The following is a 72,089-nucleotide window of genomic DNA, read 5'->3' as shown; positions in this document are numbered from 1 at the left end:
ATTTGTGATTGTGAATCACAATCAATATTAAAGGTTTGTTATCATACATGGCCAAGCATATTTTTTCATCAATACCATACAACTTTAGTCACACTCTCAGTTTTTTAAAAACAAAGTAAAAATAATTTGGAACCATACACTATGCTCCATGTATTAAAGTTTGTAAGTGTGGATCATATGATAAAATGTACTGCATAATTGATACACTACAACTTGTCCTACATTCTTAAGATTTGAAAACCTAGATTGCTTGAAAATTGGCACCATACAATATATGTTCATATTTTTCAAACTTACAAACATGGTTTAAAATCAAATTTAATTGTACAATGGGTTCAATAAGAGAAACACATCAGCTAACTTTCACCATCGATGGACTATAATGTTCTTTAGCATATGCAAGATGATATCATGATTGTCGAATTTTCATTCGCTAATCTTTGTGGTCTGTTTTTCACTTGCCATTCTCGGTCATCTAATTTTCACTCCTACTTTGCATTCGTTGCATTTCACTCATTGTGAAGTTGGAATTGATGTTGTTATCTTTGAAGTGAGATCCATTTGTGGAAAATTGTGGTGTATTCATTGTTGGTGTTTTGCATAGAGATTGCATTAATGATATGTTGTCATTGATGTCAATTGAACCGGTAATGGTATATGTGTTATTGTTGATATTGTTCTTTTTGATATTGGCTAGTAACCGGTAAAGAGAGCTTTGTGGAAGATGTTGTAAACCTATATGTTAAGTTTGTGAGATAAACTGGTGAACCGGTGTAAAGGGTTAAACCTTTCTATGTAATGTAACTAGTAAAACCCTATCAGTTGTTAAACCCTAACCGACCAAGTCTGATGGTTTATTATCTGATGAGTGGTAATCATGGAGGCACGTGTGATCATTGAATAAAGATATGTTCAAATTGTTTTGGTGCATTTGTTATTGTCTAGGAAAGGAGCAAAGTGGATTGCATTTAATGCACAGCTTGTGATGAGTTACAAAGTCCTATGAAGTCGTGATCATGGAGCGGTTGGAATTTTCTTGAAGAATGTGAAGAGATTGTCATGATTTCTAATGGTCAAGATTGTACCTACTTATTTTTAATCTCGATGATGAGAATTAGGTTTTGTTGTGTTACCGACCTAATTGATTTTTATTTAAGGTCGATGAAGTTGTTGTAAAGGTTGTTGGCAAGATTGGTAGAAAACCTGTTGAGTGTGTAGTTGCCTAATTGGTGAATGGATCTGCACTTTGAGTGAAGGCAGATTGAAGCTTAAAAGGATCTGATCAAGCAAATATAGTGCTACTCAGACATATCAAGAAAACCTGTTGTTTTCTAACAATTATAGCATAAGTAAAATCCCTTAACCGAGTAAGCTCTAACAAGCTTGGTTACTTATTAAATCCTCTAACAAGGTGGTCCATTAGCTTGGATTCTTAAATCCTCCAGCGAGGTTACTCCTAACAGGGTATTGTGCTTTTAATCAAAGCATATTTGTAAATCCCTTGACCAGGTGATTCCTAACTGGAATTAGTTCTTAACAAGACTTATTGTAAAGCTTTAACAGGCTTGGCTCCTAACATGGTGAACTTCGAAAGAGTTCAGATAGCTATCCTTGTGAGTCTCATCTCACTATGGTTTTTACCTATTTGGGTTTTCCATGTATAAACATTTGTGTCAAGTGGTGAATGCTTTTTTGGTTGTGATCTTATTTGTTGATGTGGTTAATTTTTGATAAGGCATGTTAAGTAGAAGCATTGAGAGATGAATATATTGAGTTATGATTAAGCATTGTTGATATTCACAAGATTGAAGTTGTTTACTGTTAAAATTGTCATAACAGTTAAACCGATTGATGTCAAGTATTCTTATGATCTTGACTGAGATATGTTTACTTTGTTTGACTAAGTTTGAGTTTGGGAACTTTGTATCAGTTTTTCAATATACTGATTCACCCCCACCCTCTCAATATTCTATCAAATACTTATTCTTTCATCATACCATCAATTGGTATCAGAGCAACTCGGGTCCTCTTAATCTAAAAGCCTAACAGCTTGAGGAAAAGATCTTGTAGATCATGATGAAGAAAGAGGGTCTGAAGTTCAACAAAGATAACTATAGAATATGGAGTGACAAAATGAAGATTTACATTAAGATTTTTGGTAGTCAGTATCGGGATCATATAGAAAATAAGTATACTACACCTACTGGACCCCTGACTAATGATCAGAAGAAAGAACAACAAGAAAATCACCAGGCATTGGAAGCTATTATCAATTCCCTGTCTGATGTTGAATATGTAGATGTTCATGGTCTTGAAATTGCATATGAAGTATGGAAGAAATTAGAAGAGATTTATAGCGGTGATGAACATGTCAAGATTGCCAAAGAGGAGAGTTTAAGAGGAAAGTTTGACGACATGAGGATGTCTAAAGGTGAATATCCAACAGTTTGGTCAAAGAATTAAAGAGATGGTTGGTGAGATAAAGACTGCAGGAGGGAAAGTGGAAGATGCCACGGTAATCTGTAAGGTATTGAGAACCCTACTACCAGTCTATGCTATCTAAGTTGCGGCTATTCAGGAGCTGAAATCCATTGACAAGACAAAGGTAACTCTTGACTCTATTATTGGCAAACTTACTGCTTTTGAACTAAATGTCTATGATGGTAGTGTACAGAAATCAGAATCTGCATTTAGAGCTTCTGTCTCTAACCCATCTGTGAGAAGAAGTAGAGATATCGGCTATAACTATGAATCTAGATCCAACAGAGATGTTGAAGATGAAGACGACTTAGTGGAACTTGAAGCATTGTTGGCAAAACGAATGCCTAGAGGCACTAGTAAATATAGAGGTAAGCTACCTTTAAAATGTTTTGCATGCAACAAGATTGGTCATATAGCAGCAAATTGTCCTAATGGTGAAAATGAATACAAGAACGACAAATTTAAGAAGTATAAGGGTAAAGGCAAGAGAGATTGTTTTGTAGCTATTGACAGTGGTATTATTGATGAAGAATCTGATGATGATGCTAGTGAAGATATTGTGTTTGTAGCTATTAAGGAAGAAATATCAGATCATAAGGCACTAATATCCAAAATGGATAACTTTGATGATTGGATCGTTGATAGTGGTTGTTCACATCACATGACCGGTGATCGGAGCAAATTTCTTTCCCTGAAGGAATTTGATGGTGGTGTTGTTAGATTTGGCAATGACTCACCCTATATGGTTAAAGGTAAGGGAGTTATTTCTCTTAATGGGAAGAGAAGTGTTGACGATGTCTATTGGTTTGAAGGCCTAAAGCATAGTTTGTTAAGTGTGACACAACTTAATGATAGAGGATACCCACTGGAGTTCAAAAATGGAATGTGCAAAATCTTTGACAACAAAGGTGAATTGATTGCAGCCGGGAAACAGACCATAGGTAATCTATTTCATCTCAATCCTAAAGTTAGCAATTATTTGATTGGAAAAATAGATGATAGCTGGCTTTGGCATATAAGATTTTGTCATATAAATTTTGACAATATTGTTAAAGTAAGCAAGTCTAAGATAGTGAGAGATCTACCTCAGCTAGACAAACCGGTTAATGCTCTTTGTAAAGAATGTCCACTTGGAAAGATGACTTCTTCAACTTTTAAGAGCAAGTCCTTCTCAGCAGAGCACTTGTTAGATTTGGTTCATACAGATCTATGTGGACCAATAAGAACAAGAAGCATTCAAGGTGACAGATACTTCATGATCTTCACTGATGATTGCTCAAGGATGATGTGGGTCACATTCTTGAAGGATAAGAATGAAGCTTTTGGTAAATTCAAGGCATTCAGATCCTTAGCTGAGAAAGAGAGTGACAAAAAGATAAAATGTCTAAGAACAGATCAAGGCGATGAATTCACTTTTGCATAGTTCACTAAATATTATGATGATAATGGTATCAAGCGACAACTTTCTGCACCAAGGACACCACAACATAATGGTATAGCAAAGAGGAACAACCGGTCAGTGGTTGAAGCGGCTAAAACTATGTTGATACAAGGAGGTGTATCAAAAACATTTTGGAAAGAAGTTGTAAGTACAACTGTGTACACAATGAACCGAGTTCTGGTGAAAAGAGATGAATGTCCTGAAATTTCAGAAGGAACCAGTTTTGAGAAGGATGAAGATCCTTGCATTTTGCTTTTGGTACCTAAAACTGTTAAATCAAAAACCGGTAAAGCAAATCCTGATGTACTTGTTCAACCAGAACAAATAAATTCAAAGGAAGATGATAATGAAGAAGTTGAACCTGAAGAGAATGATCATGTTATTCCTAGGTATGTGAGACTGAATCACAGTCCTGAATAGATAATTGGGGATAAGGATATTGTAGTACTAACTAGAAGGAGAATAAGAGAGAACTCTTGCATGATATCCACCTTTGAACCTAGAAGTGCTAAGGAGGCCTTTGGTGATGATCATTGGGTGAAAGCTATGGAGGAGGAGTTAGATCAAATTAAGAAGAACAACACTTGGACCCCGGTATGTCGACCGGTAAACAAGAATGTTATAGGTACTAAATGGGTGTTCAGAAACAAACTAAATGAAGATGGTGTTGTAATTCGCAATAGGCAAGACTAGTATGCAAAGGATATGCGCAAGAAGAAGGAGAAGACTATGGAGAAACTTTTGCACCAGTAGCAAGACTGGAAGGTGTCATAACACTACTTGCATTTGAAGTTCATAAGAAGTTTAAGGTATACTAGATGGATGTCAAGTTTGGATTATTGAATGGGATACTGGAAGAAGAGGTTTATATAGAGCATCCTGATGGTTATGCATTGACAGATAAGGAAGACATGGTATGCAAATTGCATAAAGCTTTGTATGGATTAAAGCAAGCACCCAGAGCATGGTATGAATGACTTCATACTCATTTGATGAAGATAGGCTTTACTAGAACCAGTGATGACAACAACATTTATCTCAAGTCTGGAGGAGATGATATACTGGTCAGTGAAGTATTTGTAGATGATATTATATTTAGAGGTGATGATGCTATGAGTGATTGCTTTGCAGATGAAATGAAGAATGAATTTGAGATGTCATTAGTAGGGGAAATAAAAAATTTCATAGGCTTACAGATACAACAGATGAAGAATGGTATTTTTATTACTCAATCCAAGTATGTGAAAGAGGTTTTGAAGACTTTCGGTATGAGTGACTGTAAACTAGTTGGAACCCCAATGGTTACAGGTTGTAAATTGTCCAAGGAAGATGCATCTAAGTCTGTAGATGAAAAGGAATACAGGTCAAATTTTGGCAAATTACACTATGTTGTTCACAGTCGACCGGATATTGCCCATGCAGTTGGTATTGTTGCTAGATTTCAAAAGAATCCAAAGGAGGCACATCTAATGGCAACCAAGATAATTTTTAGATATCTGAAAGGTATTGTTGACTATGGGTTTTGGTATCCATATGGTGGAAATTTTGATTTGAAAGCATAAACAGATGTTGATTGGGCAGAAAATATTGATGACCAGAAGAGTACTATCGATGGAGCATTCTTTCTAAGAGGAAGGCTAGTCTCTTGGAGTAGCAAAAAGCAGAGTTGCACTTCACAATCTACTGTTGAACCTAAGTATGTAGCAGCTTATATGAATTGCACACAAGCTATGTGGATGAGGCACATTTTGGAACGTTTGAAGATGGAAATCTTATAACCTATAAAGATTTTGTGTGATAATACAAGTGCAATAAACATTTCTAAAAATCTTGTTTTGCACGCAAAGAGTAAGCACATTGAATTGAAATATCACTTCTTGAGGGGAAAAAATAAAATTAAAGATGTTATCTCAGAGCATGTTTCTACCAAGGAGAAGCTTGCAGATATCTTTACCAAACCTCTGCCTAAGACCACTTTCAAGTATCTTAGAAGTCAATCGGGGGTTGTTCCTCTTCATGAAGTTAGTTGAGCATGATGTTGATTGCATCAGTCCCTAAATTACTTGCAGAATTTTACATGGATTGATGAAGAAGATGTATTCCACAAGGGGAGCATCAACATCACAGTGAGAGTAGAATTACATGTTTTACTTTCACTTTGGCATTGTTGTCAAAGGGGGAGAAGAATTATGTGATTGAGGAGAAGAATTATGTGTCTGATTAGGTGAACCAGTGGCAGGCTGAAGATAGGACAGAGCAAGGTGAATACTTGGTAATGTAAACCAGGATTCCTATTCACCAATCTCAGCAGCAATCAAAGGCGTTGATATTTGTATTGCCATCAATGCCAAAGGGGGAGATTGTTGGTATTTTGAGTTTGTTGGTATTTTGCATAGAGATTACATTAATGATATGTTGTCATTGATGTTAATTGAACCGCTAATGGTATTTATGTTATTGTTGATATTGTTGTTTTTGATATTGGCTAGTAACCGATAAAGAGAGTTTTGTGGAAGATGTTGTAAACTTGTATGTTAAGTTTGTGAGATAAACTGGTGAACCGATGTAAAGGGTTAAACCTTTCTATGTAATGTAACCAATAAAACCCTATCAGCTGTTAAACCCTAACCGACCAAGTTTGATAGTTTATTATCTGATGAGCGGTAATGATGGAGACACGTGTGATCATTGAATGAGGATATGTTCAAATTGTTTTGGTGCGTTTGTTATTGTCTATGAAAGGAGCAAAGTGGATTGCATTTAATGCACAATGTGTGATGAGTTACAAAGTCATATGAAGCGGTGATCATGGAGCGGTTGGAATTTTCTTAAAGAATGTGAAGAGATTGTCATGACTTCTAACGGTCAAGATTGTACCGACTTGTTTGTAATCTCGATGATGAGAAATAGGTTTTGTTGTGTTATCGACCTAATTGATTTCTATTTAAGGTCGATGAAGTTATTGTAAAGGTTGTTGGCAAGATTGGTAGAAAACCTGTTGAGTGTGTAGTTGCCTAACTGGTGAATGGATCTGCACTTTGAGTGAAGGTAGATTGAAGCTTAGAAGGATCTGATCAAGCAAATATAGTGCTACTCAGACAGATCAATAAAACCCGTTGTTTTCTAACAATTACAGCATAAGTAAAATCCCTTAACCGGGTAAGCTCTAACAAGCTTGGTTACTCATAAAATCCTCTAACAAGGTGGTCCATTAGCTTGGATTCTTAAATCCTCTAGCGAGGTTACTCCTAACAGGGTATTGTGTTTTTAATCAAAGCATATTTGTAAACCCCTTAACTGGGCGATTCCTAATCGAAATTAGTTCTTAACAAGACTTATTGGCTTTTAATCTAAGCGTATTTGTAAATCCCTTAACCGGGTGATTCCTAACCGGAATTAGTTCTTAACAAGACTTATTGTAAAGCTTTAATAGGCTTGGCTCCTAACAAGGCAAACTTTGAAAGAGTTTAGATAGCTATCCTTGTGAGTCTCATCTCACTGTGGTTTTTACCTATTTGGGTTTTCCACGTATAAACATTTGTGTCAAGTGGTGAATGCTTTTGTGGCTATGATCTTATTTGTTGATCATGTGGTTAATTTTTTATAAGGCATGTCAAGTAGAAGCATTGAGAGATGAAAATGTTGAGTTATGATTAAGCATTGTTGATGTTCACAAGATTGAAGTTGTTTACTGTTAAAGTTGTCATAATAGTTAAACCGGTTGATGTCAAGTATTCTTATGATCTTGACTGAGATATGTTTACTTTGTTTGATTGAGTTTGAGTTTGGGAACTTTGTATCAGTTTTTCAATATACTGAATCACCTCCCCCCCTCTAAGTATTCTACCGGATACTTATTCTTTCATCATACCATCGTTCATACTTTCTTTGATATATAAATACCATTCTTCACTATTTGAAATGAAATTTAAATAATAGTTAAATTTTTTTGTGTCACTCCATGATTTATTTCTATTCTTTATATAATATTTATTTTATAACATATTTTAAAAACCAATATTATGAATCAAAAACATGATTTAGATGAGGTACATAATTTAATATTTTTTATGTAAACTTCAATTATGAATAGAAAAAATAAAAAAAATAAATATTTACATGCTTAAAGTTAGTTTAAAAGATAATATATAATTAACATATTTATATTTAAACTTTTATGCCAAAATATATCATTATGGAGACAATTATTTTATTTATGCATTGTTTCAAACTTAAAAATTATATTATTCCACGCCTTCTCCATATCCATAAGTTACAAGTAGCACTTGTGAAACATTTCATAAACATGGCTTATAAGCTGTTTGGGCTACCTCAAAGAAACCTGATCTCATGAATGCTGCTATAGGTAATGGCAATGGTGAGGCATCAGGTCATGAAGGAAAACACCATTTATGTTGAATATCAATATGCGATGATTGCAAGATGTCTACAAATGGATGCACTAATATGGTTGTAAGATAAAGGTTTTCAAAGCAATGCAGTGGTAGCAACTTAGTGATAAGCGTTAAAGAGGAGGAACTCGTCCAAATTTGTGTAAATTGCATGCTTTATTGTTCCAACGATATGTAACACAAGTGTTTCTACCCATTCTTTGTCATTCAATATTCTCTAATGTGCAACCACTATGGGTAAGGTCAAAGTTCAATGCATTTATTGCTTCGAATTTCAGCATATGTAATCCAAGGCTTTGTAGGTGTGATAATTTGCTTGAATTTCCTTCAAGAAGGCACAAGTTTTCAAACAACGGAATATTTTTAGTTATGACAAGGGGAAAAGTGCAGATTGGAAATTTTGAGAAAAGGGGCAAAGAATTTTTTTGTCGCAGAAAGATGAGAGAGATAAGTAGCAGATGCAAATCAGATTTGGAGGAAGGGACAACTATCAGCAACATGATTATTATCGAAGCTTCTTCCATTTCTATTTATAGCCTTCTCTTCTATTTTTTATAGTGGTTCTAAAGTTCTACTTTGTAGGAATAAAATAGGGAAATGTCAGTCTAAGGCTAGATTTTGTCCATAGAAAATGGGTATGTGAACTTTGCAATAGTATTGATCAGTTTGGGCCAATTGTAGAAAATATTCTAAAATTGTCTCTATTTTGTGTTGTCAAATTGCATATGAATTGAAGCATCCAAGATGTTTTAATTTGTCACTGCAATCTTCTTGCAGTTGTATAATTTGTGTATGGGTTTCTTCAAGGAAGAATTAAATTTTGTATCCAAGTTATTGTGGGTTTGAGAAAACAAAATAGATTTGTAAGAATGGTTTTGTAATAATATGAGAGGTTGCATTAATGTGAAAAGGCCACTGGTTTTCAAATAGTTACTGTGCAATTTTGTATTCATCATCTTGGATTTGACTCTATTCTCAATAGATAGGAACTAATCAGATTTGGTTAAGAAACAATCAATTTCATTAATAGTATTTTCATAAAAAAGCAGCCAAAACTAGGGGGTTGACCCAGAGTACATAGAAATCCTCAAAGAGAGCATTAACAACACAAACACATCAACCAAATGACAGAGCATCAACCAATCCCTATCTTAACTATCAAAAACATATTCCACCTACTACTATAGAAAATCACAAGATTGATGGCAATCTTGTCCATATAAAGTCTGAAAAAGCAAATATCCACAAAGAAATTAACATTAAATCAACTAACCCTAGTAGTAAGCATATTGTTCATACGACAATACCTAGAAAAAATATTAAGAGTCTTAATAAGCCACATAGAGTTGATGATGAAATTAAACAAAACCAGGATCCAACAGATTGAACAACGAAACCATAAGCAAAAATGGAAAAAAAACACCCATTACTCATTTTTTCCAGTCACCATGTGCTAGGAAAGTAGCAAACCGGTTCAATCATTTGCAAGGAACTCAAATAGATCCTTTGTGGTGTCACCTCCCAAACCTCCTTGGTCCTCTTTATCCTAATGCAGAAGACACATAGTGGTGGTCGAGGAATGCATAACCTTCAAGGCAAATTTCACAATTCTGTTGAAATGCATATCCAAAGTGTCAAGCGTCTTTTTCACATTGTTCAGATCCTCATAAATTGTTTTACAACTCGCACATTGAATAACCTCTGCCTTTTCACCTCCATCAACAATAGTTTGAATGCCCTCAAACGTCCTCCCATCTTCCTCACAGATCTGTTTACTTTTACCATGGGGGGGGAGTTGCAGATAAAGGGGAGGTGTTCTTACTTTATTCCTACAAAGTCCTAGAGTCAGGAGCATTGGTGTCCAGCTTAGAAGACTGACACCTTAGTGGCCTCCATGTCATCCTTGGTCTTATCATTGTCCTCCTTCTCTGAGTCTTCCATATCATCTTTGACATAGTTTTTTCTCACAACAAGTTGTTTCATGCGAGGTTTAGCAGCAAATCTATTGGACCTACGAGGGGTCACACCATCTTCCACGTCAGACTCAACTAAAAGGACCTTGGGATCATTTCTGGGTTTTTGGAGGCAAATTTGGCAGCAAATGGGTTACATTTGTTTTTTTCCCCAATTTTAGGTGGGGAAAGGGTGTGGCCAAGGGATTGACAAAGGGTTTTGGGATTTTTCGAGATCTTTTTATTGCCCTTTTTAACACCAGTGGGGTTAGCAGAGTGTCTCATGTAGGAGGGGGCAGGCTGGACAAAGATAAGTTTGGGCAGACAGAGGGCCCGATGGAAATTGTAAAGACAAAACATTAAATCTCGGTGAAGGATAGTGAAGTTTCTATCTTGACTCATACATTGCCGAACATCCTTAATAGTGGACTCCAAAGCATGCAGTAAAAAGAAGGGAAAGGAAATAATATAATGGTTACAGAAATGATTAAGCAACAAGAAGTGGTAGTAATAGAAAACCCCACATCTACCTTCAAGGGTAAAATACTTCATTACAGTTGTACACACCTGGTCCCACAGATAAGGAAGACAATCTCTGTTGAAGCCCCTCGCAACTTAACATGCTCCTCACCCTTTTTGAAGAATCTATTCATGCTGGTTTCGTCAGTGAACCTGCTAGTCTTCTTCCATTTCCTTTCCTCGATAAACAATCTCGTAGCCTGGGAAATGAAATCTTCATTAATTTTAAAAGAGATATCACCCATGATGACTCTCATGTCGTTCCAACTATTAACGAACTGCATGGAAATACTTTCGTCGAACCCAGTCATGGCTTCCATGAACAAAACAATGCCCCCTTCCTTGATATACATCCACACACAAGTGTCATTGCAGATGCTCTAATCAATAATGTTCGTCTCTACCCGGACTAAATCGCCCCCCATATCTGTTTCTTCTAGAGTGATGTTGATAAGCAGTGTCGAACAAATTATGGACATGCAGAGAGAGAAACCAGCACGAAGGGACAAAATGGCCAACCAAATTTAAGACGAAGTGTGATAAAAATGACAATACTTATCAGTTGTGGTGCTTCCCAAGGAAAGTACCTGCTAGCTTTGATAAGCATGCGAAAGGACACCTCTTATCTCCTCTGCCAACTTGCATAAAGCTTCATTTGGGAAAATTCTTGAGCTCTAGTTTAAGCAATAATTATTGTACTTGCTAGGTCCTATCATATTAATGATTAAAGGATGCAGCTGCAAACTGTCGGCATCACTTGTACGGGTGGCCAAGAACGTCATCGCCAAGTCAAAGCGGTGCACATTATGGGGACCACTGCTGGCCACCTTGGAAAAACTTGACCAATTCAAATTTGAATTTCCTGCCTTCATCATGGTCCCCCAGATAGACTAGTATATCCACCCGTAAAATAAACCATAGCAATTCATTGGTCGATAAGGTAATTTTGATCTCTCCCTATGAGTGATTTCTGTCTATCAGAAAGCAAGGCCAAGTGTCTCTAGCACCTCATACCCTTCATCTCAAGGCCCGTCGCAACCAGGGAGTCTGCCACATAATTGCCCTCTCTATAAATATGTTGAATGTGAAATTCGTCCAGCCAAATAATCATAGATCATATGTCCTTGAGAATGTTGCGAATCATCCAGCTAATCCCGAAAACACCTTTGGTCGCCTCAATGATCAACTTAGAATCTCCTTCAATGACCAATCTTTTAGAGTCAACAGTGAGAGCCAATTTAAGACCCCAGAAGAGCGCTAAGGCTTCATCCATGTTACTCGAGGCTGAACCAAAATTGCCAGCATAGGCCAAAACCAAATTGCCCAAGTTGTCCCTAATAATTCCACCTTTTGTCACAACCCCACTATGAGCAATGCAATCAAAGTTGAGTTTAAACCATGAGGGGGAAGGGGTCAACCATCTAGTGTTGAATCTCTCTAACCTTTTAGAATTGTCATATTGAAGGAAGTTGTCAGGAAAATTCCATTTCCTAACCCAATTGCAATCCATCATCAAAGGGGCATATTGTGGCCTTTTCTATTTGCAGACTAGAGCATTCTCCCTAAGAAGCTTCTCGGTTATGTCAACCACAATGCCCACAGAGTTGTTGGTATCACGAAAGATCTGGTTAATCCTTTCTTTCCATATGTTCTAGCAGATACGAGGAGGGATGAGTTTCCAAAACTGTCTAACTGGGGGTGAGATGACGGGCACTCCCAGTTGATGACAAATTGCTGCAAGTCTTCTAAGAAGGTCCAGGCGATGTTGAATTTTTGTAAGACTTTGTACCAGACCATGGAGGCGAAGGGACAATGAATAAAAACATGATTGATACTTTCCTCAGCACGATTACACAACACACACCAAATGGCCATAAGAAAGCCTCTCCTCTTAAGGTTATCAATGGTTAGGATCTTCCCATGGAGAGTCGTGCACCCAAAAAAATTATTTTTGGGATAAGTTGTGAATTCCAAACTTTCATCCAGCTGTAGTAATCATTGGTAGGAGTGATGAGAATATCGTAGGCCGAATTGACATTAAAGGACCCAGAGGAATTCTTTGCCCAGAAAAACTTGTCAATGTGGGGGGATAGGGGAATCCTGACCTCCTCAAGAATGGACTGAAGATCCCCTACCAAATGGCCCAAATGAGTGTTATACTCCAAGCCATCAATAAGCCTCTTCCAACGACGAAGGGGGGATATGTAATTCACCACGAGAGGACCAAGCGATTCCTTGAGACTCCCCATGAGGCATTTGAAGCAAGTAAAGGCCAGGGATCTATCCCCAATCCAGTTATCTTCCCAGAATCTAATCTTCTCACCTTGCCCATCTGCCATTTTAGGCCTTCCTTAAGCAGTTTCTGGATTTTGACAATGTTGTTCCATATTTTAGAGCCTGAAGGGAGGTCATGAGAGGATAAAAGGGAAGAAAAGGGGTGTGGTGGAAGTACTTAGCCCACATAATCTTACACCAGTTAGCGCTGCCCATCGCAAGATTCCATCCAATTTTAGTCAACAAGGTCTTATTCAAGTGTGAAATTTTTCTAATCCCTAGGCCTCTTATGTGCTTGGGTTTGCACACCACCTCCCAGTTGACAAGGATGAGTCTAGATTTTTCCTCCATACTAGTCCACAAAAAGCTTCTTTAGAGTTTTTCAAGTTTCTTAACCATATCAATAGAAATCTTAAATAAAGATAGAAAATAGACAGGGACACCTTGAGGAGAAGCCAACGAAAGTTGAAGTTTGCCAGCACTGCTTAGAGTTTTGCCTATCCAACCAATAAGTTTCTTCTGCATTCTTTCCAGAATAGAATCCCAAAATTGGGGAGTGACCTCCTTAATCATGAGGAGAAGACCCAGGTAGGAATTGGGGAGATTAGCAGCACAACATCCAAGAATTTGGATTAATTTACTTTGGAGATTCCCAGCCATGCTGAAAAATAAATTTTACTCTTATTATAGTTAATAAATTGTCCCGAGGCCTTGGTGTAATCCTCCAATAAGTGTTTCCATTCTTTAGCTTTAATAACAAACGAATGGCAAAACAAGAAAGTGTCATCAACAAATTGTTGCATAACCACTGGGGGAAGGATAGAAGCCACTTTCACACTCGAGATTCTTCTATTCATGATCAAGTAGGAGAAGTTTTGGCTAAGAACTTCTGCCACCATAATAAATAAGTAAGGTGATAGAGGGTAGCCCTACCTTAGGCCTTTCCCAACCTTGAAAAATCCCCAAGGAGTGCCATTGACCATCACTGAGTAGTGAACACTTTCCATAACCACCTTGGTAACATTGAGGAATCTTTCCTGAAATCCCAACTTGGATAGGACAACATACAAAAAAATCCAGTTAACTTTATCATAAGCCTTAAAGATGTCAAGTTTAAAAGCCATCCCTGGGTTGCAACTCTTCTCCATGGAATGAATGACTTCATGAGTAGTGATGACCAAATCGAGGATCTGCTGCTCAGAACAAAACCCCTCTGCGAGGGGCTAATACATCTATCAAGAAGAGGTTTGATTCAGTTAACAACAACTTTAGAAAAGATCTTATAAACCATATTGCACAGGCTAATAGGACATAAATCAGTTATAAGCTTAAGATCGGGCACTTTGGGAACCAACACAATTAAAGTATTATTCAATTTCTTCAGAAGGTTCCCCGTTTGAATGAAGTCCCTGGTGGCTTTGATCAAATCATACTTCACAATCTCCCAAAATACCTGAAAGAAGGCAGGGGGGAAGCCATTGGGGCCTTATAGGAAACCATAGAAAAAACCACCTCTTTAACTTCCTCTTGGGTAACTTGACACATCAGCAGCTCATTGTCAGCATCATTCAGGACATGAGGAATAAGATTGAGTATCTTATCACTTAATTCTGTAGGTTCTCTCACTTTGTCGTTAGTGTAAGCATTAGTGAAGAAAAGTGAAGCCCATTGCCCAATCTCGTTAGTCCCCACCAATTCTTCATTCCTGTCATTGAATAAGGAATAGATAGTGTTTGTCCTCTTATGCTTTGAAGCTGACTTCTGAAAGAAGGAGGTGTTCCTATCCCCCTCAGTTAGCCACTAGATCCTGGATCTTTGCTTCCAATATATCTCTTCGAGGCCCATGATTTCTTTCTATTTTTGTCTCCAATGTTCCTCCTCTTTGTGGATATCCATAGAGATGTCCCCCTCAACAATGACTCTTTGGAGTTGGTCTAGTTTAGTTTCAATCTCCTTTTTTCTCTTAAAGATATCTCCAAAAGAAGATTTATTCCAAGCTCTGACCTCCCTTTTAATTATTTCCATCTTTTTAGAGATTCTAAACATAGCAGATTCTTGAAAGGGGAGTTCCACCAATTTTGGATGCACTGTTTAAACTCCGGGTGAGAGTGCCACATAATCTCATACCTAAAGGGTATGGGGCCTAAGACCGACCTATCAACCCAAGAAAGGAGGATTGGGGAATGGTAGGGAAATAGTGTGAGGGAGGTTCAAGAGAGAAGAATTGTTGCCGAGGTCCCACTTAGCTGAGACCAGAAATCTATCTAGCCTAACCTGAATAAGATTAGAGCCTTTTTTGTTATTAGACCAGGTGAAGAGATTCCCTTGAAGATCTAGATCTAACAGGTCATTTTTCCTAATGAAGTCAGGAAAGTCAAGCATGCTATCACTGTAATCAGTTAGACCACCCAACTTCTCTGAGGGATAAAGAGGGGTGTTGAAGTCACCGGTGAACATGAACGTTGCCTCCTTATTATCAACCATGAAGATAGAGATTTCCTCCCAGACCAGGGCCCGACTATTTCTAGTATTGGGAGCATATATGTTAAAAAAGTACCAGGAGAAGTTATTCAAAGTGAACCTTATAGCAAGAAAGTTGTGAGAAAAGGCTACATCATTACCATCCAACTTACTTTTATTCTAGAGAGTCACAACAACACCCGAAGTGCCTTTTGCCTCACTATAATAGAAGGCAACACCAGGCCACAAACTGTCCACAAGAGAAGCAAAGTTTTGATAGGTCATTTTCACTTCCTGATTAAAAATAATATCAACCTTATTGGTTACAATGCATTGCTTAAGAGCATATTGCTTCTAAGGGTTGTTTAAGCCCCTTAAGTTCCAAGAAAGGAACTTCATTTCTTTCCTTTTTGAGATGTCTCCAGAGTTATTGGCAATTTCTCTGGCCATTACCTTAGTTCTGAGGGTCCTCTCAGAGGGTCTACTTGATTTAGAGTCAGTACCAACGTTCGCCTTCCTATTTCCTCTAGTCTTTCTTTTTGGTTCTTGCCATTCATCTTTCTCTTTATCCACAGGCGAAGACGAGGCAAATCGACTACCCTGGGAGAAAAAGGTTTCAGTGATCTCCCCAAAGGATTCCACACAAGTAGCAGTAGAATAAGAATTCAAACCCAGGCCATTCCCTTTGGGGGGCGTGAGGGCAGCCCCGACACACCACAAACCCCCCCCATCATCCCCAATAGTATTGGGATTCAACATTTTAAGCATATTGGGGGTAACCTCCTTGTACCTCTTCTTCTCCCTGAAGCAATCCTCGACTTTCAGTCCTTCTTGTTCTTCCTCCCTCTGGGAGATCTCTCCCTCTTCTAGGTTTGGACCCAAGCAGTTCCCCGAGGAGGGGGGGGCGCCTTGGGGTTCGAGGTCTTCATTATATTAAGAATACCCTCCAGGAAGGGGTAGCCATCCTCAACAGGTACTTGAGAATCGTTCCTTTCCATTAAGTCCTTAACCGAGTCCTCAACCTTGTCAGTGACTAGGGGGCTAGGGGGGAACATTTAGCATCGAATCCTCATTGACAATTCTCGGGGAGGACAATTTCTCCTTTTGTTTGGCCTCTGGAGGTGGAGGGACTAGACAATTAGCTATCACATGGCCATGTTTTCTACATCTTTGGCAATAAAGGGAGGCGTTCTCATAGACAATAGCTTGTGTCCATTTTCCCCATTTTGATTTGAGAGAGATGAAGTTAGGAAGAGGGTTGTTAATAACCACATTCACACAGAGGCGATCATAAACGAGTTTGGACTTCTGAGGAGATTAGCACTAGGGTCAAACCCCGACTCCCACTTAGAGAGGGCCAAGCAGTGTTTGCCATAGGACCACGAACCAGAGAGGATAAAAATAAAGTCTTCTTCAACAGTGAACCTGAATAAAAAGAGTCCACTCGACATAGTAGAGACAGAGACACAACCTTTTAGTTTCCATCTTGAACCAACCCATCTTCTAACCATGTCTATCGTGGGTCTGAAGGCCAAGAATCTCCCCACTAAGCAGAGGTGTAGGGAGGAGGCAATATTATCCATAACATTGTCGGGGAGACAAATTTCAGGACCATCCTCGCCAACAGTGACCATTGACAGCTGAGTCGACAACACCGTCTTGGGATTTCCAACAAGAGCGCCTTTCCAAGTGCTCGCTTGAGCCTCCCCAGACAAAGGCCCCACACCATCAGTCTTGGGATCCTTGTTATGTGAATCCAAGCTAGAGGTCACATGTGGATTCTTCTCATGGGAGTGAACCTCATGCAAAGCTGCATTACAAACCTCCACAACAGAATCCCCGACCAAAGGAACCCACCCAACATTTTGAGAACCCAACACGAGTACCAGATCCAGACACATCTGCAGATGAGCAGGGGTGGTGTCGGGGAGGACGAGCCCTCCCCTGCAGAAATGACAACCATAGCTAAAATTCCAAAAAGTAGAGAGCGGGAAAGTTGCGGAGCTCAAGTTTTTTACAATTATTTTTTCCTTGTTGTTAGCAGTAGGGGTAGAATATGATTCTTCACTCTCAAATATGTATAAATGAATTGTAACTAGAACAAAGCCAATTCTGGGTAATGTTTTATGTGTTATGGATAAACAAATCGAGAGCTATCTGTTATGTGCAACATTTGTCTTAAATTATGTTAGATTGATAAATGTTGCTAGAGGTCTACTCTCCTAGGTTTTGCAGAGCCTGTAGTGTAGGAGGCTTGCTTAATTTATAGGAAACCCTTGTCAATTGATGAATGAACTCAAAATTCTGTTGAAGGAAGAAGGCTATCACTTGAACACACCTACATATTACACACATATACGCAAAAAATAAACTGAAATTGACCTTCCACTTCCCTTCCCTTCCACACACCTATTGCAAACCTAAATACAATTGCTAATATATTTTATAAAAACTTTCCGTCGCAACAAACCTAAAACCTCATTAAAATTTATATTAGTTACTATATAATATCCCTACCAAATCCGAGAGTAATCATAAGTATCCAGAATAAAATAAAATAAAACAAGACACTATTTAGGAATCAATTATAGAGTCGTACATATGAAAATTGAAAAATGGGCGCGGAGAGTTTTTGATTCGATACGAGGGCGGGGAGAACTGTTACTCTTTGGATTCTTCTCATTTAAAAATAAAATAGTGATGGAGATTGTCAAAGATAAGCATTAAGCACAATTTTCTTTCTTTTCAAAAGTCACAGTACAATCATTCTGTCACTACAATGGCGACCCACCGACTAAAGGCGTCACTGAAATCCTGAGAGCATAATGTTGATTTACAGCTGTAAAAACCTATTTGATGTTGACGGCAAAGAAAAAGTGTCAGTGGCTTCCATCTGTAACCCTAATCAACAGCCACAAATTTACAGCCATTTTCTGCCATGGAATTAAGGGGAGCCCTGGCATGCATTTTGGTGGTGCTTTTGGATGTCATTGCAGGAATTTTGAGCTTACAGGGTGAATTGGCTCAAGACAAGGTAATCTGATTAAATCAAGACTTCATCTGATTTTATATGAATTTTTCAGAATATAATATCAATTTGTGTGATATAATATCAATTTTGTGTGTTTATAAAGAATTTTATGTGCATCTTTTCTGATGATTGATCATAAAGTGTGATATTGAATGTTGATTGATTGAAAAAAAAACTGTCAATATGAATTTATATGAATTGTAGAAATATTGTATCTGCTATACTGTTTAAAACCCATTAGAAATATTGTTGTTCTGTTTCTTATTTAGGTCTGATCACAATGAGTGTAAAGATTATGAGATGTTATGTGCTGGTGTGGATGGATTCAGGTGAAATATTTTAGGTCTTTAACATTTAAGTGCAAAGTAGCTAGCAATGCTGCTTTTTGGCATGGGGTAGCAGCAGCTGCTCTTTTGTTGGTGGCTCACATTATTGCTAATGTAAGTGGAGGATGTATCTGCTTTGCTTCAAAACCACACCATCATCAACACTCATCACTTCACAAGCAAGTTGCTGCTGCCTTTCTGCTGCTCTCTTGGTAAGCTATTCTTTTACTAAAGTACTTCTGGTAAACAACTTTTCTGTTTTAGTAGATTACTTAAGCTGCCCTATGACAGATATAAGATGGGAAATAGGGAATGGATTGGGGGCTCTCTCCATCTGACATATTCACCATTTTTAGTGCCTTCAATTAGTACTACTTAATAACTGAACAGAGTAGGCACAACCCACATAATTGAAAAGACAGTTCAAGGAAAACCCATTGGATCTTATTTCTCTTATAATCATTTGACCATATAGAACATATTATTGTTCCTTGGGGATCAGACTCAACATTATTTTAGGGTTATTGTTCCTTGGGGATCAGACTCAACATTATTTTAGGGTTTTGGATCATAGTTTTAGGGGTATTACAGTCTTTAGATTCAAGTTCTTCCTGGTATTTTTATACACCTTGTATTTAGATTTTAAATTTTTAGCCACCCATGACTGTAGTTTCTTCTGTAATATGGAATCAATTTTGATAATTCTGTTTTTTCAATCAAGCATTATGTTGCTTTGGAACAACAGAGGTTTAAGAACAATTATTCCAACCATATAGCACATTTTCTTTCAGAAAACTAAAAGATAAAATTATTTAACTTATGTCAAGACTATTCTCAACTGTGAAATTACACTAACTATACTATAATCGTATTTTTTAAATAAAATTCCATTAATAGCAAAAATAGAAATGACTACAAATAACTAACCGCAAACATTTCATTCCATTCAAAAGTACAAAACAAACCAAGGTAATCATAAGAAATCCAAGTCTGATTTTAACCTTCTCCAATCTCAACTATCATACCATTCCATTCAAAAGTACAAAGCAAAACAAGGTAATCATAAGAAATCCAAGTCTGATTTTAACCTTCTCCAATCTCAACTATCATACACTTATGGCTGGTTTTTAAACATCTTTACACCCTTTACAACAACAATAAATAGTACAAGACGTTCGCTTGTATAATTATTTATCTATTTTTTAAAAAATATTAATTTAGGTTTTTATTTTATTTTATTTTAAATCTATTTTATTTATTTCAGAGTTATTTTTTATTTCTAATAGTTTCATTTGTAAACATTAATATATATTTTAAAAATACGATGTCTTGGAATTTTTTCCTATTAAATAAAAATTAATTAATTTATAATAATATTTATTTTTTCTCATTCACAAAGTAAAATTAAAAAATATGTTTTCATATTTTATTTCTATATGTACTTATGTTTGTTGTGTTTTAACTTTTATGTAGATGGGCATGACGTGAGTCTTTGTCTCGAATTGCCATTGTAGAATTCCAATAGGTCTATTTCTATAATATATCAAATTTGATTACAAAAAGAACTAATTTTTTGCAATCCCATCATTATAATATAATCTTGTTTTGATTGTTATAAGATATCCAGTGATGCCATAAATTGATAGATACATTGTGCTTATACCATGTCATGTTAGACTATGCATGTCATCAACTAACAATAAGAAATTAATGCAAGTTAGAGTCAACTAATTAAATTAAATTTTATACATATATTCATATATAGATCAAAAGTAAAAATGTGAATTTCCTCTGTTAATGTTGTTAGGAAGGTTAATATTCCTTCGAATCCACATGAGGGAGTAGTTTGGGAGGAACCAAAGTATGTTTGGGTGAAAATCAAATTTGATGGGGCCTCCCAAGGCAATCCTAGAGTTAGTGGTGCATGGTACGTTACAATGGATCACAAAGGGGTGGTTCTCGATCAGAGATCAAAATGCTTAGGCATAACAACAAACAATGATGTACAATTTTGGTTAGGTTGAAGTTTGGACTAGAATTAAAAGTAAATCAAGTGCATTTGGATGAAAAGTTCCTCATAATGGTCAATGTGGTCCGACATAAAACAACTCCAAATTGGAGACTTAGGAAATGGATCAAGTTGATATGGGAGTTGGTGGGAAACTTTGAAGGATTCAAAATCATCCATGTGTATAGAGAGGGCAATTTTGTGGCAGATGATTTGGCCAAACATGTGACGAGGCTATTATGACTGGATCAAATGACTTGTGATTGATGAGGTGGTGCTAACGTGGTGTTCAGTGGGTGGAAGGTATATTGTGTCATCCTTGTTTGACGGAGTGGAGATTGGCAATGTATGAACAAATAACCAGCCTATGAGAAATCTTAGGAAAAAGAATCCAAATAAGGATATAACATAAGGAAGGATTTTTTTTTTTATTGGTATTTTGAATTCTTGGGGTATGATTTTGATACTAAATGGATAAAAGGGGAAAATAATCCTTTAGTTGATACTCTAACTAGAAAATTTGCAACTATTATAGACGAAATTGAATATTGAGTTCTAATGGTTTAAGATAATAGAACTCTGCCTCAAATAGAAACACCAAGTATTGAGCTAATATTATATGTTTGGATATTGTATAATTGGATAATGAATTTAAGAAGATTGATTAGAGATAACTATGAAATTGATTTGTTAGAGCCATCAAAGCCATCAAAGGGAGAAATATAATATACCATCAAAGAATACTTTCTAAAGAAATTTGGTTTAGAAGATACTCCAATTTCATTTCTAATTAGAAATAATTGTGCCTTTGATATCCAAATCACTAGATTCACAACAATATCATGGCCTATCAAGAGAATGATGAATGTCCTTAAATGTTGTAAATTTGGTTTTATCTAACAATATAACTTTGTTTTAGTTTGAATTTGAAGATTATGCTAACATATTTACAATATTTTTTATTCCATGTATAGATTAATTCTTTGAATATCTCAAGACATGTTTTAGAACTATTATTACCCAAAGTATGGATATGTATCTTTAACATACCTCATTACTAATATCTGCGATAAATAGAATATTACTATATGATAGAGCTACATTTCTTAAAAGCTTGAATTGAAGGAGAACCAATTCTTATCCCAACCAGACAAGAAAGAAGAATGAAATGGGGTATGGATATGCCTAATGAAATGAAAAGATAAGTATCTAGATATAAACAATTACCATCTAATTGGATATAGTTAAGGGTCCCACTTCTTGAGTAATATTTCCTCCATCATATTTCATGCAAAAGGAAGAAAAGAAAGCACATGTGCTTGTTTGTGCCATGATGTTAGCTATGTTAAGAATTAACTATAGGATTCCCACCTATCCAAATAGCAAGATCCATCCAACCATTTAAGAGTGTTAAGTGGGCCATTCTCACTTTTTGGGTCCCTCAAAAGTGACTTTCTCTTCCACTTTAAAATGTTTGTTCATGATAACATGTCTTTATAGCTATGTACATCTTTAGTGTGCTAATAAAAAATTCTAAGTGTTATAATTCTACAGTTAGATTTCAAAAGATTATTAATTTTTAACATAAAAGTTTAGTGTGGTCTACTATAGAGCTAGCAAGATGTCTTATTGCAAGGATTAAGTGATTTTATGGTTTGAAATAGAATTTGAGTCCTAGGTTTTCATAGGTGTATGCTCTTACTATAGTCTAGGTAATTTGAGTAATAAAAATCTATAATATGTAATTACAAATTAGTATTCTATAATCATGTCCTCATCTTTTAATAAAATATAAAGTTGCATTTTAGTTTTCATTAGTTATTCATAAAATTAGTATTTTAAAGTCACGAGTTCAGTCTTCAATAAAATATAAATTTGCATTTCAATTTTCATTTAAAATCAACAATCTTGACTTGAATAATTCTTTCCTTCTACTCTTCCATTTATCACATAAAACTAGACCCTTTTAGTTCAACAGATCTATGAGTCCATTTTTAGATACAAATTTTTCTAAATCTTCCATACTATTAGAGAATATTTACTTGCCTCCTCTCTTTTCACTTAGAATAAAAGAACTCTTAAATTTCCCAACTAACATCCATTTCAAATCTTTACACACCTTTCTAACCCAAAAAAGATCTTTCCAAGGCCCACTCTTAATAACTCATGAATTAAAACATGTATCTTATATAGAATCTAGGTAGATAATCTCTCTTGGTTGTGTACACAATATCTAGGTGTTGTTGATTATTTAATGTCATAAGTATTACTTTCATTTATAGTCCAAGTGAATGTTAAAGGAAACTAATGGTATAAGTCAAAAAATATTTCCATCTCCATTAGAAGAAAATCAAGAGAGTATTGAAACAACCAAAATTTTGTAAAGTCTCAATAATGGTGGGTGTATTTAGGGCTTTTTGGGTGTAAAGGTTGGATCTAATTGAGGGTTTAATGTTGGATTGGTTGATGTTTATCTATGCTTATGTACCTTTTAATATTTTCTATTAATAAAATTATTATCTATTATTGATTAAAAATATATAATAATTTCATTAGCTTTTGTTATCAATTTTATTCTTTTGATTTTATCATTGTTTACTTTTCTCTTGTCATTTCCTCTTATATTTTCCAAAATTTACATCTCCAAATTTGTTCAATGGATTTTTCATTTTTTATTTATCTTAGATAAAAAGAGATTAAAAGCCCCACACTAGTCATTTTAGTATATAGCCCAAGCATAGAGTGACATTGGGTCCATATTTTAAAATCTGGTAATGAAAGTTTTTTTTTCCTCCACATTATTTACGATCAATAATTCACCTCCATAACAACATTTTAGCTTCTAGCATATATGCTAGCTTAAGACCTTCAAAAGCATAATTGCTCGTTCTTCATTATTTATTATTAGAATGGATAATGAACCTCCTTTAATAAATATTCTACTATGATATATACAAGAAAAGCAACCCCTACTACTTCTATAATCTCACAAGAACCTTTATATAATGTTATTAGATAGTTCCTATTGGATAATCTATTTGTAAATCTTCATTTCAAAATTTCCTATTACAATGCATTTTCTACAATTCAATAAATGTAAGTGTATAATAACACATTTCAAGAAGGTGACTAACAACTTCAAAAACATATACAAATAATGATACAAAGCAATAATAATCCATACATTAAACAAAAATTACATGTATGAAAATTCAATCTTTTAATGTTCCATCTTCTTAATATTGTATATATAAATTTAGGCGGAGAATATATTAAAGACCTCCATATCCACCTTCCATTAGCAGGTATAAGAATATAAAAATAGTTGGTCATGATAAATTTAATATTATATTTATTTTCTAAAATTAAGTTTAATAAATATTTATAGATATTTGTATATTTTATTGAATTGATTTTCTTATTTTGTAAATATAAATCATAAATTCTTTAATTTCATGGAAAAATAAACACATTTTTTTAATCGATTCATCTCAATTATAATAATTAATAATATTTAGAAAATAAAGTTTAATAAGCTTAGATTTAATATTTTTAAATTATAAATTTTTATATTAAAAAAATTATTAGCATAAAGAATAAATAGATTATAACAAAACAATAAGTGGTTTAGAACAAATTCAGATTGCTTATATATTACAACACTCCAAGAAAATATTCCTCTAAACCCTTGGAAAAATCTTGAGAGACCCCTCCTCTTCGCATGACACTAATAATTCCATCCCGACTGGTAATGTGGTCTCGCTCCACCATAACCCGACCCCTCACTCTGTCAACTCCACCCAGGCTTCTGAAAGCCCCACCTCTTCGAAGAGTCTGAAGCCTACACATTTTCCCTCCCCGACTTTCAGATTGGATAAAATGATGGTTGTCGAGGAGGCGAGTAGCATAAAAGAGGAGGAAAACAACCTGGCGGAGCTCGAGAAAAAGGTGGAGGCCCTTGCGGTTAATGTGCAGGATATCACTAGCAGACTGGAGGCGACGGAGTCCAAAATGCATGATGTTTCAAAATTTGTGTTGAATGTTATGCGTTGCTCAGCTACCACTCTGTGCCTCATGCAAGAAAGTGCGTCCAAAGGTAAAGGCAAGGATGACGAGGACTACAAGGCCCTGTTCAAATTCCTCACCAAGGAATGGGCAAGAAAGCTCCTCCCCAAGAGGAGCCATGGGAAAAAGAAGTAATGCTCTGAATGCAGAGGGATACTGGTTTTTTGTTTATGGTTAGTAGCCTATGGGCGGATAGGTTTAGCCTATGCTTTTGTTTAAGTTTCTATGTTTATTGCCCTGCGTGGCAAATATCTAAAACTCTGCTTATTACTACTTTAACTCTGATAAACTCTCGTAGAATGATAGTTGTTTTTGATAGAGGCAAAAGGCTGTAATCTGTTGTTTATATGCGGTCAGTGGTCTTGCCACTGATCTTCTTAATGTTGCTATGGGTCAGCCCCCTTGCATTTTGGCTGCTTTTTAATCTAAAAAATACTTCAAGAAAATATAATTGATAATAGGAAAGATCCGTGAAATTGAAAGTCTTGAAATAATAGAAATGATCTTCAATTTTAATCTAGAGAATATTAGAATTTTAACTAATTACAAATTGATTGAAAAAATACAATAATTTTCTTTAAATTTAATGATAAGAAAATGTCTAATGTGAGAAAGAGATTACAAAATTGAAAAAATGTGAAATTTTATTTTATGTTTATCTATGTACAAATGTGTTTTAATGGTTTAATAACATGCTTGGGTGATGCAGGGTACTTTTTATCGTTGGATTGGGGCTATTAATAGTGGGAGCGGTCTCTAATTCAAAATCCAATGAATTTTGTAGTCTAACTAAACACAAGCTTTTGGCAATTGGAGGTTTGGTGGCTTTCATTCATGCTATTGCAAGTGTGGCTTACTGCTTTACATCAAGGATAGTGAATGTTGAAAAGAATCATAATGATATGGAAGGTTCTACATGAAAAATAGTTTTTTTTTGTTTTGAGAATATATAAAACTTTGTTTATTGATTCATCAATGTAAATATTGTTCAATGTAGTTTTTAGATTTTTAAATTAATCTTATATTTATGTATACATGCTTTGTTTACTTAAAATATTATATTAAGTATGTTGATTATAAATATTTATTTGACTAGCAATAATTTATTGAGACATGTTCTTTTAGTTGTTTATTTTCTTTAAAATTAGATTTAAGATGATTTTAATAAGAAAGAGTTGAAAAATTAGTAACATAAGAACACTTGTTAATGAAAAACACTTGTTAATGAAGAACACTTGATGAATAGATATCTTAGAGTTGCTACTGAAATTATGGAACACAAGTCAATAGTATCAGAAGAGAAGAATGATGGATGACCAACAACTCATAAAATCACTCAATTCATAACTTTAAACATCACTAAATTTATAATGTTAAACATGGTGGTGATGGTAGTAGTAGCACTAATAACATGAATTAAAATTTGCATAATGATAATAATAATCATAATATTTATAAATAAGGATGTAGTTGCATTAAGGGGCATGCAATCAAGCAGGTATTCCAACTTATCATTTTGTAGATTTTATTTATAATGATTCCTTAACATCATTAAACCATTGACTAGGGCATGAGTCCTATATTGAGTGGTTGGTGAGTTTTTAGTGGGTTTACAAAGTGTTCCAATAGCCGAAGGCATCTTTATTGCTTGCATGTTGCATATAGCAATATATGTTATATATTTTGAGGCCATTTCTTGATAATTAGGAAATTAGGTGGCATTTGATCTCTTTTATTGGTGGTAGTATGAATTTTGTGTCCAAAGAAGGTTGTATCAAGGATTTTGGGATGATAAATAAGAAGATATGTACATAGGTGTACTTAGGAGTACAAGATATTATTCATGGTGGTAGAGTAGATACTTGTAAAATTCTAGACCTATTCATTGACTATATCTCATATATATATATGTATGTATGTATGTATGTATGCAAAAATGTTTATGCAGGTTGTAGCTACCAGACATCGACTCCACCTAGTCTCACAAGTTTGAGTGTGTCTTTAAATCCCAATGGTTGTATAAGAGATAGTACAAGGCCTAGAATGTATCTAGCTCTAGCCATTGTCCTTACCTAGGGACAATTATCTAGTCTTTATTTTTATCTAGTCAAATTTGTCATATAGACAATATCTGATCACCTTGTTGTTTATGGTAAGTCTCGTTTTGATATTGGTATTATTTTATGATTTACTTGAGTGTGAGATTTTATGTTATCTTAATTGTTGATATTAATTATAACTTGAGTGTTATAAATTAATTAATAATTAATAATTGTTTATTATTGCTTTGATTGTGTTTTTCGATTTAATAAATATATTCCTATTATTGGATATTATTTATTAAATGATTTATTATTGTGCATGTGAATATTTTTAGTGTGGAAGTTATCTTGAGTGGAAATTATGCTTTATTGTGGAACTAGTTGTTCTTTTTGGTGGATAATTATATTTTTAGTTAGAAATAATTATTTATTCTTTGCATGTTGTTGAGTGGGAGTTAATGATTTTTAGGGGATTTTTTAATTGGTGTTTTAAAATTTAAATATTATTGTTTAATTGTTTTACGAGGATTTTTGTTTGGAAATTAATTCAACATTGATTTAATGTTTTTAGGTGATATTTTTTTTTTATGATTTTTGAATTAGGGTTTTGCTTTTCTTTTGCACATATTTTTGTGAAGCTTTATTTAGGTTGTAGTTGAGTTTTGTATATATTCTCTTTATAAGAGTTTTATTTTATGTTTTCCTTTTCACGAAGTTGTGGGAGAAGAATTATGATTGCGGATTGTGGAGAATTTTGGAGAAGGGTTGCAATTTTTTTGTATTGATTGGAGGATTGTTTTTCTGAGTTTTGCTTGGAGCTTGGATTGGATTGCTTTGGGCTTGATTGCTTGAATTTTGTTCTTGATTAAAAGAGGATTTGGGTAAAAGTACAAAGTTGTGTCACACTTTTATAAAGGAAATGGTCAATGCTGATTCAACTTTTTAAATTAAATCAATAGAAAGTGAAATACATGTTTTGAATTTTGAAGTGATGTAAACTAATAAAATTTATATTCTTATGTCTATTTTATGTTTTTAATTTTAATAAAAATTTAAAAAATTATTTGAGTGTAGTTTTTTATAAAGTAAACACTATAATTTAGTTGCTAAAAAAATGATGAAATTGAAGTTACACAAGCCACCACACTTTATTTAGTAAATTTTACCTTTTTTTTTTTTTGATTTTATCTTGTTATATTTATAACTTGAAACTTTAGTGCATGGATATATTTTTTACTTTTTTTTATAAATACATATTTTTCAATAAATTTGAAAACTTGCGTGCGCTGAAATATAACGCTTTCCAATTCCCACCACCTTTTTTTCTTAATTATTTATCCAAATTAGAAAATAATTATACCATCTTGACATAGATTCTTTTCTCTACTGCATCATATTTTTTTCTATTTTTTTAAATTATTTTAGTATTTTTCCTTGGCAAGATAATCAACCTTATATTTTAGTGTTGATGACCTAATTTCAATAAAAAGTAAATATAAATATAAAAATTAATTAAAATATTAAAAGGTATATATTTTATAAAATTCACTTATAAATCTATAAAAGGGTATTTTTACATTTCAAAAACTTTTTTTTTTATAAGAGTAGGAGTTGTTGAAACATCGAGTTTTACTTTTTGTTGTAATTAGACGAAAAGTAGTATAAATTATACATTTAGTAGACATTTCCAATTGGAAAAGTTGTGGCCCATATATAACTTAGCTATAATGAATCTATATAGACCATATGTTTGAAATTATTATTATTTTTAGTTAGAATTACTTAAATTCACTTGTGCTGATAAGTTAGCCTGAAACGTGACATAGTTTTGTGCTTTTACCCATTCATGTTTCAGAGATTTGTTTGCAAATTCTCTCTATCTCTCTCTCTCTCTCTCTCTCTCTCTCTCTCTCTCTCTCTCTCTCTCTCTCTCTCTCTCTCTCTCTCTCTCTCTCTCTCTCTCCCTCTCTCCCTCTCTCTCTCTCTCTCTCTCTCTCTCTCTCCACAAGTTTTCAAGTAGGTTTCTATATCCCCGTTTTCAATTTAGTTTTATTTGCAGTTTTGTTTAAAATTTATTATTAGGGGGATTTTTTTTTTGAAATCAATCATTTATTTGTGTTTTGAAAAGAGTCCTATATGCTTAAATTGGTTGTGAGAATTGATTGTTTCAATTGATCAGTTTTGCTTTGTGTTTAATTGGAAACCATGTATGAATCCTTATAATTGTTTTTTTTGCTAATTTTTTGGGATGTTATTAGACCTTTTTGAAATTTGTCTTTGTCAAAATTTAGTTTGGAGACTTTATTTTATGTTTTTCTTCATTTTTCTGCATTTTCGAGCAACTATGCAACTGTAGAGCTCAATTGTACACAATTACAGCTTCAACGGTACTCATTCAAGGCATCAATTGCACAACAAATTGTACTCATTTTCACAACTATGAGCCCCAACTATGTTGGTTTTTGGGGTTTTGATTTGGTTTGCAATTTTGGTCAATTTGTTTTCTCTGTCAGTTCTAGAGGCTATAAGTGCCTATGTATCCTACCAATTTTGGATTTCCATGTCTGATTGGACTTGATTTGTCTAAATTGGTGTTCATATACCCTTTCTTCATTTGGATTGTAAAAAGGAACAATGATTTTGAGGTTATGATTTAGTTTCAGGACCCGACTTTGTGATTGGTCTTCGTTTGGAAGTCCTATTTGCAGATTGTCAAATCTATTCATGTATATGAATTCTTGATGTTACTATCTATATATAATATGTTTTATGATGCTTATTTTGAGCCATAGAGGATAGGTTATCTAGGTGCATTAAAGGGGAGTGGCTCTCTATGGGAGTGAAGGCCCAAAGTGGTTGTTAAGATAATCCACAAGAGAGTAGATTAATAAGTGATAACATTAATAAAATATTGGGTTGGGTTTACACACTAATAAGATAATGTTTTGTGCCCCACTCATGGCCTCATGTTCTTGTATAGACAAACGATGAGATTGGGAAGGCTTGTCCATCTGGAGAGATGTTTGGAATTGGAATGATTGTGCAATACCTTGTCATAAGGAAATGATTGTACAATAATGCATGAGTTCTCCATGGGAGCTAGGGTCTAGAGTTAGGAGAGGGTCAGGCTGCCAAGATAACCATTGTCGAGGCTATGCAATGACACTCTCTCCTTTTGTATCCTAGTATCCTATTGTGCCAACTTTTATATGGAAGCTTCTAGAAGTTTGATGTTCTTTTGGAGTACCTTTGAAGTCTTTTGGAAGATCAACGTTTCCTTACTTTGGAAGATTTTGGTTGTTAATATTACTTTGGAAGTATTTTGGTTGTTATCCTTACTTTCTTATCTTGTGCAGTGGTATCTTGTGTATCTTGGTTGTGGTGTATGTTCAATTCTTTTATCCCTATCCTTCTTGCTTGTTGTTTGGGGTCTTGTGTCTATCTCTAGCATGGGGGGTGGACCTCTAGATTCCACATGGTCAGGTGGTAGTGTTTACCATGATCCATTGGATTTTTCGGAGTTCTTCTGTGTGAGCACTTGGATGGATCTTATCTCGTATTCCATTGTTTTCATATTCAAATGAAAATTGTTCTACCATTCTAATTGTATTTGATATTTATCTTTCGAGAGTGATGTAAAAGGATATGTAATTGTATGTTTGTACATTGAAAGGATATTTGTAATTTAATACTCCAAGTGGAAAAGATTGTAATAGAACTATCATGATAGGTGCATTGTATTAATGGATATCTTGTAAGTGATTGTACTCATGTGGATTGTATGTATGTTCTTACTCTTGATGAAGGTTATCATAGGAATCTTCCATTTGTTTCTTTAAAATGAACTTAGCATAGGCCTTTATATAATTAGTTATATGAATAATGATTAGGAGTTTATTTGGTTAAGTCGATGTATCCGATTAGTAATGTTTATGTGATTGGGAATAATGTAATGAAGTCAAATTATCGTCATGTGATTAACTTAGTGATGTTTATTACATGCTAGTAAGTGTTGCTTAGTAGTGACATTAGGAAACCCATAGAGGAATTGTTTTGAGAAGTGATTAAGTTTTCTGTTAAACATTGTTATGATTCACCCATGTTATGTTAAAAAGTTACTTAGTGTTGCATTTAACTATAACATGGTTGATCTCAACAACCAGCCCTGGTGATCTCAACAACTAGCCCATGGAGGAGCCGGATGACCAGAAAAAACAGGAGGACAAGGAATGAAAACAGAGCTGAACAAGGATAAGGAGGATACGAGCATGGAAAAGGATAGAGCTGGTGATGAGATGAATACTGGTATGCTTATCTTGTATAAGCTAAGAACCAGTTTGATGCTCATCTGCGTTTCGATAGATGGGTTTATGAAAGAATTAATAAAATGGAAAAAAAGGCTAAACATCAGGAAGAGAAGGGACATAAAGGTGAAAGCAACTTGGAGAAATGGAAAAAGGAAATGGACGAAAAGGTGGAGAAGCTGGAAGTTTAGATCAACAAGCTGGAGGAAGGGAAGGCTGCCATGAAGAACTTCCTGATTTTGATTCCGGAGATCCTCAACTCTGCGACCAAAAACATGGAGTAAATAGCCAAATACCTTGATGGTCCCAGCCCTACCAAGTCTATTGTGGACCTTGATGCTGAAGAGGTTGCTACTGAGGTTGGGAATGTGGATAGTGCTCCTAGAGGTGCGGCTAAAAGGACTAGGGCAATCTTGAAAAAGGCTGCCTTGGCTTCTTCAAAGGAAATCCCAATTCTCAAGGAGAATATCAAAGAAATGCAAGGGATTAGCGAGAAATTGGCTAATGCCCTTAAAAACATAATGTAATTTATCTTTTTTTTATTTTTGCTGGTTGTTGTTGGTAGTGTTGGCTTTTGCCCAACACTTTGCTGGTTTTTTCGCTGTCTGTCCCATTTAGTTTCTTACTGCTTTTATCTTTTATGGTTCCTTTGTAAAGGGTTTCGGGGTCCCTTCAAAACCTGATTTTCCCGTACTAAAAAACTATAAGATGGTTGATGTATTATGATTTCTTTTATTTTAAAAAATATTTGCTATGTGTTTTGGTTTATTAGTTATTATTACTTCGGGGTTCCTTGGTGGGGCGTGACATTTTTCTCCTCCAATAAGGATCAATGGGAGGTTGTTAATTATCCAACCTAGAGGATTAACTATTGCATTCTTTGATATGGTCTTTCTCTAGAGTTTTCGGGTGAGAACTAGGAAAGGATAAGGAATCATCTATGTTGAGTGATTAAAATGTATCCTAAATCTCTTTCTAGATCATACTTAGGGTATTCTCATATCAATATATCCCATAGTTTGGATCTTCCCCTCTAAAAAATTTTCATTTGGTACTTATATTTCAAAAATCCCATGCAATTATTAGAAATCATAAGTACATTTATTAGTCCTTTATGTATCAAATATATTACAATAGAGTTATTAGTATAAAGAGAGATTTGAATACATGAAACTAGGAAGCCCTTGATAATATTTTTGTGGAAATAGAGTTTCCAAAAAAAGTTAGAATTGGTTAATTAAATAATTTAATTAGATGTCATTACTAGTGAGCTCCTCTCTTAGAAAGATAACATGATTCACCTCTACGAATATTATTAGGCATTTAGATCTTTTTGAGACAAAAATTAGGGAAAGATGGATTATGGAGGAGGTTTAAAAATGTAATTAATTCCATTGGCCCATTGTGGCTCAAAGTAAAATTATAAAATTGACATTATTGAGGATAGAACTTAGCCCCTCTTCATTCTAATACCTTATTTCAATTAGGAAATTAACTTCCTTTGAGGAGACTTTGCTAGAGATAAAGAGGAGGAATATGATCTTGGTGTACTTGCATCCTTTTTTTAGTTACTTTGTTTATTAGTGATGATCAAACTGTGACTCTTCTTTGAGTTTTTAATATTGAGGAAATGCAAAGTATCGTTTTATCATTGCAAGGTGATATATCCCATGATAGATATTTTTCAAGTGGACATTCAAGTTTTTTGGAATATATTGGAGGAATTGAATATAGTAATTTATGAACAAAGCAAATCTATTATTGCTATGAAAGAATTTAAGTGCACTTTTATAGCTCTTATTCAAAAAATAGATAATCCCTCATATTTTTTTACTTTTGAATATTTTTAATGTATTACACTATTATAAAGATAGTTTATAAGAAAATAGATCAGATACTTAAACCCCTATTTCTAAGATCATTTCTTTAAAACAAGGTGGGTTTGTGAAGTGCTAGTAGTTCATCTAGATGAGATCATATTGATGCATGAGATTGAATTCTCTCAAGTTGTAATGACCACACATTTATGCCTTGGGTTCGATATTGTCAAAATTATATTTCCAACTATGTATCATGGGATGCATAGCGCATGCCTGTGTATGTTACTTTGAGTGTTTACTAGTGTTAAATGTTTGAACTCCACTATTTCATTAATAGATTTAGTTATGTTTATTGATTATATACTTTATATCCTACATGATTATGGTTGTATATGATTTGTAGGAGATGTGATGATTTATTTCATGTTGTCATATTTCATGCTTTGGTTGGCATATTTGTCAAATGAGTTGATGTATGCACTATATGCCACATGTTAGACCACTCACACATCTAGAAAGGGTGTTCATAAACATACTGGTTGTTATTTTATTTCTTGTACTAGGGTGTGTGTTTAGTGTTGTGACAAGTTACTTTTGAGAACTTGATATATTTCTTGTCGTGTAGTTTGTGTTAAAGTTGTGAGATCTCTTATGCATATATTTTATATTTGTCATTAGGATCATGTTGTTTATTGGAGATGAATATGTTATGCTTTTATGACTAGATTATCATAGTTTTCTATTTCATGGAAATCCTTATGGAATTTTGGTTTATAGATGTGATTACTAAATGATCTCAATATCTTATCTTTTGATTGATTATCATATTTCTATATTTGGTTGATGTACACCAATGCCATTGAGTTATTTGGATGGGATATATGACTGATGTGGTGTTGTACCTCATTGGGTTGTTTTGTATTGCTTCAGCTATTATGTATGGAGTAGGTATGATTGATGTATGATGTGAGTATGTAGATACATGGTTATCTCCCCAGCTGAAAACATAGGTTTGGTTATTTATGAAGTGATGGTTATTATTGGAGATGTCACTTTTGGTCAATATTCTTGGTAACCTTTATTGCACCTAGTTTGAGTGTGAGATGAGCCCTATTTTTACATATGAATTTGGATCTAAATTGATGGTAATTCGAGAATCCATGTGCTATGTAAAACTTGTACAAGTGTGATTGTGGTTGTAGTTGTTTAGTTTCCTATTTACATTCAATTATAGTTTTGATGCAGGAGCATCCCCGGTTCACAACAATCTTGCATCAACCAAAAACATTTTCCTTTCTGTTTTGTTTTTTGTTTGTAGTTTTAGTTTTCCTTTCTATGTGTCTCGGTTTTGGCTCATCGGATCCTGTGGAGTTGGATTCTACTTGAAGACTTGATCATCTTTCTTGCTTTCAGACCACATCTCATTTGGATCACTTTCCAACAAGATATTGCTACCGGTTTCCATGATAGTTTCTTGTTATCAGTTGTTCCTTTGTAACCAGTTGCCTGAGACCTATTCTGGTGATCTATTAGAACCCATTTCGAAGCTTGTGGAGCCTTGAGCGTTGATTTCAATGTTCCTTGGCATGTGGCTGACCTTTTCTTGTGATCTATGTTTCATCCTTTGGATTTTTCGGAGGAATCTCTTGGCAGAGGCCGAGCTTGTTCATTTTGCACGTTAGGTCTTGTTCTTCGGGTTTTTTAATCCCTTTTGGGCCGACTAGATCCTTTGGATCAATATATATATTTGTAATAATGCTTTAGAATGAATCAATTAGAATCAATCAGAGTATCAGATAGATAGACTGTGCCTAGAGGATAGATCTTTCGATTTAAGGTCCTGGTTGTGACCTATTCTACTAGACCTGTGTGCCAGTATGTTGTAACCCGATTGTTACTGGTTAGATGTAATCAAATTTTATTAAATAAAATTATCTGTTCTACATTGCCTCCATCATATATGTGTGTTTCCATTGTGTTTACTCTTTCTGATCGGTCTAGATTGATCTCCTTGAGGTCCCTCCTCACCGGTGACTGCTTCAAGTGGTATCAGAGCGAAGTTTCATTCCGGAGGTTGCGTGTCCTGAATTTTGTTGTAGGGTGGCGGATTGCGGATCCGACCTACAATTGCAAAGGACTAGCGTGAACCAATGGTGTGAAGAGGAACTAGGAATGGTGGAGCACGTGGGAATGCAGACCCTGCTGTGATGGAGATGTTACGAGGAATAGCAGCCCAGTTAGAAGTCGTGGAGACATCCCAGAGAAGAGGTTGACATATTGAAGATGTAAGTGAAGATGAAAGAGAAGAAGCCCTGATAGAACAAGTAAACCTACCAGTGGTTGATCCAGATGAAGAAAGGATTTTGAAGGTTTTGAGTAGGGTGAACACTAAACCTCATTTTACCCCACTGGAATATGATGGGAAGTTAGATTCAGATGAATTGATGGATTGGATCTCAGAGATAGAGAAGTATTTTTATTTTGAAAATACTGCAGAAGAGAGAAAGGTGAAATATGCCTATACCCAGTTGAAAGGTCACACATCTATTTGGTGGGAGAATTTGCAAGTTGATAGACAAACAAGAGGTAAAAAATAGATTAAGACATGGGATCAGATGATTGCTAAGTTGAAATCAAAGTTTGTCATGGCGAATTATCAAGTGGATTTAATCCGTAAGTTACAAAACCTGAGATAGAAGGAATCTAGTGTGAAGGAGTACACCAAAGCATTTTACAAGTTGAACATCAGATCCAGACATGTTGATGATGAAGTTGAACAAATTGCAAGATATTTGAACGGATTGCGGATGTCTATACAAGATTAGTCTCAGTATGATCAAATTGGAGAGTGTTGAAGAGGCTTACCAGTATGCACTAAAGGCTGAAATGAAATTGAATAAAATACAGGAGTAGAGACAGAGAGGTAGAGGTGGAAGGTTTACTAGAGGAAGATTTCAAGGAGGAAGAGAATATACCGAAGGAAGAGGAACCAATACAGATCAGAACAAGGACAAGGAAGTGAGAAAATAAGGTAATTCATACTGGAAGGATGATAGAAATTTCTATTGGAGGAGAGAACCAGATGGTTACCGAAATGAGAACTTTGGAAGACAAGATTTAAGAGGACATTTAGAAGAACTTTCTTTAAGTGTGGAGGAGAAGGACACCATGAATTTGAGTGTAAGAAGATAGAGGGTACCAGAAGAGTAGTAGTGGTGGAAGCAAACCCCACCGAGTCAGACAATAAATCAAAAGATGGAGAATTGCTGATGATGAGGAGAGCTTTGTGTCATGCTGGAGGAGATGAAGAACCCTTGCAGGGGAAGAATCTATTCAAAACCAGATGTAAGGTATCCGGTAAGTGTTGTAAAGTTGTTATTGATAGTGCTAGTTCAGATAATCTTGTTTCCAAAGAGATGGTGAATAAGTTGAAATTAAGGAGATTATGTCAGTTTTTCACTTGGGTTATCATATTTAAGATTAGTCTTATATAATACAAATGTATTTGACTTAATGGAAGATAATGAACATATAATGGGAGCTCAATGATTATTGTTTGTGATGTTGATTTTCCTCAAGATAAAATTTAAGCCTCTTTGGAGTAAATTTTATTCAATAAGGGTCACATGGAGGAGTTATAAGAATTTTTTTTGGAATAAAAGTTTTTATGAGAAGAAAAAAATTATGTTACAAGTTCATTTAAAATCTTGTGCAAGAGAACATAAGCCCCTAATTATAATATTTAAAATTTAAGGGGGTCTCTTTAGGGTGAGGCTGAAAGTTTCCCTCATTGCTTCTTAAACTTTTATTGTCACATGTCATTCTCTTATAATCTTTTAAAATATATTAAATCTCTTTTAAAATTTAACTATAAAATTGTAGATTTAACATTTCTTGTTGCTAAAAATAATCATAAGATTATTGTGTCTGCAAATTTTCAAGTTTTAAGTTTGAAATCTACCTCATACTATAAAATCTATAGGACCTGTACTTAAGTTGGGGTTTCATAGTGGGGGGCTTCCTAAAAATTTTAGTGAGTGCCATGGAGATTTTTTAGGATTATTTTTGTAATTCCTCTCATGTTTGCATTCCGACGCATATTTTTGAGACATGATTCGTATGATTATACCTGCAAATTTAATTCAGGATTGTTCATATCACCATTCTTTTTGTATTGGCATCAATATTGGATGCACTTTTGAGAACTGATAATATTATTATAGTATGTTAATGATGATGTGTTATTTAAGCTAATCATGCACATTCATGTTTATTTAATTGTTTTCTTGATTAGGATGTTGCACTTCATTAGGGAGATGTATGTGCTTAGTCTTTTATATATTTGCACAAGTACACTTGACATGGGTTGAGTGGTTACAGTTATTGGGAATTTTTTTACCTCGCTTCATAGGTTTGAATTATTCCTTGATAGTGGTTAAAAGAAGTCGCATTGGCCATACCCATTCTACCTCACTCATCATACTCGAATACAAGTATGATTTCCTATTATTAAATCCAACATTATATCTCAGGTATTGTGATCAGTAAAAAATTGAAAACTATAATCTCCATGTGCAAGACCAGTAAAGAGTGTCTAGATGTTTAAGATTAATTGCAATTGTTATAAATTTAAATAAGAACAATTTTTGTGACTTTATACCATTATTGAATTATTTAAATTACTATGTGGATTAAGAGTATTGTCAATTATGTGTTTGGGAATAAAATTTGGAATATATGCATCATAGATAACTTTAAGAAACCACCCCCGGGGAAAAAAAGTGTAAAATCCTGGCGAATCAGACATTATTTTTTTGGGGGAAAATTTTTTATTGATGACAAAAAAAATTTCAAATTTGGAAAAAAAAAAAATTTTTACTGGCAATTTTTTTTAGGGTGTGAAAACTCTATAAAATCCTGGCGAATAATTCATTATTGTGTGGGGAAAATATATAATGTAGGAGGTGAATGTTTTTTCGTTTAAAGGAAAAATATATAAGTGTATGGGCGAAAAGTTATACTTTGAAGAAAAAATTATTTAAGTGTATTGGCGATTTTTATCTACCATTTGAAAATTATTTAATTTTGTTGGCTAATATTTCATTATTTATGAAAAAATAAATATTTTATTGGAGATTTCATAGATTCATTGCCATTTTCGTTATCTAATTAATGCAACATCACGTCGAGTACAGACTCTGCATGATGTATCGATAAGCGCTACCTCATCGACATGTCACACGTACCTAAAATCCATCAATGATTGAAAATCATTCAATGATCGTAGATCAATGGCTGAAGTTTTATTTCGACTCAAATTTCTAAAGAGAGTGTAGTTCTCGAGAAATTCCCCAGAATGGAATTGGAGACAGTACACACGTATCAGATCTCATCTTAATCAAGTATCGACATTTATTAATGTCTTGTCACTGACATTCTCTAACTGCGATCCACTTAGCACACACGACTTCCAATCTGGTAATTGGTAGTGGTTTACGGTTGTTTCCAATTTCGCACACGTGCATTTATGAGAAAGATTTACTGAGAGATATGAAAGATTTATAAAAAATTAAAGGACAAAGGAATTAATATGGTTGGTGAAGGGATTGCTAGTATCAAGAGCTATTTATAGACGATCTCCGCTTCTTTCTTCTTCAATTCACCTTTGGTAGATAAATTGTCAAAGTTGACGTTAGTTGAAATTATGCCTCTAGTTTAGGTCTTTAGGCCGTATAATTTGGTATTCAGATTTCTGAAGATGGACACTCCTATCTGGTTGAGAAGCACATCTGAGGAGGACCAGAGGGCTTGGGCTACGCCAAAGACCCAAACCTCCAATCGGCTTGTAAGGAGGTCAGGATGTTCACTAACGAGACTGTGAGGATGGTGTTGGGTCGAGAGTTTTTGAGAAATGATAATAAATACCGTGTTAACATGGACATTACGTCCCAGTTCTTGGCGTCTCTTATGGACCTCTGAGGAGAAAAGGTGGATATGTTGATGCTATTGAGAGTGTTCAAAGAAGAATTCCTTGTGGATGATGTTACTATTGTCATCTTTGCAGAAGTAGGGGTTGGGATCCCTTGGGCGAGTGATTTACCCAAGCTTCTCCTCTCTAACCAAAATGTGGCCAAGAAACCTTTTCGTTTGAACCCAAATGCTGAGTAGTTGACAAGACATAGGAAATGGGCGCAGATTGGTAGGGATTTACTCCGAAAATGGTTTCTCCTAGATGAATTTCAAGACTATAGATGGCTCAAAGAATTCTCAGAGTTTCTCATCTCTGAAGAATTCTACCTAGACAGAGGGCAAGATCCTTAGGGTTACCCATGAAGGGTTTTAATTTTTTGTCTTGTTTTTTGGATACCACTGGTCCACCGTCCACTGCAACTGCCCTAGCCCCTAGTGGTTATATTTTTTTGGCTATTTCCTTGTAACCTCTCTCATTTTAGCTTAAAATTTTTGGAGGGATAGGGACTCCAACAGTTGAAAATTATAAATTTGCGCAACATATTAATAAATTTTTTTGCAAATTCTAGTTCGTTTTAGTTTGCCTTTTATGGATTTAAAAAAACTTTCTATTTCATTGTATTATTAGTTCATGCCATGGCAGGATACTTAGCATTATCATTATGCTCTCAAAGAGCTTAAATAGTTATTAATTTGTGTGGATATTGTTGGATCTCAAATCAACAGAATGGATAGGTTCTAAGGAAATGCCAACTCCTATGATCAAACCCTCCAATTTGACTTGGCCAACTTATAGAGTGAACCTATTTGGTTACTAACTCCCTCACTTTAGGCGCTGCAAGACCTAGGCGAGTATACCTATTCACTAGTGGCTTTCGATGACTAGTGCTTTTTATAGCAGATTGAGTGTCTTGATCTAAGTTCTTCCCTGTCTCAAAATGGCATAGGTTCCTAGGATAGGTAGCTTTTAGATAAGTTCAAGATGGTTATTTGTGAAAGCTATTTTATATTTAAACTTGAAATTTATATATTACACTATTGCTAGTTTATTCTATATTTCCTACTCAACTATTCCTATTGCTTTAATAAAGTAAAGGTAATTGATATGCTAAAAAGTTGTGATTTGTGGATGACCAATGTCTTTCCTGTTATTTGGGCTACAGAGTCTTATATTTCTCTAGGACTTAAAGTGTGATTTGTGAGATAGTTTTTAAACTTACCCCCTTTGGTAAATCTGTCAGTTACTGTTTCTTATGAGATCTGCTAAATGTTTATATCATAAACCGCTTGAATGAATTTAACCTTAACCTTAAAGGACCATCCAAGGAAGAACTACAAGGAACAATTACAATTCACAAGTAGATCCTTTTAATCCAAGTTTATAACATAGAAACATAAACTTCACTATAAGAATACGAATAATCTTATCTACTTTAGATAAAATCACAAACAACTGCCTATAGAAGATGAGATGATCCACAACACATATGCAGAGAAAACAACTGATTCTATTAGAGTTTCAAAATGGTACAATAGTATGCCAGAGGCTATAGTATTTGTTTGATATTCTATCTTCTAATTTCTCCTCTTCTTTCTCTCTCCAATATCTACATTTTTTAACCACTTATATATGTGGTTGAATGGGAACCATACCCCTTTTGGGGTGAAAAGTCACCATTTTACATTAAAATTAACAAAACCCTTAGAAATTAATATGCAAACTAGTTAGTCAATAACCTTGCTTTAAGCTATCTTTCTGGTTTTTGTTTGGTCAACAGCCTTAAACTTCAAATACGGATCTGAAATTTTTTGTGGTGGTAGGAAACTTACACTTCTAAAATGGGTCTTCATCAGATTTGACATTTGCATACATTTGCATTCCAAGTTGACATCTTCTTTCATGAAGGTCGAAATAACAGGCTTTTCAGCCTTCTTATGGTCTTCTGTATGGTCTATAGCCAAAAACACATTGTACAGATATAATATTTTTATTGGAGCTTGGAAACTTGATTTTCTGAAATGGGTATTTCTTATATTTTCATGTTTCATTCATTTTAATTCTTTGTTCATATCATCTTTTCTACAGATCAAAAACACTAGTCTTTCATGGGGTCCATTGGAATTAATTTATTCATATCCTCCTTTACTCTAGGTGTTCAAATCATTAATCATCCATTATGTTTCATTTCCATGAAGTGACCACCATTTTCAATAGTAGGGTGCTTGAAATTACTTGCAAATTTGAAGCCCCAATAGATATAAAATTTAATTTTCACCATTAAAAAATATAAAATTTTAAACAAATGTCAAATCTCATTAAATTAAATCTCAAGCAGAGAGAAAGCGAAATGCCATTTTGAACACAAGTTGGAATCAGAAGATTCCAGATATGGGATATTAATTAAAGGAGGGAAGATAGTGTCGAACATAGAAGGTCTATTCTAATTTCTTATCTAAAGTTAAAGAACAAACTCAGTGTCACTTCTAAGACGACCTTTTCTAAAAGATATTTGAAGTCCTTGATAAATAAGTATTTGAAAAAGCATAATGTCAGGGATTGGCTGCGAGTGATAGCATCCAATAAGGAACACAATGCCTATGAGCTACGTTATTTCAACATTACTGAGAACGAGGCAGAGAATGAAGATTGAATTTAAGTTTTGTTAGTATTTAGGTGTAAGTGATATTGATTTTTTTAACTATAAAAAGTCAGTTGCTGCAATTCTGTCATAAATATCATGCTAGATTTGTGTTTATTTTGTTTTCTTCTACTTTGGAACACTATTTATATGCAGTGATATTTCCTTATCGTACGCACGCCACTAAATGGTTAACATTTAGGCAGCTTTAATGTCGGCTTGTGTGGACGAATTGTGCAGCTGAATTCATACATGCAAAGGAATGATAGAAGAGTTGTGATTAATGGCAAATGTCGACGACCGCTCCTGTTGGATGTCAGAATTGAGTGTGAGGTGTATAAAGATTGGGTGGATTGGATGAGTCATGGAGTGTAGTTGGATTGCCATTTTCTTGGTATCATACTGTCTACACTTGCAATGTTTTCTTGGGTTTCTTAAGCAGCATGGAAGCCAATTTATCCTTCCATACTAATAAGAAATTAGTCCCATTTCTCGAACGATTTACAGACATGAGGCTGAAAGGTTTTTTCTTGTTTAAGGATGAGCGGTTGTAAAAGAGTGTGAAAATACTGTTGGGAGAGGAAATTGTCCATGTTGGTCATCGCTACAGGACGAACATGGAGGCATATTCATTTATTGCCACTTGGGGTTTCCAATTTGAGGACGAGGTGGAAAAGGTAAAAAATGCCTTGAGAGTTGTAATTGATTCAAACTACCTGTTAAATCTGGATAGTGTGTGTGCTCGTGTGGTCCCGAAGGTGGGAATTGTTTCTGAGGTAGGGGTGGTTGGTCCAGTGGCGCCACTACCACTCATTTGATGGGCTGATGATGATTTGAAGGCAAGATATAGAGCCCTTGCTTGGCGTGGGTGGCAGGCCTTCAAATTGTTCGAAAGGTTGATGCAGAATGATGAGGTTTAAGGGTCCATCATGAAGTGGTACGAGAAGAGGTGGGTCAAGAGTTGCGGCTGAGACCCAAGACTACCCAAGCAATGAAGGAACTCTCAGAATTCTATGATGACTGGAGTACAAGCCACTTCTGGGTTAATCCTGCTATGGTCGGTGGTGTTTGGTGTTGTATGTTTGTATCTTTTTGTTCCATGTCCATTTTCTCTCCAACTTTGTATGTACGAGGGGATGTTTGCTAACAATTTTGGTAGGCCGAACTAGAATTGTGTGGTTTCTTCATGTAGTAGGGTTTTGTTTTTTATCGGGAATGGTGGTTTTTGGGGTGTTTTTTGCGGTGGCAAAACTCAGGTGGTTTTACTATACCACCTATACTTGCATATTTGTAATATTTTATTTCCAAGTAATACAATACAAAAATTATCAATTAAAAAAAATTAAATATCATGCAAGTTTTGAAACCACATATTTAATTCATATTTAAATCCTATTGATAATGGGACCGACGATAATTGACAACGTATACTGTCATCCGTTGGAAGAGCACAGATCAACGACTTAAGGTGTATTTCGGGTTGACTGTGGGATCTCTAATTTTTTTTGCAAACTTCCACCGGAAACACGTGTCATTGAACACCGACATGAAAGAAAGGTTATGGCCGATGAGACGATGAAGTGTCGAGTGACGTGGTATTTGGGTGGCAAAAATCATATGTATAATGGGACCTACGACAACTAACAAAAGATATTGTCTTTCGTTGGATGACCACAGATCAATGACATAAGGTGTATTTCGGGCCGAATGTGAGAATGATAAATATTTTTTGCAAACTTCTACCAGAAGACTTCCATAAACGATAAACATTTAATTAAGTATAGTTAAATTCTAAATTTGTAATTGTATACTTAATTAAGTGTAATAAGCTCTATTTCGGGCAGAAGTTGTAAAGGAATATAAAGTCTTCAAAAACATTTCGAAAAAGAGACTCATGTGACGTGTCAGACTGTCAGCCATCAGAATTTAGAAATAAGCAATGGCTTTTTTTCCCTGTGGCAGCAAATAGTTAATAATAATTTATAAAACTACAACACGATTCTAGAAATTTTGCCCTTTAGGTTTTACTTTTGAACTTTTGAGGGTTTTCAAACTAAGGGACTCATATTGGTATTTTGATTCTTGGACAAACTAGTAAATCCAAGGAGATTCAAAAATGACTACTAGATTGAGGAATGCAACAGAGTCTGTCTACGTCAATCTACTTAAATAGAAATTTTGGGTAAAATCTAGAACATCTACATCCCGCATTTTTAATTTTTGAATCTCGTGGTTTACCTTTTAGATTGTCAAACTAGAATTAAGTGTTCAACTTAGCATTATTTCCAACCATTAACAGTACCAATGATGGGGAAACCAGGTAGTACAACTAAAACCTAGGTGAATTAAAAAATAGACTTAACCGAACTGGTTAAAACAATAGGTTTCATTAATGAATACCATGATATTTATAACCATGTTATCCATGGTAAAAAGAGAATCATAGAAATTAGATATTCATTGTCTAATAAGGCAAGATATCTAGATAGGGCAAAATATACAGTCTATAACATAATGTTAAAGGCAAGTACAAATAAAATTGCATCGTGGTCTACAAGACTTGCTAGCATGGTGTTACCTGAAGTATTCCCTTGCCTAGAAATTGTCATGGTCTGTGCCCAAAATTATGATGAAGATAGAAAAACAATTGTCGATAAAAATATTGAAGAGGAAATTTTGTCCATAACCGAGGGAGAATTTTCTCATTTGTTGAACCTAGGGTTTGAAGCACAAAACTCAAACGTCCACATTGACCTAGGAAATTTGGCGGAGCAATATGACAGAATTGATGCAAATTATAAAGATTCATTTATCAAAGGTCTAACAGTGTGTGGTACTCGATTGGATCGCAATCATAAACCTCCTTATGATTATAATCTTTTTGTGCCATGGGTTCAGGATACTATTTCCTTGCTAACATTTTTCCTAGGATTGGAAAATGACAGGGAAGTGGGGTGCCAACCTTCTTGAAATGATTTTTAATATCCATTGTGTAGCAGAACCAATAATATTTAATTTTGTTGAGCACGTTGTTCAATCCATGCAAACACAATTACTAAAGATTAAAATAGGTTCCCGTATGAAATTTAGGTTCACATCCTACTTGTGCTATCTTCTTCTATCAAATTATCGTGCAATATTCAAGACCAACAAGCTTCACATTGAGGTCTATAAGATTGATGAGAAGACTTAGAAAAGAACAGAGTGTCCAATATATGAATGAACACCTAAGATAAGGATGAACGATAATAGAAAAAAAACTATAACCATTTTGTAGACTTCTTTTTGGCACCAATGTATAATGAAATTACAAGCACTCCAATTCCTAGATTGCCTGTGTCTTGTAGAGATTACATTCAACTCAGAAGTCAAATACAATTGGCTGACTGGTTCTTCATGGAAGAATACACTATGTTAAGGTTTTACGGATCAATAATAGAACCCCACAAACTTCCAATACATGCAACAAAGAGGGTTTTTGCACTGGAATATGTATGACAGTTGGAGAGCAAAAATGTACTCTTTCATGCTCAATAAAATAAGAGCCTATTTCCTTCCTTGCCTTTTTTATGTGGAGGGTTCGCATTTGACAGAAAAGCATTCAAAGTGGCACATGATTTTTTGACAATTTTTAGATTTGGTGTTGAGGGTCATTGGCAGTATGATCCACTCAGCATCATTCAAACAAGGCTTAAGAAAAATGGGAAATCTGAAAGGTTATGTCAACATGAAAGTAAACCATTGCTAGAAAATCTTAGAAACATGGACTCCTGGGATGAGGTAAAAAAAGAGATGGAGAAAATTGTCGCTGAAAATAAAATTTTAATAGAATAATTCTCATCACAAATTTTGGCATTGCACACATAGAAAACAACAAAGCAAGGCATTCAAAATCAAAATGAAAATAGGAGGTCCTACAATTTCTACCAAAAAGCTACTAATCCATCTAACAAAGCTATTCCTAAAAAATACTGTAAGAATGTAAAAATAGACATTGGACTCAAACCAAAATAATTGATTTTTGGACTATGAGGAAGACTCTTGGTGAACCAAAGACCAGTGCAGACTTTGATGAAAACAATGAGGATATTGGATTTAGCAAATTGTAGAATATGGAGCATCCCATAGAAGCATATGATAGAAGTGATGATGAAAATGAGTATGAAGTTGAGGTGACACCAACAACTACTACAGTCTCTACAAAATTCAGTGAAGTTGATGCTTCCATGCAAGAAAAATATAGCAAAGAGGTAAACATTGTGGAAAAAATGGGTTTTGAAGGTGGTGGTCTAGGTCCCAGAGGAGAAGGCCCTTGATTTCCACTTGAGGTACCTCTTCCATCAAATTCAAAATCAAAATGTCCCGAGAAACAAGTCATTGGACTTGATTCGTCAGATTCATCACAGAAAGGTACTACTCATTACCCTGCATCTCCACTTCAATTTGTTAGAGCTTCAAATCCAACTTGTGCAGACACTCAAATTCAATGACAACCACTACCACAACATGGTATTCCTATTGGTGGTGAATCAAGTGCCACTACTAATGATGGGGATGGCATGGGTACTAATATTAGTTTTTTTTGATCAAGTGCAACAACAAGATATCTCTCACAAGAGGACAATAGTAGTAGATACTATATAGAATCCTAGTGATCAAGGTAATGTGAAGAAGCAAAAGGTTATGACAATAAAGGTGGGTACAAAAACACCTTCAGAACAAACCCCTCAAAAGAGTAAAAAAACTACACTTGCAAGTGACAATGGGATAGGATTAGGAAAGGCTTTTTGTGTTGGTATTCTACACTCTTATGAGAATAGTTGATGTTGTCATTGATGGCAACCATCTGGAGACCAACTGGTATTCATCTGGTAAGCCATCAGTAGTTATCGGCACCGGCAATAGACTTCTACATACACCGGCAGACACTTCACCGACAACGACAACAATGCATACCGACAATCCAGCCGACAGGGAATAAACTTTTGTTTATTGTATTTTAATGTAATTATCTTTTGTAGAGACGACATGATACATTGTAAAAGACTCTTATTGAGCAATGAGCTCTAGGCAGATGGCCTTCCTGCATGTGCAGGCCCCTCATTGTGAGTAATATTTATTCATTGACCAGTGAGTGAATATTGTGGGTCACAAATCCCACCGAGGTTTTTCCCACACTGGGTTTCCTCGTTAAATATCTTGTGTTATGGTGTGTTCTCTATGTTGTCTCTGTTATTCTTATTTGCTGCATTAATTCTTATTTATCGGTACACTGTTTTGGGATGCAAATTTCTTAATAAGTTTAAATATTTTGTTAACCGGTTAGACACTGATTCACCCCCCCTCTTAGTGTCTTTGGGATTGTCATTATTCCTAACAATTGGTATCAGAGCCCGGTCCTCTATTTTTAAAAGCCTAACAGCTTGAGGAAGATTTTGACACTGGTATAGATGAAGAACTTAAGAAAACAATTGGAAGGAGCTCTTCTAGACTATGATGCAGAAAAATTGAAGAATATCAAACTTGAAGATGATCTGAGGACTGCACAAGAATTCATTCAAGGACTTCAAGAGAATCTTACTATAGCTTGAAATAAAAGAAAAGAACTTCATGAGAAGATGCAAAAAGATGATGATGAAAAGGAAACTCTTAATGAACTTGTGAACAAGTTGAGAATAGAGAATAGTAACATGAAGAATGAAATGCAAGATATGACTATGAGGTTATGTAAAGACATTGAAGATAGGAAGAAGAATGAAGAAGACTTGACTAGGAGACTTAATGATGCTGGAAATGAAAATCTAAGACTCAGTCATGAAAATGATATGCTGAAGACAGATCTAATTCACATGCAACATGATATAACTGAGCTTGTGAGACAAAAGGGAATTCTGGAAAATGAGTTGGCGACTGCAAATCAATATAAAGAGAAATTCAAGAAAAGTTCAAAGGAACTTGATGATATGCTGAAAAGTCAGAAACCTAATGGAGATACTAATGGACTTGGATTTGAAGTTGGAGAAAGTTCCGGTACTGCAAACAATCATGATCACGGTAAACTGGTAAGACAACCTAGTGCTTATAAATTTAATGGGAAATGCTTTAACTGTAACAAGTATGGTCATAGAGAAAATTAGTGTAGATTTAGAAACAATCAGAACATTAATGCACTCACTGGTCAATGTTCCAAATGCAACAAAGTTGGTCATAATTTAGAAAACTGTAGAATGAATGTGAGATGCTATGTTTGTGGAAGATTTGGGCACTTATCTAATCAATGCAGAACACAAGCCGATGTAGGATATGGAAAGACTATTCAAAAGAATAGTGTAACTTGTTATGCTTGTAACAAGATTGGACATATTGCAAAATTCTGTAGAAGCAAGACTGCACCGACGAATGATAAAGGATCCAGTTTGAAAGGCAAAGAAAAGGTAGATGAGGTAAAGCAAGAATTTTCAAAACAATGGATTAGAAAGAAAGATCTGAATGTTGACGAAACTATCTCTATATCGATAGAATAGAGTAATACTCCACTGGCAGGAGATTCTTCATCCAATTGAGAAGTAACCCATTTTGGGGGTATTGCAGAAAGTTGAAAATCATGCAGAGTACCCTCAGTTGATGGTGATAAGATAGATTTATTCCTTACCGGTAGATGGGTTAATTTTTCACTTAACTGGCAAGCATTTAATGCAGTTGTTGAGAGAAATTTCATTATAAATCAGCTGATTTCCCTCTTTTTCGACACACCGAACATTTGAATTAGCAGAGAGCGCAAAAACTAAGCAAAGGCATTCAAGGCAAAGGTGCGAAGTGATTTCTCCAAGCATTCAAAATATTTTCAAGCAGCTAAAGGTATTTTTCAATGGCTTCTTTGTTTGCTCCCAAATTTGTTCAGAACCCTACTATTGTGAAAAATGTGAAACGCCCTAGGCCCATGTTTAAGATAATTCCCCAAATAGCTAAGAAAGATGACTCTATAGGGGCATTCTCTAAAATTCCTAAAGGTGTAGCATTTGTTGAAGACCCTAGGATTTATATTCATTGCAACATTGAAGAATTAGGTTATGAGGAATTGATGAAAATGTTTAAAATGGTAATTTTTGATTAAAATGGTACTGTTAAACTTGAACACAAGATTGTAGAAACTTTAGGTTTTGTTGAGATATTGAATATCCCTAAATTTCTGGAGGAAGTAGTTAGGATTGTTTTAAGTAGAGCACATGGAGAATTCTTATGGTTGGATTCTGTCTACAAAATAACCAGACAAGCAATTAGGGCAGTAACTCGTTTACCCTCAACCGACAAAAGACCTGATAAAAATAAGAAGATTCCCAACAACACAGTGATAAGCCTAACCTGAGCAACATTTGACAGTAGATCACTAAGAGTGAATGATATTAAGGACATCAATGTGAGATTTGTGAGTATGGTGTTAGGATACAAGACTACACATGCCAACAGGCTAAATTCAGTTTCTAGTCTCTGTATACACAGTGCTTATGAGATGGTTAACAATAATGCAATGATTGATGTAGGTGAATGGCTGAAAGATGAACTTATTGACAACCTGAAAAAAGATCAAAGGTGACAAGAAAGGCACATTCCATTTTGGAAACCTTTTGGTATGTTTAATGTTGTATTTCACTAAGGAGATTCTCGGTACAGGACCCAAAGACTTTGGTTATGATATACTGGTAGGAAAACAAATACAGGAAGCTTTCACTGGCATGGGAATTGCAAAGGACAACAACATAATTGAATATTTCAAAACCTTCCAAGCTAAGATGAAAACTAGAGAAAGATTACCACAGAGTATAGTAGACAAGTATGACAAAGAAATCTATTTTGTTATAAAAAAGGATGAGACATGAATGGAAGTTGTACTCCCTAGGACTGTATGGGTAACTAAAATGGGATATGAGGTAGACATTAACATTTTGGAAACATATGCTAAAGCATTACTAGATGCACCGAGAGAACCATTAGAACAAGTTTTTGGCAGTCAGAAACTATTGAAAGTGATGTAAAAATATTGAAGAAAAGGAAGAGAAGAGAAAAATACATTAGAGATGCTTTGAAGAAAGTTAAAGAAATCAAGGAAAATGTAATGAACATCAGTGGCATATCGGCTAGTGATCTTGAAGGATTGCAACCGGAGGCACACATTTCACCAGTTGGCACATCTTCTGGAACCGACGGTGACAAGGCAACAGAGTTTAAGAGAGTAGAAAGAAGGAAGAGAAAACCTTCACCGGTACCCTCTCCTTCACCTAAGAGAATAAGGACCTTGAGGAAGAAACAATAGGTAGTAAGGGAACCAGCCAAGAAGCTAACTCCTAAGAAGAAATAGAAACCAATCACATCTTCATTCAATGATTTGTCGAATGAAATAACTGATGATGGAAATTTGGCTAATGTGAGTAAACTATATAATTCATTTAAAGATTCTGACAAGGAAAGCATTGAGAACAGTATTATTTTATACTTGGAAATATATATAAGAAAGTCTTAATTGAAGTTGTGGATGATTTACTAAGTGAATTGTATAGAAGATTGGATGCAAAAAGGATAGCAATGATATAATTAGATAAGAAACTAAAAATTGAAAAACTTCTAGCTATTCATCCTGTGAATTTAAATGAGGAAATTGATGAATTGATTTGTGAGGCTAATAGATCCGTTTTTGCTAGTGGGCATCGACAAGTAAGTTTAATGGAAGGAAGAGTAAATGAGATTGCAGAAGAGACTGCTGATAAATGTGATATATTTTTTGTGGAAAAAGAAAAACAAGAGGAAAGGAACCGACCAAAGAAGACATTCAAAGTGTATCAGAAGGATAAGGATAAGGGAAAAGGTAAAGTTGGTGGAATTTCGAACATCGAGATTACTGATAATATACCACCACCACCTTTAGATACTGCACCGGTACACACAGATGATACACCAACTGTTGACACTAAAGGTATCACGCATGATGATACAAATCCTAAATCTGAGATACTTTTTACCATGAATGTGGATACTCAGGAAGTAAATATTATTGTGGATAAGGACAATGCAGAGGTTAAGAATGATAATGTTGACAGTGGCAACATAGCTGAGAAACCGATAGAGACTGTTGAGGTTGAGATCCCAACCCAAACAGAGCAACCATCAGATATAGGAAAACCTACTGAAGAAAAGGATGTTGGCACAAGGCCACTAGAGACAGAGATATCAACAATTGAACTTATTGAAAAACCTACAGAGGCAGAGGTACATACTGAGGCAGAGAAATCGACAATCACTGAGATACCTAAACGATCAGACAAACCTTTACAGGTTGAAATGCAAACTCAGACTGATCCACCAGAGGTAAACACAAACAAAATGGTTAATAATGATGGAAGCACAAAGGTAATAAAGGTAATTGGTTAGACATCCAACACTTCAACAAGTGAATTCAGACCTACAAATGTTATCGAAGTACTTTTAAATTCAATTAAGAAGATAACAGACTGCAATGCATTGGCCTACAAGGCAATTGATAACACTACTAATTCTGAAGTTGATTGCACCAAATTGTAACACTGATCACATCAAGGATTCTATAGGAAAATTGGACACACTATCAAAATTTATTACTGATAATGTAATAACCATTGACAAGGTGAATGAGGACACCTTCAGGGAGAAATTTGAAAAGGAGAAGGATAAATTCTTTGAAGACACAATAAAGAAGTGCACATAACACATGAATACACTATTACTGGCACTGAACACTACAATTCTGGAATACAAGGAGCTTTACAGGGAAACATGCAAACCCCATCTTTTGACAGAGGACCTAGAAAAGGAGATCAACAGAGTACAGAAAGAAATAGATGACATAGCTGATACCATAATTGGTTCATCCGAACCTATATCAGTTATTGAGCAGGAAATAGTAGGTTTTGAGGAGAAATTGGAGAAACTTGAGAAAAAGAAGGCAATGATTAAGTCTAATGCCAGAGAACTTAAATAAAAACTTGGTCCTAAGTTGGACAATCTTATCTCTTTGAGAAATGAAATATTTAAGGCATTACTTCAAGGAGAGCGATCACCAGAAGAACACATGCACTATCTCACCGGGACGATCCAATAGACTGAGGCAACCTTGACCGACAACAAAATATTCATGCAGAGTCTAAATTTGGTTTTGGTAGACATCTTTCAGATTGTAACCAACCGGTTACAAACTTTGAGGTGAAATTTTTGCACTCATTTGACTATTTTTGACAACCTTTGTCATTGATGTCAAAGAGGGAGTAGTGGAGAGAAAAATACATCTTTAGAGGAGTTCATTTGCTCAGGGGGAGCACATCTTTTTGGAAACTTTTTGGACTTCAGTTTTTGGAACAGTTTTTGGATTTTTCTCATGAGTGTTGCCATCAATGCCAAAGGGGGAGATTGTTGGCATTCTACACTCTTATGAGAATAGTTGATGTTGTCATTGATGGAAACCATCTGGAAACCAACTGGCATTCATCTGGTAAGCCACCAACAATTACCAGCACCGGCAATAGACTTCTACATACACTGACAGGCACTTCACCGGCAACGGCAACAATGCATACCGACACTCCAGCCGACAAGGAATAAACTTCTGTTTATTGTATTTTAATGTAATTATCTTTTGTAAAGACAACATGATACATTGTAAAAGACTCATATATATGTATGAGATCTTATAGGTCATTTTGTAAGTAAGAGAGAGAGGATGATATTGTGATATAATTGACAGCGAAGGTTTTTGGTAATAGACTGAGCTTAAACCGGTACTGAACCTGACATAGTTGATGCTGATTTGAAGCAGTACATTGTATTGGATTTCATAATCCACTTTTGTAGTTAGTGTGACTCTTATTGAGCAATGAGCTCTAGGCAGTTGGCCTTCCTGCATGTGCAGGCCCCTCATTGTAAGTAATATTTATTCATTGGCCAGTGAGTGAATATTGTGGGTCACAAATCCCACCGTGGGTTTTCCCACACCAGGTTTCCTTGTTAAATATCTTGTGTTATGGTGTGTTCTCTATGCTGTCTCTATTATTCTTATTTGCTGCATTAATTTTTATTTACCGGTACACTGTTTTGGGATGCAAAGTTCTTAATAAGTTTAAATATTTTGTTAACCAGTTAGACACTGATTCACCCCCCCCTCTCAGTGTCTTTGGGACTGTCATTAATCATAACATTTTTTACTCCTCAAAATGCATTAGTTAGAATCACAAGTATAGGTGGAGCCTCATGTATCACTGCAAGTGCTATTTCACCTTTCAAACATTCAATTGCTTCAACAAACCCAAATTTTCGTTACAATGATTTCTTTAATAAATTTGCACAAAAAACAAATATGAATAAAGAAAAAAAGAAGACATTGAAGAGGGGTGCCCTTACTACAACTTTAGAGGAACAACCTGCATCAAACAAGGTATTTCCCACATATGACCCAAACAAAGATATGATGGATTTCATGGTTGTTATGCCCCCAAATAAAGATAAAAATCCACCATAGAATCAGATAGATCCCTTTGAATTTTATGTTAGCACCGTTCAAATGGATTTTTCCAAAGTTCAAAATGTGGACAAAATTAGTGTGTCAAAAAAGACCAACGAAGTGATCTACACTTCACTACTAAAGATGGAGAGAGAGAAAAATAAGGTGGAGAAACAAATGGAAAAGTTACATGTAGATCTGATAAATGAAAAAGAAAAAAGGAAAGCAGTAGAAAAATAGTGCAATGAATTATAGTAAAGGATAAAAAATTCGGCCTCTACCTCAGCAATAACAAAGCAGGAACAAATGGAGGCAGATCTGAAGGAACTGACGGAAAAATTGGATGAAAGCATTAAAAAATTTGATGATGAAAGAGCCTCTACAACAAAATTATACAAAAACCTGGAGTCTGTTGCTGCCTTAAACAAAAATTTACATAACCAATTGGAGCATGAGACGGAAAAAGCAAAACATTTGGAAGACAAAGAAGAAGAAGAAAGAAAAAAATGTGCACAAATGAAAGAAGAGCTGCATAATGCAAATAGTAAAATTAAAAATTTGAAAGACAGATTGAAGGACAATATGAACAATACAGTGAAGTATATAAAAGAAAACATTTTTGGGCAAATAATACAGAGGAGTGACAAGTTGTGTGAATGGTTGGAATTGAATGAAAATCTAAAAGTAGTTTTTTGGAAGCTCAAAGAGCACATTGAGAAGAACAAAAATGTTTATTCAAAAGAGAATATTGCAAAACATATTTTGCAATAAGTCTACAATAACAATGACAACTATTTGGCATCAAAGGAATTAAGAGCCGCATTGATGCATCAGTTAAGGCATCATCTATCATTCAAAAATGCCAGAAAACTAAGGGAAGCACATGAAAATTTGGATAAAGTTGGGGAAAAGATATTGAAGTTGTAACAAAAGACAAACAATTTGTTAAATCTTGGTTTGTCGAAGAGTGTTGACACATCAAATAATTTTATTGGAAAAGAGGCTTTCAAAAAATGATGGAGGGCAAAATGAAGTCTGATTTAGACTTGCTTCCTAAGGACACAATTCCTCACAGATTTCTGGATTTCATCAAACCATTAACAAATTTGAATGTGATATTGGGTGAAACAGTGGTGTCAAGTCACTCTTCCAAATATGGATTGTTGATGAAGTTGCAGTTGGCTTACTATGCTTAAAAAAAAATGAACTTCCATCAGACGAAGAGTGGAGCACCCTACAAAAACTAGCACAAAGATCTCATGAATCATAGTATGTATTGCATAGTTTTATGCATTTACTCTTAATTTCAAGGTTTTCTACTTTTTTCTGTTTGGAATTTGGCATCACCTAAAATAACTCTATTTTATGAACAGGAAAAATGGAGCCCTCACTATTACTAATCCAACCTATGGTGCACACCTTCATCCTTGTAGATTTGTAATCTCAAATTCTCTCAAGTTTTAACTTTTTTGCATTTCTCTATTTCTGATTTCTAGGTTTTCTGCACTTCTATTCTATATATTTAATTTGTAATGGCTTGGATCAAGTTTTAAGTTTGAACTCTATTTTTTGAACATGGCTCAGGAGACATGTAACCGTTGCTAAATTGCTAATCCGACCTATGATGGTCATAGATACCTTCAACCTTGTAAAATTGTACTGAGTTTCTGATATTGATGGGACAATAGATTCAGTGCCTTGGTAATTGATTTTTATGTTGAGTCTTCACATGTTGCAAATCGACCTAAAGATGTTGTTGCTCCCTTGTTTCTATAAAAGGGAATCCACTGTCTTTTGTAAAGGGTTCTGAAATTTGGTATTGACTTTTGCATAGAGAAACCCACATAGTTGTGTATTGAATGAATTGTATCTTATGGCTATATTTTGAAAGAATTAATGAAAATCTCAACATGTCTAAATAAAAATTTCTCTATCAATAAACACATTATGCTATTTTATTCTACTATTTTCTATCTAAAAATAGAAAGTTGAAAAATGCAATTGCAATTCAATATTAAATTTTAATTGCAAAAAGTTGACACACATAAAATATCATCAAGTTATCAGCCACAATAGTATGTTTTTGTAATATGAATGATGAGATATAACAATAAGATTAGTTAATACCCACAAACTTGTAGTCCTAAATATCTTACAGTTGCCATTCCTCATTAAAATTGAGCTTCCTTGATTCTTTTTTGTGTTGTCTTCACTCTGAGTCTGCATATATTTGCTGAACTGCATCTCAATGCTACCAGTAGGTCCAGTACATGAGTCAATTGTCCCACTGACACTTTGGTTTGAAGTGTTGCCCAAACCTATTCTTTTGCATTTCGACCTCCAGATTTTCATTGCCCTGTCATAAGGAAAAGTGTGGATATCATACCTAGATGTATAGAGCCTCAAACAATTTTCCAAATTCTTGTCTAGTTTGTTTCTTAGCTTTGATTTTAGGAACCCCAAAGAACTTAAAACTCTTTCATCCTCCACCGAACCCAATATCATGGTAAGACATAAATCAACAAGCTTGAAATATTCTGATATTGAATCATACAACACTTCATTCTTACCTAGATTTGTCCAAAGCCTTGTTATTGATCCCTCTTCGTGGGGGTTCTCCATTATGTCATATTGTTCCCACATAGTGTATGCAAAACGAGATGATTTATCTCTAAGATGTTTAAAATTCCATTTATCGTTACTCCATTGAATTCTATGGATTTGCAAAATTGATTTATCAAAGTCAGTAGCTTAGCTCGAAAATCAGTTGCACTATTGAAGTTTGAATATTGATGAAACACAATAGACATGGCTTTAAGTAGTCTCTAAGGAGGGAATTTGGTTCTAATATGTGAAGAAAGATCATAGGCAATTTTCTTCACATAAGCAGTTATAGACTCAACAATCTTGCTAAAATCTTCCCTTGTAACTCTTGCTAGTTGCTTCTTGGGGCACTTTCCAGGTTCCTTAGGCTCAATCACGGAAAAAAAGTGCATTGGTATCTCAACTCCACATACACTGGCACATATCTCCTCGTTTGCACCAATCTGTAAAAAGTTATCAGGATTGTTCAAATTTGTGAGTGTCCGCCACTTCACAAATTTTTCATCAGATAATGTTGGTTGAAATTGATAGAGATTATCCAGGGTGAGGCATGTCATCTTACGCAACTTAGCATATTCTGCAATATACATAGCTCTTTGCTGGGATTTTTTCATAATATTCCTCATTTCCTCTAGCATGGGCAGAATAGCTGCTAAAGTCAAGAGTGTCTCTATATTACTTAACCTCCGAAGCAGGTTAGGAAATTTTGGTTGCTCTGATTCATCGTGATTTGTGTGAAATAGTCCAATCAAGGATGGATATTTTGAAAAAACTTGATACACTGGACCATCCAAAGAGATCCATCTGGTATCATTATCCTTAAGAAGCTTGTTTCCATCGGTTATTCCATCAACAAAGTGTTGAAATTCCATAAATCGTTTGGGACTTCGACAAAAGTGTGAGTAGAGCTCTCAGACTAAATGTTCAATTCTTTTTACTGGAGCATACTTGCTCACAATTCCAAAATCCAGATTCATTATGTGGGCTATGTAGTGAATGCTAGTAATGTAGGGTGCACAAGAAGTTTCTATCTTTGTGCAAAGACTATTCCTGTGACCTTGCATTATTGAAGCTCCATCCACTCCAACACACACCAAATTTTTGGCAATCGTCATGTCATCCATACCTCCATATTCAATTAAACAACTCTTTACTAGTTGAAATAAATTTTCCGTTGTCGCACTATCCTTCATTTTAGAAATAGATAGTAGATGAGGTTGGCGGGCATGATTCTATACGGTATAAATATGCATGCATACCCATGAAGTATTATCTATTGTCGTAACTTCGTCTAAAGACAGTGCAATAAAGTTTGACTCTCTTATTTTTTGCTTTATATCTTCTTTTTCAACATTAGAAAGACAACTTGCCCATTCCCATCCACTGTTTATTGATTGGTGACTATTAGGATAGTAAGGAACTTTCAAAAAGTGTAATAAACCACTCATTGATGGGTAGTCTATCATAGCACGCCCTTTGCTCAAAATATAAAAAACAACACTTAACTGAACAACTTTTCGAAGTGTTCTATTTGCATTGCTTTTACAAGAATAGCTTAAATAGAACCTTTAACTTCAGTAGGCTTCGTTTGTATTTTCTCATGAAAAATAAAATTCGTCAGCATTCCTCACATGGTTACATTCATCCTTTGTTTTCCATCTTATCACTGATTTTTCAACTCCATCTATCATTTTTTTTTCATAAAATTTACCCATATGCTTTTCTATGGTGTCAATTTTTAGCTGCAACCTATTTTCCTTCGTATGCTTCCAAGTGAAAATCTTACACCCGCATTCTATTGGAGGCTTGCCTTCAATTGGATTCTCCACTGGTTCAATGAATGGATACTTTGACGCCTAATTAATTTGAAAATTCCTCATTGACATATCCCACTCCTGATCCTTTTTTTATTTTGGTTGATCCTTTTTTTATTTTGGTTGATCCTTTTTTGATATGGCTTTCCTTTTCCCCTTTCATGCATTATCATCTGTGGCATTATCACCCAAGTCGATTATATCATTCCGGCTAACTTGGGTATCTACCATAAAATCTTCTTCAAGCTCAACATAATATGAGATATCAGGTTCTCCCTCTTCTTCAATATGCGGTGAAGGTTGTGAATCTTGTACTTGTACTTGTGATGATGTACCTTCCTGATTTTCACCATGATCTTTGCCAACACCAAAGTATGAAGATAACGTTCTGCATTTTATTGGCCTCTCTTGGCCTTCCCCACATTCATGATTCATGTCCTTCTTCCTGTTTGACATTTCCAATGAAATAAAGGCTATAAAAACATATCAAGTTGTTGAAGGAGTAATAATAGTAAATAGACTAGACTATATGACTCATTGGCCCTATGGCCTACAATCTAGATGTTTGAGGTCTCCTGGGTGACCACTGGCACTGACAGGTCCCCACTAAATAAGAATGAACTCAACAGTGCAAACAAATAGAGATGAATTTAGAATAACATTATAACACTTCAAAAATATGATCACTCATGGGCACTAGCAGTCACCAATGTAGTCAACAAAAATGGTTGTTCTTGGTCTGAAACTTCACTATTGATCTGAATTGAGAGCCCTGAATCGACCAAATTGTGTAGAGATAGATCTGATCTTTGAATGTATTTATACCAATCCTTATTTGGTGAATTCAGCAGGAATTTTATATGATATACATATATTTGGCGAATTCTGCTTAACTATAACATGTCTTAGATAATTTTGAGGTGATTATGGATCGACTTTTTAATTGGAAAATATAATAGAGTTGGCGAAAATTGGGGTGAATGGAGACATGCGTCCGTAAAATGCCAGATGAATTAGGTCCTCCTAGAAAATAAATCTTTATATGAATATTGGCAAATTATGATAATCTCTTAAGGGAACCTCAGAGAGTGTAGGCGAAAAACTTGAATTTATTGTGTGGAAAACGTGGATTCTATTGGCAAAATATTCACATAGATACAATTAATTACATAAAATAATGGGCGATTGAGTCATGCATTTGACGAATATTTATAAATTCCTGGCGACATGGCCACCCCCGGTTGGTACAATATATTTGCCATTTTCCAGGTTGCCGACGTGAAATATTCACCATTGGCGAATATTCACCACTAAAGTAAACTCTGATATGCATTTAAGAATTAAAATAATTATTTTAAATGTTTTATTTTCAAAAAGTGAAAATGGGAAGAAAATGTTGAGAGGGGAGAAACCCTACAGTTGCAAAATTGATTTGATGATTGTGGGAGCTAGAGTGGATAGATTTGCATGATATTTGGTGCATTAGGATAAGAATTTGAAGGAATTTGTATTGCAACAAGGAATTTTGCATTGATTGTGTGTGTGGAAAGAACTCTCCATTTGAATTTCCAACCAAACCTGGGGTAAAAAAGTTGATTTCTCTCTCAATTCATCCCATTCTTGGTGTTTCATATTTGAAAAATGTTAAAGGGATTGGGAAATACTTTTCCATAAATTTAAATCTTGCATTGGGTATTTCATTAGTTTATTTGAACAATTTTTATGGTTTTTATCCCAAAAACATTCTCACGTTGCCCAATCCACCATAGGGTTCGAGTGAAATGCATGTTTTATCTTAAGAGAGGGGTATTGTGTGCATTGAAATCAAAAGGATATTCTTAAGAATTTCAATTTTATGATCTTCAAATTTTTATGAATTTTAAGCTATTTCCATGGAGTGGTAAATCCTAGTTTTAGTTAAAATGGTAAAAAGCTAGAAAAATGTGATTTTATGGTATTTAGTGTTGAATTATTATGTGTAGTATGGTTATAACTTGTAAAAAGTAAGAATGGATCCATTTGGATCGTACATTATGATATGGGTCAAAATTGAGAATGGTGCAATGTCATGTGAAAGTGAAATTAACAATGTATTTGTTTGATCCCACATTTGTTGGTGAACATGATGAGCTTCAGACTTAGGTACTAAAGAGGGTTAAGGGAGTGGCTTCTAATGCGACCTCAAATCAAACTCTTTGAGGATGGTTGTCACATGTGGAACTTGATTAATCAAGTGAAAACTAATGAAAACATGGGTAAATAATTAACTGAGATAATGGCTACCCGTCACATGCCTTGAGTGCTCGTAAAGGCTAAGGATGTCTTGGGAAGAAAAGCCCACTCTAGGAGTGATGGTACTTGTATGATCAAACATCCTTGTCCATATGAGAGGTATTTGATTCCACGTGGTAGCTAATCTTGTGCTCTATGAAGACACTCCCTAATTGGCACTCGAGTATATAGTCCTAGTGTTGCATGACTAATACTTGAAAGATGTATCTTGCATTTCTTTGTTGATGTTGTGTTACTTCTTTGGATGTGATATATTCTTTGTGTTTGATGTGGGTGTAAGCCCTTCTCCCCTTGTGTATTATATGTGTGAGTGTTTGTGGACCATACGACTATCTCCTATCATGGTGGGGTCGACCTATGGGCTTTACATGGTTGGGTTGCCTGGAAGCACCATTGGGGACTGGAAGTTATTGATCAAAGGCAACATTGGACACCAACTATCATCTTTCTTTTATGCATTCTAGTAGTACCATTCATGAGAATATGTAATTTTAGGACATTTGAGTCCTATGAAATGTAATTTGTAATTGAATTTATTGGACCTTTTCTGAAGAGGCATTTGCAATTTGAACATGTAACAATGGGCTAGTTTTAGTCAATGCCTCAATGTTGGTATTGACAACAAATATCTTGTGCAATTTTGCCTCAATATTTGAATGTTTCAATTGGTTAAAATGTATTTAGGAATTATTATATAGGCTTAAAATGAATCTATTAGTTGTAAGGAAAAATCCTCTCAAATTTTGTTTTCATAGTCAAAAAGACAAAATAATGTCTAAGTGTTTTGGGCTTCGAGGATCAGGGTTGAGGCTTATGAAGTTCACTTATGTGTGAATAAGGTATAGTGTATCCCTGACCCTAACCTAAAATGGTTCTTTTTCATCTCAAAATATTTTAAGTGTATTGGGTTTCGAAGATCAGACCTTCACTCTTCAAAGTTCTCCTATTGTGTAAAATGTATAGTGGAACCCTAATCCTCAAACCTTGATCCTCCAACCCCAAAACCACTTTCTCTATCGATAAATTTTCCTAAGTGTGTCGAGAGTTAGATATTGGATGTTTTATTTACACATTCAATCTTTTGTGGAAAGTGAAAGGTGTTTCCTTGATCCCTAATCCCTGAAGCTAATTTTTTAGACTTGCAACCCTGACAAATTTTAGACATTAAGCATTGGGCCTTTGCTATTTGACTTTGAATTGGGTAAGTAAAACTCCCGACCCTTGATCCTTGATGAATACCTTTCAGGCCTTGGATGTCAAGGGTTCCATATTTGTTGGACTTCAAACATCGAACCTTTGCATGAGCCTTTTTGATATTCGGTATGCTGGACTGTGATTCTTGACCCTTGATTGTTCTTTGAACATTGGAATTTGGGATTCCTTTGTTAAAATATCAACTCAATATCATCAATAACCATTAACAAGATATTATTCATGAACCATTGATGATCTTAACCTAGCCCAACTGACTTACTATAAATAGCAAGTATCCCAAAAACACGTCAAAACACCTCAAACTCACCTGTAACTAAAATTACTTGGGCCAAATATCATCAAGATCCTTTAAAAGTCCTGGTTAGCCTATGGGACCATTGAGAAATGGGATAATGACAACATCATACATCGCGTGCTAGAAAAGGGGACGTTATAGTCTACCCTTCCCAAAATTGCTTGTCCTGAAGCAATTCCAATGCTGCCCCAAGATCACTATGCTGAACCAAACTGAAACTGAGTATGATCCTAGGATCCCAAGATAACCTAGGAGATCTATAGCACCAACCCCTGAATGCACTACCCTGTTGGATGGCAACATAAGAGACCTCCTGATAACATCTAGTAAGTAGAGCAATCAAATACTGCACCATCTTTATCATCTCCTTAGGAAACTGCTCTCCATAAAACTAAAATAGAACACCATGGGAGTAAACCATGGAGTAAGCCAACATTGGATTCCTCATCTTCAATTGTTGAACTACAAACCCAAGAGATCGTAGGGTTCCAAATCAACCTAAAAAAGGAACCACCATGCCGACGTTGCATCACTCTGATATAATCATAAATTGGAACTCTGCTATCATGTGTAAGCTTGTCACCCATGTATGTACCTAAATCTCTTATGTCATTAAGCATACTTAGAATGAAATGAGGAATAGTTTTCAACGTATCTCCAAATGTTATCACACACATCTCTTCACAATTTTCAACAACAATGAGCTTGAAAAACTGATTTATACTCACTTCTCGAATTCCTTTGTTCTCATGGACTTGTAAATTATCATCAACATCGAATTCCAAAGTACTGTAGAGATCATTATGTGCACTCAAATCTATACAACCAGTTGTTATCATCATTGCATGATCTGAAAATTCAATGATTAGCATAATAGGTGCACTCAAATCTATACAACTAGTTGTTATCATCACTACATGATCTGACAATTCAATGATTAGCATCATAGGAGAACTTTTATACATTGAAATATGAGAAGGAGGCCAAGGACCCAAATTTGAAAATTCATTCCCAATTGGTTGCAGGTTACTAAAAATGGCTCATGCAACAAATATAATTCTTTCTTATTGGTTAGAGAGAGAGTGTGATCATTTGCTAACCATTTAACTATCAAATCTTCAATGCTATGACTCCCATGTTCATTCAAACTTCTTGGTATATCTGTGGTATATCCATGCAAACAAGAAATTTGTATACCTCATGCTCCTTAATGCCAATCCTGAAATAACAAGAGAAGTTCATACCTTGTCAGAAACTTGAAACAATAAAGACATCCTCATGCTTAGGTTTGCAATGTTGAGTATATGCATATCCAAATCCATGTCAACCTGAAAATTCATAGTTGACACCTTATGACAAACAAGTGCACAAGGACTGTTCTTCACCATCAACAAATCAACATTTAATATAAATTCCTTTATAGAATCTTCATAACGTTCAATCAATTCTTCTTCAAACATCGATTACTCATCAATGGTGGTTGTCCTCTCTAATGTGGCTATCATAGAAGACTGATTTTTTTATTGAGATTGTGCCAAACTCAGCTCTAAATTAAGTTTGTTAATCTGATTTCCTGCTATTTGTAGAGCCTCTTGAGTAGCTTCCAAGGTGTCCTTAGTAACCACAATCTCATAGGTGAGATTGTCAACCTTTTCTTCTTTCCTATATAATGATTATGAATAAATTCTGTGAGATTAAGGAGGTGATCACAATCTGAAAGTAAGTGCAAATAATTTGACTTCATAGTCTCTATACCTTCTTTGATTACTTGCAAATTAGCTTGAGTAGATTCATCTTTACTCCTTTTTTCTCTACCGTCAAGTAGTCCCTTCCAAAGGTGACCTTCAACCAACTTGTGCATGTCATCAAAATGTGTTAACGCTACAACTATCTTATCTTCATTGACCTTCAATTGGTTCTCCAGTTTGTGTGACTTAACAACATTAGATTCATATTTTAAAATAGTTGATTTATTGTGACGGATTTGGATCTCATATAAAACTTCTTATATGATATCTTCTTCACACTCTTGTTGATTTAGAACTAAGGCAACATTAGAATCAAGCATAGAATCACCATCATAAACATTTGGACCAATCTTTTCATGTAGAGAAAGTGGGGCAGCAATAACACGAGTCACAAAATCACCAAAAGAAGCCATTACCTTTCCAGAATTGTCAAGAATGATTTCTAAATTACCCACCAAGAGGCCCATGCAACTTTTACTTATAGCAACAACTGATTCATTATGCTGGAACCAATCCTCTTCATCATTGGACATTACTTCTTTGACTACAAAATCTTTAGATTGAATGTTCTTTTCTTCACTAGTAGATGGGGAGTCAACTTTAACCTTAAAATCAACTTCTTTGTTCAACTGATAATTTTGAAGCAAATTTGTGTTGGAATCCTCATTCACCTAAAATTCTTCTGTGCTGGTAGAAACACAAGGAGAATTAACTTCAGCCATAATTTCCTCTTTCTGAATTTCCAAGAAAAATGGCATAGGAATACTGGTAACACTTGGACACTCTTCCTTACATATTTCCATCTTAAATCCACTTGCACATTGGTGATTAGGCTTCCAATCCTTGTTACAGGAGAAGCACATATTCTACCTCCTCAATTCATTCTTGCTCACTTTTTGAATTTTGTCATTGAAGAAGTCCTTTGCATTAACTTTTGATTTCTCTTTATCCAAGAAAGGTTTCAATTTCTCTGCACAACAAAATATCACCCTTCTAACCAATCCCTCTTTTACTGATAGGAGTCCAAGAATTCCCTTCTTCTAGTTAGGTGATAGGATAGAGAACAAAGACTTAGGTACATTGTAGCTCTCATTAATGGACAAAACCATAGTGGTTTGTATTGCTGCAATTAACATCATTATCATGATCTTCCCTGATTAAAGCAAGGAAATGGTGAAACATTTTGTACATTAAATCCTGCAACTCCAAGTCTATAATGAGATTACTCAATCTGATTCCTGCAAATGTTTGTGGTATGGCGACTCTTTTTAGAAAATGGGGTTTTTTAATATCGCCAAAATCTTGGAAGCTATCCACAACCAGTTGCATTACCTCTTTCATTGTGTCATCATCATAAGGTACTAGAGGTGTTAATCCTCATGATATTAGATAAGCAAGAAGTAACCACCAACTTAATCTCATCACCTGGATATCTCAACCACTTGTGTTGATTCAAAGAGAACACTATAGGAGATAGCTATCACTTCACAAGGTGACTACCCAACAAGGATCAAACATTATTCTACACTTTTAAGTGTGTTCAAGATATCATCCCTTGATTGGAATTGATTACTAAGGTTGCTACCTACTTCATAGAGTGATCTTGCCAATTGTTTCCTATCTTCTATTGCCATGGTTTAGATTGAAATCCAGCTTCCTAAATCACCCAAAGGCTGCCAGGAACTTTAGCTCTGATACCACTGTAGTTTCCACCCTAGTTTGCAACGTTTTAAAAAAAATTCCCCTACGAGTAATTTTGTCAAATAGTTGGCACCCAAGCTTGAGCTGGAATTTTTGATGTTTGTTTGAATGCTCACGTGTAGAGTTAATGCATATAATTTCATTCATATATTAAGAGAAAATGCAAAACAAGATTGCAACTTCTAAATGTATGATAAACTCAAATTTGCAAGGTTGCTTTGGGGAAAGCAAAAATTCTCCGATTAATGGGGAGAGGGGAGCTTTGGCCTCCCCTCGAGGACAATGAGAATTATTTCTTGGAATGTTAGGGGCTTAAATGCCCCTAACAAGAGACACTTAATTAAGTCCCAAATGGACTTAATTAAGTGTGATATTTTTATGTTGCAAGAAACAAAGTTGTCAAAGGAGTCTGCTGATTTGGTTTTTTCATCTTGGAGACGGTGGAATTTTCTTTAATCTCTGGCTTGTGGTGCTTCAGGAGGTTTGACATTGCTTTGGAATAATTATAATATTGAGGTATAGTTAGTGGCATCTGCTACAAATTGGATATTGACTTTAGTTATAAGCAAGATTTCAAAGGTTAAATTCTGGCTTTTTAACATTTATGCTCCGTCAAGAATTCAAGGGAAGAGTAAGTTATGGGGTGAATTAAAGAGGATTTCTTCTCCCTTAAAACATGGTTCCTTTATTATCTTCGGGGGTGATTTTAATGCTATCACCGATTTAGATGAGAAAAGAGGAGGTGTTTTCCCTAATAAAAGGATTAAGGATGACTTTGGGGATTTCATTTCTGATATGAGCCTTTTTGATTGTAAGTCTCAGAATGGGGTTATCACATGGACAAACATGAGAAGGGATTTTTCTCAGATTGTTGAGAGATTAGATTGGATTTTGTTATCTGAGAATTGGATTGATTCAGATTTTGAATTCTTTTCCTCTATTCTACCGATATCAGGTTCTGATCATTTTCCAATTTCCCTTTTAGTTATTGAGGATAAGGCTCCTTTTAAGTCTCCATTTAAATTTGAGCCCATGTGGTTTAGGGATTCTTCCTTTTTGCCTCTGCTTATGAAATGGTGGAATTCTGCTCCTTTTTGTTCTGGGTCTCGTATGTTTCAGATTGCTAAGAAGTTAAGTTATTTGAAATTGAATATTAGGGAGTGAAATATCTCTCATTTTAAGAATATTTTTTAGGAGAAACAAAGGATTCAAGATACGATTGAGTGTTTTAATACTCATGTGCTTCAACATGGTATGGTGCCACAAGTTTTTGATGAATTGAAGTCACTAAAATTACAACTTGAGGAGGTGTTAGCTAGAGAGGAAATCTATTGGAGACAGAAATCTAGAGAGTTATGGCTTTCAGATGGTGACAGGAACACAAATTTTTTTCATTCTTCAAATAAGATTAAAAGATGTAAGAATAGGATATCTTGTATTCAGTGTTAGAATGGGAATTTATTGACAGAGCCAGAGGACATTGCTTCAGAGGCAGTTAGGTTTTTTAAGTCATTATTATCTTCGGAAAATGGAAATCTCAGCAATGATATTATATCTAATATTCCTCCTTTAGTATCTTTGGAAGCCAATAAGATGTTGATGTCTCCCTTTTCCTTAGAAGAAGTTAAGAGTGCTGTCTTTGCCATGAATCCAGATAAAGCCCCGAGACCAGATGGTTTTACTCCTTTATTTTTTTAGAAATGTTAGGATTTTGTGGGAAATGATGTTTTATTGGCTCTGGAGGAATCTAGGAGAAATTGGTCCATTTTAAAAGAACTTAATACTACAATGATTGTAATTATTCCTGAAAGAGAGGATACTAAGACTTTTGCTGACTTTCGCCCCATTGCTTTATGTAACACTTTGTATAAGATATTTATGAAGGCAATTTCCCTTAGGTTGGCAAAAGTTCTACCTAGGATCATTTCATTGGAGCAAGGTGGTTTTGTTCCCGGAAGGGAGATGATAGAGGGTGCAATTGTAGCACATGAGGTGCTGCATTCTATTTCCACCCAAAGAACCCCGACCATGATACTTAAACTAGACATGATGAAGACTTATGATAGAGTAGAGTGGGGGGCTTTATGTGTTATTCTTGAGAAGTTAGGTTTTTCCAAGGCCTGGGTCAAATGGATTCGTGCATGTATTTCTTCTGCAAGATTCTCAGTTTTAATTAATGGTTCTCCTTGTGGTTTTTTCACTTCCTCTAGGGGTTTGAGACAGGGAGATCCCCTTTCTCCCTTTTTGTTTATTTTCCTAGCTGAAACCTTTAGTTAGGCTATTAGGGCTGCTAAAGTGGGGGGGCTTTGGAAAGGTATAAGGATTCCGAATATTTCGCAAAGTATTTCTCATTGTCTCTTTGCAGATGATACTCTATTATTTGGACATGCTTCGTTAGTTGAGGCAAAAGTGATTAAAGAAATAATACAAAATTATGCCTCGTTTTTTGGTCAGAAAGTGAATGGTGATAAATCAAAGATTTTTTTCCTTAATACATCACAACTGGTTCAACATAGGTTACAATCCTTTTGGGGATTTGAGACTGGAAATCTTCCATGTACTTATATTGGGATTCCTTTCTTTGTTAAACAGGATAATATTGGTTTTTGGGATAAGATTATTTCGGTCATTTCTAAAAGAATTCTCTCATGGAATCATAGATGGTTAACTTTGGCGGGTAAAATTGTTCTCATCAAGTCTGTTTTGAATGTTTTTCCCATATATCTCATGTCTGTTTTGAAGTCTCCAAAAGCAGCCATTGTTAGTTTACATGATACTCTTAGAGATTTTCTTTGGAACAATAATAAAGATGGCAAGAAGAAACTCCCTTTAGTTGCATGGGATAAGGTATGTTTGCCTAAGGAATTTGGGGGAACAAGAATTCGGAGTCTAGAGAATCAAAATTTAGCCTTAGGTGCTAAGTTGGTTTGGAAATTATATGACAAGCCTAGCTCCTTATGGGCACAGATTATGTTTGCCAAATATTTAAATAATGGACCGAGAGAGTACATTTTTAAAGTCTCAAATTTGCCTTCGGGTTCTGCTATTTGGAATTTCCTTTGTAAATGTAGATCAGTTATTTTGCCTCATCTCTCATGGATTGTTCATAATGGTAGAAAGGTTAGATTCTGGGATGAAGTATGGAATGGATGCACACCTTTGGTGAATATTAGGGATTGGTCTCCTCTGATCATTGTTCTTTCCTCCCTTTGGGGTGTTTTTGTAGTAGATTATTTTGAAATTGTGACTATTGGACCCCTTAAGCTAGCTAGATGGAAGTCGATTGATTTCTTAGATGTTGATCAAAGCATGAAATTAGATTTTGAAAAGATTTTGGGGGATAGAATTGTATTTCTTTCTGATTCTGAGGATGAACTTATTTGGACAAAGAATATTTCTGGTAAGTACACTGTTAAAGATGGTTACAACTCTCTTATGGTTGCTAAAGATTTATCTTCTTGGCCTTATAAGTTGTTTTGGCATTCGGCTTGTCTTCCCAAAGCTGGAGCCTTTGCTTGGTTGGCAGTTCAGGATAGAGTCCTTACAGGTATGAGACTAGACAGGTTGGTATTACTGTTGTTTTCCCTTGTGTCCTTTGTAACAAAAATTTGGAATCTTCTTCACACCTGTTCCTACATTGTGATTATGCTTATGAATGTTGGCAGTGGTTGTTTGAGAAGTTAAATATATCCTTTGTTATTGGTAAGGATCTCATTTCCCATTTTAGCTCTTGGCCCTTTATGTTTGCCTCATCTTTTTATGCATGCCTTTGGATCATATCTCCATCTATTGTGATTTGGAATGTTTGGATAAAGAGAAACAACAAGATATTTAAAAAAACAAGGTCTCCTATGTCTGAGGTTCTATTAAAAATTGAGTCTTCAATCTCTGAGGTTGCTTTGTCATTTATTTATAAGAATTTGGAAAATCTTACTTCTTTTTCACACTGGGATAGTAGAGTTACTAGAGTTTGGAAGCTGCTGTCAGTTTTACCCTCTCATGGTTCAATTTTAAAAAATAATGATGCAATAGGTAAGAGATGCTCTGCTAGATGGAAACCTCCTTCGCAGGGGCACTTTAAACTGAATTTTGATGGGGCCTCTCATGGTAACCCTGGGCCAGCTGGGGCAGGCATGGTAATTTATGATCACAATGGAAATTTTATTTGAGCTAAGTGTCATGCTATTGGTTTTAAAACTAACAATTATGCGGAATTTCATGCTTTGTCTTTTGGATTGGATATGGCAATCTCTTTGGGAATTAAGGACTTAATAATTGAAGGTGATTCTACGGTGATTATTCAATGTTTTATGAAAAAAAAATCTAATTGTTGGAATTTGCAGTATATACTTGATCCCATTTTACAAAAATTAGAATTGTTTGAATCTTTCTTGGTATCCCATTGTTACAGAGAAGTTAATAAGATTGCAGATTATTTGGCAAATTTAGCCATTGATAGCAATGCTAATCAGCGAGAGGTGGGTTTTGAGGAAATTCCTTCTAGGGTATGGGAAGGTTTGCAACAATAGCCATATGATTTTCTTGAGTAACATCGATGTAAAATTTTATGATGAGAATTATTAACGCTTTCCCCTTTCATTTCAAGTATTCATGTTCGTTGTCTGGAGAAGAGTTCGAGGTCATGGTATTTGATATAATAGTATTTTTCCAAAGGTTTTTTGATACTTTCTTTTTTGGCAGGAAGGTTTTTGGCTCATGGGATTTGGCACAGGGCTTTGCAAAATTTTGTCTTCTTCCATTGATAGCAGCTATGGAGTCTACATTTGAAAATTATCCGATGGTTTTTTATGGAAAATTGTCATATGGGCTCTATGCAAAACTGATATTATATGTGTTGTAACCGCATTTTGTATGTGGTTTTGGGCGGGGTGTATAAATTGATCCGTTAGATATTATAGGTTTATTTTATGAGTTGTGACCAAAGGTTTTCTTCCCAGGGTTCTTTCCTCTGGTATGCTCTTTGAATCCTGTGTAAAAATAAAAAATATTAATAAAAACGTTTAGTGGAATAATCCACTTTTATTGAAAAAAAAACAATATTATTTTCCCACAAATTACCCATAGTTCTAATTTTCAAACCATTACACATAAATCCCAGTTCTACTTGAGATTTCATTACAAATAAATCTTGACATTCCTAGTGACTGTTGCTAACATAATAATGTTGTTTCTCAGACCAAACACAACAAATGAGGGATTGGAACCCTAATCACAACTCCCAGAAAACACAGTTTGCATCAACAACAGGGGTGTCTGTGTGATTTATCAGACAACGATAAGTCTGAGGTGATTCTCAGCTCCACAAATTGGTAGCAATCTTAGCACACACGTATCCCATCTCACATGCCAAAGCTAATAAAGAAGGAAGATGTCCCAGGAAGAATTTGCAGTCTAGAATATAGAAAGTATGACCAATAATATGTGTAGTATAAGTACAACCAAGAATATGTGCAGTACGAATTCCTAACAACAAGTACGACCAACAATTAACCATCCTTCACAATAATATTTCCTTTCCCTTCAAGGTTCGCTCTTCCAATTTGACTGTAGATGTGGCAATAACTCTTTAAACTGGAAATTTGGAAGTGCACAAAGTTGTTTCTTAATACTGAAAACACTAACCTCTAGGGGAAGAGCACCAATAGCCGTCATAGCTAACTTTGCGCAACTATAGGTCTTAAATGATACATCGAATTTCGATTTTGTTTTTTGGTTGTCATCATATGCGACTTAACCGCTTATAGCTATTGATCTGGCTTCTGGGTAGTAACGATCTGATTTCTATGGTTCGTTATGCATCGAAAGGTTAAAAAGTGGTCATTTCGAAGTGATGACCGATACTTGACCTCTTTTGCGTCAATACCCACATATGAAAAAATGCCAATAGATGTTTATTAAATGCCTAATAAATAATATGTTTATCACATTTTTAAAACGACAAAAAAACTTTTCTATAATATGTAATGAATTAAAAATAAAAAATTTGAATATTAATAAGTTTTAAATGGGTGGTCAACTAAATCATTGACCACCCATGTCTACCTTCCCGCGTACTAAAAATAGTGCCACGTGGCGCAAATTACTGCTACCTATGCCCTAAAAAATTAGGGAAAATGATGTTTTGTCAAGGACAAAATGTTGTCTCCCGCTATGGTTTCTCCACCGTGGTTTCTCCCCACCGTTTTTGCTCTACAAATGCTTCGGCTCCATCGGCTCCATCTCTGCAATGCCTTGCTTCAGCTTGAGGTAACTGTCACTGCACTTCCTTCATGCTTTTTGGATGTCCAATGATGGTTTAGCTCCTTCGTAGCTGCATTATGCTTTGCCTATTGATTATTTCTTTGTATGCGGGTTAGGGTTTCATTTCAATGGTCTGTTACAGTTTAATAATGTCAAAATCCTCACAGAGAATGGCAAAAAAATGATTGTCTCTTTGTTTTCTTCGGCAACCCTTTATTATTTTCATTTCCCTTAATGGGTGAGTTGTTAAATGGTGTCTCTCTATGTACAATGCCAAAATAGATACAGAGAATGTAAAAAAAAATGATTGTTGTTCGTATTTATTTGAAACCCTTTCATTATTTATGATTTCATATTATGGGTGTGTTGTTAAATTGTGTCCCTTTGTTTATAATGTCAATATAGTTGCAGAGAGTGCAAAAAAATTAATTATTGTTCATAATTATTCGATATCCCTTCATTATTTATCATTTTATTTTATGGGTGTGTTGTTCAATGGTGTCTCTCTGTTTATAATGCCAGAATAGTTACAGAGAATGTAAAAAAAATTGATTATTGTTCATATTTATTCGAAACCATTTCATTATTTATGATTTCATATTATGGGTGCATTGTTAAATTATATCTCTGTTTATAATGCCAATATAATTGCAGAGAGTGCAAAAAAAATTGATTATTGTTCATAATTATTTGATACCCCTTCATTATTTATCATTTTATTTTATGGGTGTGTTGTTCAATGGTGACTCTTTGTTTATAATGCCAAAACAATTACATAGAGAGCAAAAAAATTTGATTATTGTTCATAATTATTTGACACCCCATTCTTATTTATCATTTTATTTTATGGGTGCGTCGTTCAATGGTGTCTCTATGTTTACAATGCCAAAATAA

At 35.0% G+C, this 72,089-nt stretch overlaps 1 protein-coding gene across 1 annotated transcript; it reads left to right on the top strand.

Annotated features, from left to right (window-relative positions):
* The first annotated feature begins 18,307 nt into the window (after positions 1 to 18,307).
* Positions 18,308 to 26,003, top strand: LOC131044740 (protein VASCULATURE COMPLEXITY AND CONNECTIVITY). The gene is made up of 3 exons (XM_057978147.2): positions 18,308 to 18,573; positions 18,900 to 19,108; positions 25,679 to 26,003. The coding sequence occupies exons 1-3, from the start codon at positions 18,478 to 18,480 to the stop codon at positions 25,887 to 25,889; spliced, it is 516 nt and encodes a 171-aa protein (XP_057834130.1). The 5' UTR covers positions 18,308 to 18,477; the 3' UTR covers positions 25,890 to 26,003.
* The last annotated feature ends 46,086 nt before the right edge of the window (positions 26,004 to 72,089 follow it).

Source organism: Cryptomeria japonica, chromosome 3, assembly GCF_030272615.1.
Source record: "Cryptomeria japonica chromosome 3, Sugi_1.0, whole genome shotgun sequence".
In the NCBI taxonomy this organism is placed as follows: domain Eukaryota; kingdom Viridiplantae; phylum Streptophyta; class Pinopsida; order Cupressales; family Cupressaceae; genus Cryptomeria; species Cryptomeria japonica.
This window is presented reverse-complemented; position numbering and strand designations above follow the sequence as displayed.

Coding starts and splice junctions, on each gene's coding strand:
- LOC131044740 (XM_057978147.2), top strand. CDS start 18,478: ATGGAATTAAGGGGAGCCCTGGCATGCATTTTGGTGGTGCTTTTGGAT. Junction 18,574..18,899: donor GTGAATTGGCTCAAGACAAG/GTAATCTGATTA, acceptor GGATGGATTCAG/GTGAAATATTTTAGGTCTTT. Junction 19,109..25,678: donor GCCTTTCTGCTGCTCTCTTG/GTAAGCTATTCT, acceptor TGGGTGATGCAG/GGTACTTTTTATCGTTGGAT.